This window comes from Panthera pardus, unplaced genomic scaffold (assembly GCF_024362965.1).
Source record: "Panthera pardus isolate Hobbes unplaced genomic scaffold, ASM2436296v1 HiC_scaffold_6, whole genome shotgun sequence".
In the NCBI taxonomy this organism is placed as follows: domain Eukaryota; kingdom Metazoa; phylum Chordata; class Mammalia; order Carnivora; family Felidae; genus Panthera; species Panthera pardus.
Genome location: NW_026526991.1, coordinates 63,114,010 through 63,179,927, shown reverse-complemented (window position 1 = coordinate 63,179,927; position 65,918 = coordinate 63,114,010). Strand labels below are relative to the sequence as shown.

Genomic DNA, 65,918 nt, shown 5'->3' with positions numbered 1-65,918 from the left:
CTCTCATACCTTTGTTCCCAGAGCCTGGGACTGCCAGGAGACCAGCTGCCTGGGCAGAGGCTAGCACCTTACTGGGGGCGGGGTCTGCAGGGGCCTCCCCGGCTTTTGCCTCCTAGCAGGGACACCCAGCCTCTCTCTGACCAGCCTGTTCCTCCCCTCCTCCCCTGCGGCTAGTCTTGGGGGTGATGTCGGTACCCCTCACCCAGGCTGAAGGGGCTCCTGGAGGAGGCTGAGGGGGTGCCCAGAGCGGGGCTGGATCCCACCTCACAGATGATGGGATGACGGCACCAGCACAGCAGCCTCCTGCCGTGTAGGTGGGTGACAGGGAGTGACTAATGTACGAGCTGCGATGCTAAAAATTAACCCAGGGATCGTGTTTGGTGGAGGATGGGGGTGGATGGGAAGGGAGCAGGGATGGGGAATAGTGTGTGGTTGGTATTCCCCTGCCCTGCCTTCCCTCCTTCATCTCCCACCAGTCTTCTGGTCCTTTCAGTGCCTCAGGGGACTCTGTGGGAGCCCTTCCTCATCCCCAGGCCATAAGAGCAGTCCCCAATAACCCCAGGGACAAGAGTGGACGCCATTCTAGGTCGACCCAGCCCTGCAGATGGGAGTTCTGGTCTGAGGTCCCTGCAGAGCTCTCTGCGTCTGCCCCCATCTCCTCAGCATGGTGGCAGCGTGCCCCGGAGTCCCCTGGTTCTCCTCCCACTCTGCCCGGGGCCACTGCTCTGCTCAGAAGTGGGGGATGGGGCAGAAGTAGCCAGTGCACAGAGACAAGGGAAGGTTTCCACTGGCGGGTGGAGTGGGGGGTGGCAGTGGAGGCAGGAGCTGTACCTGAAGGAAAGGATGAGGGACCCTATCCCAGAGCACCTCTACGTACTGGTACTGTACTGAACACTTCCAGAGCCATCGGCCGCTTAGGCCTCACCGCATATCCGAGAGCCATTCGCCACTGTCCCTGTTTCACAGATGAAGAAACTAAGAAGTGGAGAGGTTAAGGGAACATAGGTGGTACCTGGAAGAGACAGCATTCCCTCATCTATGTTTGTCTGAAGGGCCCGGACTGGGCAGAGGGAAGGCGTCCCGAGGGAGAATGAGGACAGGATGTCAAGATGGTAAGGAACCAGGGAGCCTGGGTGGTTCAGTCGGTTAAGCGTCCAACGTCGGCTCAGGTCATGATCTCACGGTTCAGTTCATGAGTTCAAGCCCTGCATCAGGCTTTCTGCTATCAGCACAGTGCTTGCTTCAGATCCTCTGTACCCCTCTCTCTGCTCCTTCCCCGCTCTCTCTCTCTCAAAAATAAGTAAACACTAAAAACAAACAAAAAGATGGTAAGAAACCATTTAGAGGAGCTAAACCTCTAAGGCAGTGCAACTCATGTGTGGGGAGGGAAAGTGGGAGCATGGAGGGTGGATGAAAGGGGGGACCTGAGGGAGCAGGGTCTGATATGTGCCAGACAGCAGAAGGAGATCAGGTCCAGAGGGATCAAGGCTCCATGGATGTGGGTGCTGTGCTGGAGTGAGGTGAGAACATTCCCATCAAAACATTGAGGGGCTCTTGACACTGGATTCTGGGGGCCACAAAAGGGGCTTGGGCTTGGAGAAGAGCTTTGTTGACACACATAAGAAAACTTATTAGGAGTCATCCATAAACACTCCCATTTTGCTCGGAGACAAAACCAGAGAACTTGAGCTGAATGGTGGCAGGACAAGAAGAGATAAGATAGTAGAAGGCACTTTCTGCTCACCAGTCAGTCACTCCTAAAATTGGGGAAGTGAGAGGCTTTGGGACTCCCCAAGGGTCAGGAGAAATGCCAGGCTGTCTAGTTGGGAGGCTGCTTGGCCCTGCAGTGATGGCGGGATGGGATGGCCTAGAGGAAGGAGGAATGGGCTGAGGGAAGTGAGAGAGAAAAGACCTTGAGGTTGAGAAGGCAGGGGACCAGGGAGGGCTCCTCCATGCAATGAAATGGCCAGAGTAGAGGTGTGTCTGACCCCTGGTGGTGGCCTCAGAACACTGCATCTCTCTTGGCCCTGACCTTAACAGGCACCAGATCTGGCAGAAGGGGGGTGCCCCATCAGCCTAGTGCCCTGCCCCACAAAGTGGAGTCTCCTCTGAATCACACAACCCATCTGAAGCTCTCTGCCATCTGAATTTGCCCAGCACTGAGTAGGCATTCAAACAACATCGATTGAAGGCACGTGTGTCTGAATGAATGAATGAATAATGCATTCGGAACTTACAAATGATCAAACTTAATTTATTTCAACCAACATACCTTCTCTGCGTGGAACCCCACTTAGTCTGAAGGCTTAGAGACTGGGCTGGAGTGGGGGAAGTGGGGAGGAATCACATCTGCTGACCTGCAAGACACAGAATTTTTACCATAAGGGAGACCTCCTAAACTTCAGTGACTGTTTCGTTCCTGGAATTTATAGAACACACACATTTATGCAAAAAGTAAAAATTATGGAAAAGAAGGGGTGCTAATTAGTAACAAGAAGACACATAAGAATAAATCTCATTGGAAAAGTAAATATATACTAAAGGTAGTAGATTAATTATAAAGCAGTGTGAAGGTTAAAAGACAACAGTAGTAACAATAACAATGATTACAATAATCAGGTAAGGAAGGGACACAAAGGTAAAAAGATGTAAAACGAGGCATCAAAAACAAAGTGTAGGTGGGGGGAGAGTAAACATTTTGAGCATTAGAATGGGATCAAGCTTAAGTTATCTCTTTAAAATGTTGTGATACGTAAGCCTCATGGTAACCACAAAGCAAAAAACTATAGGAAATACACAAAAAATAAAGAGAAGGGAACATAAGCATACCATAAAGAAAGTCATTAAGCCACAAAGGATAAGATCAAGAGAAGAAGAAAGGAACAGAGAGGAATTACAAAAACAGCCAGAAAACAATTAACAAAATGGTAAGAAGCACATACCTATCCATAATGACTTTAAATGTAAATGGACTAAATTCTCCAATCAAAAGACATACAGTGGCTGAATGAATTAAAAAAAACAAGACCCATCTATATTCTGCCCACAAAAGACACACTTTATTTATTTATTTTAAAATTTTTGAGAGAGAGCATGCATGTCCCTGCAAGTGTGGGAAGGGCACAGGGAGAGGGACGCTCAACTGACTGAGCCACCCAAGCACCCCAAAAGACATACTTTAAAATTTTTTTTTAATGTTTATTTACTATTGAGAGAGAGACAGAGAGAGACAGAGAGACAGAGCATGAGCAGGGGGAGGTACAGAGAGAGAGGGAGACACAGAATCTGAAGCAGGCTCCAGGCACTGAGCTGTCAGCACAGAGCTGGACTCGGGGCTTGAACTCACAAACCGCGACATCATGACCTGAGCCGAAGTTGGTTGCTCAACCAACTGAGCCACCCAGGTGCCCCATCAAGAGACATACTTTAGATATAAGAACAATACAGGCTGAAAGTGAAGGAATGGAAGAAGATATTTCAGGCAAATGGAAACCAAAAGAAAGCTGGAGTAGCTATGCTTATATAAGACAAAATATACTTTATTTTTTTTATTAAAATTTTTTTAATGTTTTATTTATTTTTGAGAGAAAGAGAGAGATACAGAGTATTAGCAGGGGAGGGGCAGAGAGAGAGGGAGGCACAGAATCTGAAACAGGCTCCTGGCTCTGAGCTGTCAGAGCCTGACACAGGGCTTGAACTTGTGCACTGTGAGATCATGACCTGAGCCAAAGTCAGATGCTTAAATGACTGAGCCAACCAGGCGCCCCCAAAATAGACTTTAAAACAAAGACTGTAATAAGGCATAAAGAAGGCTGTTACACCATGATAAAGGTGTCAGTCCAACAAGAGGATGTAACAATTGTAAATATTAACACACCCAACACAGAAGCACCTAAAAGTATAAAGCAAATATTAATAGACCTAAAGGGAGAAATTGACAGCAATATAATAATAGTAGGGTTTTTTTTTTTCTTTAACGTTTATTTATTTTTGAGACAGAGAGAGACAGAGCATGAACAGGGGAGGGGCAGAGAGAGAGGGAGACGCAGAATCTGAAACAGGCTCCAGGCTCTGAGCTGTCAGCACAGAGCCCGACGCGGGGCTCGAACTCACGGACCGTGAGATCATAACCTGAGCCAAAGTCAGACACCCAACCAACCGAGCCACCCAGGCGCCCCTAGTAGGGGGTTTTAATACCTCATTTACATCAATGGGTAGATAATCCAGATATAAAATCAATAAGGAAACAGTGGCCTTAAATGATATGTTAGACCAGATGAACTTAATGGATATTTAGAGAACATTCCACCCAAAAGCAACAGAATACACATCTTCTCACATGCACAAGGAACATTCTCTAGGACAGATGATATGTTAGACCACAAAACAAATCTTAATAAGTTGAAGAGAACTAAACTCATATCAAGCGTCTTTTCTGACCATGATGGTATGAAATTAAAAATTAATTACATGAAGAAAGCTTAAAGATTCACAACTATGTGGAGATCAAACAACATGCTACTGAACAACCAGGAGGCCAAAGAAAAAGTCAAAGGAGAAATAGGGGTGCCTGACTGGCTCAGTTGGAAGAGTGTGCGACTCTTGATCTTGGGGTTGTGGGTTTGAGCCCCACGTTGGGTCCAGAGATTACTAAATAAATAAATAAATAAACTGAAAAAGGAGAAATACAAAAAAAAAAAAATACCTTGAGGGGCAGCTGGCTGGCTCCTTTGGTAGAGCTTGTGACTCTTGATCTCAGGGTCATGCGTTCAAGCCTCACGCTGGGTGTGGAGCTTACTTAACAAAAAATACCTTGAGACAAATGAAAATGGAAATAGAATATACCAAAATTTATGGGACGCGGCAAAAGCAATTCTAAGAGGGAAGTTCATAGTCATAAATGCCTACCTCAAGAAACAAGAAAAGCCTCAAATAAATAACCTACCTTGATACCTCAAGGGCCTTAAAAAAGAACAAATGAAGCCCAAATTTAGTAAAGAAAGGAAATAACAAAGACTAGAGAAGAAATAAATGAAACAGAGACAAAAAACCCAATAGAAAAGATCAAGAGCTGGTTCTTTGAAAAGATAAACAATATTGACGGGCGCCCGGGGGGTTCAGTTCCTTAAGTCTCTGACTTTGGCTCAGGTCATGATTTCATGGTTCGTGGGTCTGAGCCCGACACTGGGCTCTCTGCTGCCATCGCAGAGCCTGCTTCAGGTCCTCTGTCTCCTTATCTCTGTGCCCCTCCCCCACTTGCTCATGCTCCCTCTCTCAAAAATAAGTAAACGTTAAAAAAAACCAACATTGGGGCCCGTGGGTGGCCCAGTCGGTTAAGCGTCCAACTCTAGCTCTTGACTCGGGTCATGATCTCCTGGTTCATGAATTCGAGGCCCCTGGCAGGCTCTGTGCTGACAGTGTGGAGCCTGCTTAGGATTTTTTCTCTCTTCCTCTCTCTCTGCCCCTCCCCTGCTCATGCTTTCTCTCCCTCTCTTTCTCTTGAAAATAAACAAACATTAAAAACATAATATGGACAAACCTTTAGCTAGACTTACCAAGACAATAAAAAGAGAGGAGTCCAATAAATGGAAACAGAAATGAAAGAAGAGATGTTACAAGTGACCCCACAGAAATGCCAACGCTCAGAAGGGACAACTATGAACAATTCTATGCAATGAACTAGACAACCTAGAAGAAGTGGTCACATTCCTAGAAACTCACAACCTACCCAGACTGAGTCATGGTGAAATAGAAAATCTGAACACACTGATTACCAGCAAAGGGATTAAACCAGTCATCCAAAACCTCCCAACAAACAAAAGTCCGGGACCAGAAACCCTCACTGGTGAATTCTACCCAGCATTCAAAGAATTAATATCCATCTTTCTCAAATTCTTCCAGAAAATACAAGAGGGGAATTCTGAGCACAGTTTACAAGGCCAGCCTTACCCTGATGCCAAACCAGACGTAAATGCCACAAACCAAGGAGATTCCAGGCCAATATCCCTGATGAATACAGAGGCAAAAATCCTCAACCAAACATTAGCAAACTGAATGCAACAGTACGTTAAAAAGAGTCATACACCATGATTACGTGGGATTTATTCCAGGGATGCAAGGATGGTTCAACATCCACAAATTAGTTAACGCAATACACCACATAAACAAAATGGGGGACAGAAATCACCTGATTTTCTCAACAGATAGATGCAGAAAGAGCATTTGACAAAGCTCAACATCCATTTATGACAAAAACTGTGAACACGATCAGTACCTCAACACAATAAAGGCCACGTATGAAAAAACCCCACAGGTAACATCATACTCAACAATGAAAAGCTGAAAGCTTTTCCCCTGAGATCAGGAATATGACAAAGATACCTACTCTTGCCCCTTTGACTTAACATATTATTGGAAGTCCTAGTCAAGAGCAATTCAGCAAAATAAAGAAAAATGTATCCAATTGGAAAGGAAGGGATAAAAACTGTCAGTACCTGTGGATGACACGGTATTACACACAGAAACCCAAAAGACTCCATCCCCAAACTGTCAGAACTAATAAATAGATTCAGTGAGGTTGCAGGATACAAAACGAAGACACAAAAATCTGTTGTGCTTCTAAACACTAATGAACTGTCAGAAAGAGAAATTAAGAAAATAATCCCATTTGCAATTTCATCAAAAAGAATAAAGTGCCTGAGAATAAATCTAACCAAGGAAGTGAAAGATCTGTATGTTGAAACCCACGAGACATGAATGAAAGAAACTGAAAAAGATGAGTAAATGGAAAGATATTCCACGCTCATGGATTGGAAGAATTATATTGGTAAAAGGTCTGTACGGCCCCAAACAACGTACAGATTCGGTGAATCCGTTATCAAAATTCCAACGGTGTTTTTCACAGAAATGGAACACTCCTAAAATCTGTATGGAATCACAAAAGACCCCAAATAGCCAAAGCAATCTTGAGAAAGAACAAAGTTGGAGGCATCACTCTCCCTGATTTCAAACTATATTACAAAGCAATAGGAACCCAAACAGTGCGGTACTGGCATAAAAACAGACACATGGATCAACAGAACAGAATAGAGAACTCAAGGCATAAGTCCACGCATAGGTGGTTAATTAGTTTACTACAAAGGAGCCAAGAATGTTTTTCAGCAGAGAAAGGACAGCTGTTTCAAAAATGGTGCTGGGAAAACTGGAAAGCCACATGTAAAAAACTAAAAATGGACCTCTCTCTTACACTGTACACAAACATTAACTCAGAATGGACTAAGATATGAACATAAGACCTGAAACCACAACACTCCTAGAAGAAAACTTAGGCGCTGAGCTCCCTGACATAGCTCTTGGCGAGGATCTGACACCGAAAACAAAAGCGACAAAAGCAAAAATAAATACGTGGGCCTGGCCACATCAAACTGAGAAGCTTCTGCCCACGAAGGAAACCATTAACAACATGAAAAGACAACCTACGAAATGGGAGAAAATAGTTACAAATCATGTATCTAACGACGGGCTAATATCCAAACTATATACAGAACTCATATAATCCAATAGCAAAAAAAAAACCCCGAAATCCAGTTTAAAAACAGGCAGAGGATCTGAACAGACATTTTTCCAGAAAAGACACGCAGATGGCCTACAGACACATGAAGAGATGCGCAACAGCACGACTCCTCAGGGAAATGCAAATCAAAACCACAGTGACCATTTGAGACAACATGGATGGAGGTCAAGGGCATTATGCTAAATGAAGTAAGTCATAAAGGGAGAGACAAATGTGGTAGGATCTCGCTTAGATAAGGAATCCCAAGCAAAAACAAAAACAACCCAAGCTCACAGGTACAGATAACTGGTGGTTGCAAGAGGCAGGAGATGGGAGGTGGGAGAAATGGGTGAACTGTTTTGATTTTCTTTTTTTTTTTTTTTTTTTTAGTTTAAATAAGTTAAACAAAACTCTTCCTACAAAGTAAAAATTAGGCAAATTCTGGCCCTCTGGGCCTCTTTCCCCTATGCTCCCCTGCAGAGTCACTTGAAAGCCGCCCCCCTCACAGCTGGTGAAGTCCATGCAGCACCGCCCCCCCCCCACCCCCCCAGAGTGACAGGCCACCTAGGTCCCAGCACACTAGCATATTCAGCTCTCTCCAAATCTCACTCTGATTGAAAGCCTGGCGCTAACCCCACTTTCTGGGAAACTCGTCTCTGGTTAAGTGAATGTAAGGCCAGTGATTACCAACTACAGGAACAAATCACCCGCGAGACATTTAAAAGTAACCAGGACCCTGCTCCTTCCCTTAAGGTTCTGATTCAGGCGTTCTGCGGCAGGCTGGAGCTTCCATATTTTAAAAACGATCTTTATGTTCAATAAAGAATTACTGAACACAAGTTGACTGAAGTCGACTCTAGAGACCTCTGAGCTCCCTCCCAGCTAGAACCTTGGCACTCCAAACACGGACAGAACTCTGGTTCCCCTGAGGTCCTATCATCCACAGGGAGCTGATGACCTGTGCCTCCCACTGGCACTTTCTGGCCCGTGGTGTGGTGGCGGCTCCCCCATTGACTCGGAGCTCCTGGAGGGCAGGGAGATCCCGTTGGAGACCCGTGTGTCCCCATCTTGGCTGGAGCGGCCGTTGGCACACAACAGAGGTATCCGGGACCTGCTGGCTGTGTGTGGCCAGAGCTCAATGGGGAAGGGGAGGGGAGCGGAGACCCCAGCCTGAGAAGCTGGCAGGCTAGGTCTTCCCTGCAGCTGCTCCTCAAAGGTTCTGGTCTAGACCCATAGTTGGGGGTTGGCAGGGGTAAGATCAGACCGTGAGCTGGGTGCCACTTCAGTCCACCAACTGGAATCAGCGGGGCGCCCCCCTCCCCACCCTCGCCTACCCTGAAGCTGAGAGGCTGAGGGCTGATTTTGCAGAGGCAGGTTCCAGCTTGGGGGTGCAGCCACCATTAGCTGGGGTGGGGGTGGAGACGGGGACTCTGGGTTGTGTTTGGCTGCAAGCTGGAAGGGAAGCAGGTGGCAAAGCTTGAGTGAGTAACCGCCTCCCCAGAGCAGCAAATCTTGCCGCCCCAGGAAGTCCCACAGACATTCTGCACCCCCTCCCCCCGCCCACGCCGGGACCTTCTCCTGGCAAACGCCCACCCGAGCTCCGCACCTCCAGCTCGCTTTACGCGCTTGCTCTTCCGGCGCAGACGCGCGGCGCCCCAGCACACTTGACCCCGTTGCAGACACCCACACCGTGCCCCGGACAACCTCTCCGGCGGATTCTCCCTTATTCTCTTGCCACACCCCACCCGCCGCCCATCCTCTCGCCCTTCAGACCCTTTAGAAACCCGGGAAGGGTCCCTGTGGCTCCCGGGTCCCGGGAGGGGCCGGGCCGAGCCGGGCCGGGGGCGTGGCCTGGGCAGGTTTGCGGAGCTCTGGGGTACTATCGCCCTCTGCTGGGCAGACTTGGGAATTGCTTCACCTCTCTGTCGTAGGGTATTTTTCCTGCCCCCTTGGCCACCTGGTTTTGGACCTTCCTTGACCTCTCTGCCATCTCTCTTCTTTCCTTGACCTGACCCCTGGAGAACTTCGAATATGTAGGTGTCGGTCCTAGTCCCGGGTCTGTCACAGGCTAGGCTCGGGTTTCTTCCCGGCGATAGCAGTCATGAAGACCAAATGCAGGACAGTGAAAGAAGACACTTTGTAAACCGAAAGGGAGCATCTGGGTAAGAGGTGTGGCTGTTGTTAATGCTAAGGGTAGTCTCTCATACTTTCTGGGGTGTGGATCCGGGGGGGGGGGGCATGTCCCCCCCGTCCTTGGCCCACAGTGGAACTAGAGGCACACATCTCTAGGGATCATCACATTTTGATATATTGCCTTTCCGTCTTTATCCCCATATAGAGAAGCAAATATATATATATGTATACATATATATATATATATATATGTGTATGTATACATATATATATGTATGTATACATATATATATATATATATATATATATATATATATATATTTTTTAAAAATACAAATGTGACCATACTCTACATGCAGTTTTATGTCTGGTCCCCACCCCCCCAAGTGCACAAGTCATGGTTAAAAGCCTGGATTCTGAAGTCAGACAAACCTGGATTCAAGTCCCCCTGTCCTTAGGCAAACCACATAACCTCTACCTTTCTCAGCCTCAGTCTCCTCATCTACAAAGTGGTGCTGGGGCACCTGGGTGGCTCAGTCGGTTGAGCGTCCGACTTCGGCTCAGATCATGATCTCACAGTTTGTGGGTTCGAGCCCCACGTCAGGCTCTGTGCTGACAGCTCGGAGCCTGGAGCCTGCTTCCGATTCTGTGTCTCCCTCTCTCTCTGCTATTCCCCTTCTCACATGCTGTCTCTCTCTCAAAAATAAATAAAGGTTAAAAAAATTTTTTTTAATAAATAAAAACACAAAATGGTGCTAATGTGGGGAATACACACTTCACAGCCCCTGGGCATTTCCAGCTCAGCATATGTTAGCAGGTGTTATCTCATGCTTGTATTTTGTTTTGTTTTCAATGTTTATTTATTTATTTTGAAAGAGAGTGAGTGCATGGGTCCATGAGTGCACAGTGGGGGAGGGGCAGAGGGAGAGGGAAACAGAGAATCCCAAGCAGGGTCTGCACTATCAGCACAGAGCCTGACACGGGGCTGGATCCCACAAGCCCTGACATCATGACCTGAGCAGAAATCAAGAGTCAGACGCTTAACCGACTGAGCCACCCAGGCGTCTGTCATGGCTTGTATTTTGAGCAAGACTCTTCTCCAGCCCCGTGATTCTCAGTGTGCAAGATGTTCTCCCTTCTACAGGTGCCATCACGGTAAGAAAGGGAGATCTCCATCTCTGAGCTTGCCCCCATCCCAGCATTGCTCTTGGACACATGGGACTCATTATCCTTCAAGCACACTCAGAATTCCCCTTCTTAGTGAACTGCAACTGCCCTCTGCCTCGCTGGCCTTTTCCCCCAGGTTAGGGCTCCTTCCCTCCCTTCTCTGGGGTTCCTACTACCTGTTGCCTCCGCAGAGAAGCCTCTCTGACTGTTCCTTTAAAATCGACAGCCTTAGTCATTTTCTAGCCACTTACCTGCCCTGTCTGTCTTCATAGCACTTCTCAGTATGAGGCATTATGTTATATATGTTTTTATCAGTATCTCCCCTTTCCCCGCCGATATATGTCCAAGGAAAGTAGAGACTTTCTGAGTTTATTTCTCGCCCATCTCTGCGGTTCCTACAAGACTGCCTGGCACGTAGTAGGCCCTGGATAGACTGTTGTGTGAATATGAATAAAACCACCACTCACCACCTTTCTCCCTTCAGAGGCAACAGTTTCCTAGAGGCCACTTGTGTCCAGCAGAGGGCGCCACCACACAGCGTTTGGAAGTCTGGGCTGGCGCTAGGATGGGAGACATTTATAAAGCCCGTGGGCCTCCCACCCTGTGGGCGCTCCGTGGGGGCTGGGATTGGAAGAAAGAGGGCCCCCTGCACTAATCTGTCTTGGCAGCGTGGAGCTGGCAAGCCCCGGCCACATCCTCCAGCGCGTTCCAGTGCCCTGACTGCCGGACACACGTCCCTTGGCAGCTGATGCTTCTGGGTGGATCACACCCTGCCCTGGGCTGTGCAAAAATGAGACCAGTACCATGAGGCACATTGCTTGTTCCCGGGTGTGCTGCAAGGCCCAGACAGAAGTGTGTGTGAAATGTTTTGTGAGTGTGAACGCCAGGCGGATGTAATTTAGACACGCTTTTACTGGTGGTGGAGGCAGATGGGCAATCGAAGAGGAGAGATCAGAGAGCTCTTCAAGGGAATTGCCAGGCTAAATGAAGGTGGGCTTGTGAAGAAGCTCAAGACAGTGAAGGAGAATGAAGAAGTTAAAAATAACAAGTACCTTTCACCAAGAGCTTATTAGGAGCCAAGGCTGAGGAAAGCGACCTCCAAACATTGTCTAATTATAGCTGACACTTAGATGGTGCTGACCTGTGCCAGGCACTGTTCAAGCGCTTTGTGCACACACACTCATCGGATCCTCACAACTTGGGGAGCTGGGTCCTTGGGATCCCTGTGTCCATTCTATGCATGAGGAAAATTAACCAAATAGCTTGAGGAACTTGCCCCAAACCACACAGACAGGGCTGGGATTCAGACCTAAGCAATCTGCCCCCTGGAGTGTGCTCCCCAAGCCCTTGTGGTCACAACCACTCTGAAAAGAAGGTATTCTTGTTCTAGTTCCCCGGGGGGAAACTGAGGCTCAGCGAGCTCACAAAGGCTGCTAAGGCCACGAGGCAAATAAGTGTATTTGAGCCCTGCTTAATGACCAGATGATACCTGCCAGTCCCCATGGAGTCAGGAAAGGGGCTGCAGAGATGGGGACAGGGTGCTCTCAGGCGGGGCTCGCAGCTGGCACGCCTGCTTCTTCCTCTGAGGGTCAGGGCCGGGTGAGAGAACACAGGCTGCATAGGGCTGCGTGGCTGAAAGAGAGGCTGCTTGGTGGTCTCAGATTCGTGGAAGGAAGGAGCCTGGGCCACCTTCTGGGCCAGGATGGAAGGGAAAGAAGGAAGTACAAAGTGTTTTGGTAGACACCATCCACAGTGATCCCACCCAGGCCTATGGTCTCCCTCCTACAACCCTCCCACCCCCCGCCCCTCACACACAGGGAGAAAAGGGGCACTGAGTGGCTGTCTTGACAGGGCGAGGTGGGAACAGCCCCATCCCTTGCCACAAGAGCCCCCAACCCAGCCCCTGGCTCCCAGCCTGTTACATAAGCTGCTTCATACCCAGGGACTGGAAATAGCCATGGCAGTGACGGGCTGGGCCGGGGGCATGATGAATGGTCCCCAGGAGCATCAGCTGACCGCTCCCTAAGTGACCTGAGGGCCTGCCGGCAGCTCAAGTTACCTAGCCCTCCCTGGGAGGAGGCTTGCAGAGGACAGTTCCAAAGTGACTCTGCGTCTGGACATTTATGGTGTGAGTGTCTGAGGGATCGTCCTGCTCACAAGCCTGAGTGGCTAAGGCAGTTCACAGCCACACTGGGCCGCTGCAACACCCCCCCCCCCACCCCCCACCCCCGGATGCTGGGTGCCAGAGCCTTGCCCAGAGAAAGTGCTTCGGGATCCCTGGAGCCGGCACCAGAGCAGCTGGAGCTCTGCTCCTCTGGGTCCTCCACTAAGGGCACCAGCAGAGAGCAAGAGGACATTGAGAAATTGGGGGTGGGGCGTGGGGGCTGCTGGAGGCCGCAGGCTCCATTATTCCAGGGCTGCCCACTCCACCCCATCCCCATGCCTCCCAGTTTGCAGCACACCCTGACACTGCACTAAGGGCCCCTTGATCCAAGGAGGTGCCCATATGCTCTGATGCCCACTGGAAAGGGCAGAGCCACAAGACCCCTCCAGTTGCCAGGTATACACCCCTACTCCTGAAAGCAACTTGGGCAGACTTTCCCAGACGCCCCCCCCCCCCCACCAGCCCTCCCTCCCCGGGGCACAGGAGGCTGTTCTCCCAGTGCACAGTGATCACGTGGTAAGAATTATGATTATGGTTCTTCCAATTCTGTGCCTTTGAGATACCTACCCCTCCAAAACAAAAACAACCACGACCACCACAACAAAAAACCCACCCCAAACCAAAAATAAAAACTTTCCTCCTAAAAATATCAAATTAATGCTTTGTATCACCTACACCAGTTAAATCACCTAATTATTCGCCCCCAAATCCTTGGGTGGAATGGGTACTCCCATCCCAGGGAGTGAGGACCTGTTTTGCTCCATGACTCCAGAGCCCTCTGATGGGTAGGAACCTCCCAATTGGAGAAGTGTGGGGAATTTTACAAAAGCAACGGAAGGCAGGTGAGCCACCCAACCTTCCTGCTGAGAGGTTCCCTGCTCAGTGATCAGATGGTCACACAGACACAGAGCCACTCTTGTTGGCGGCGCTCAGGTGTGGGGCCAGGACTCCCCTCCAAACCCCTATAGGAGCACTCTCTGGAAAGCTCTGCCTGTGCGCAGGTAGTGCCCCTGTCTCGGCCACCCTCCTTGTGTGCCTGTGGGTCTGGGACTTCAGAGCCCGTGGAGGGGGCAAAGAAGAGACGAGCCCCAAAGGTGCACCTGGGGGCTATGGAATACCCACCCCACTGCCCAGGAAACCTGTGTGGGAGAAGGGCTGGGCCTCTCCTGTTCTCCTGTCTGCCTCCATGTCTCTCCCAGCGCTCCCCTGGGAGTTGTCCCCGGTAACCGAAGCTGGTGCAAGCCGGAGGAGGTGTCGCTTGGTAACAAGGACAGAACACAAGATCCAGCTAATCTGGGTTGCCCCAGCAGGGCAGGCAGCTGCCTGCTGGCTAGCAGCAGCCCCCCCGGAGACAGATGCTTAAAAACTTCTACCTATTTCCACTTCAGCAACCCCCAAGTTCTAGGCAAGTTCTAGCAAACCCCAAGGTCTGGGCAGGGAGGACACTTTATCTCCCCATCCTCCCTACCCTTCTGTCCCTATCCATTTTCTTGAGCCCTAGCTCCCTTCACAGCACGGTGAAAAATCTACAGACTTCTCTGGGGATCTCAGGCTCTGTCGCAAGTCATGAAATTAGAGGCAAATCTGTTCGCCTGTCTGAACCTTACACTCCAATCTGGGAGGCAAGAGCCAGTGGTTCAGTGCATGGCCTTTGAGGCCACAAGGGCCTGGATGCTAATCCACAGCCCATTTTTCAGCTGTGGGACATCCAGCATGTTATTTAACCCCTGGGAGCCTCAGTTCCCTCAATACTAAATAGTACCCCCCTTAGAGGGCTGTAGAAAGAGGAGACAAAGTAAGGAAAGTGCTTGGCCTAGTGCCTGCCTGGCACGGGCCTCCACATGATTTGGCCAGGCCCTCCTCTCTGGCCTCCTGTCCAGCACCCTCCCTTAGTCACTGGGCTCTGCACTTGCCTTACTCCCCTGCTGTGGACCAAACTTTCTCCCCGACTCGGGGCTCTCTTGAATATTGTTTCCTTTCCCTGGAATATTCGGCCCTTCCTCCCACTTGAGAAATACTCCTCAGTTGAAAAATGATTTCCTTGGAGAAGCATTCCCTCACCCATCACCCCTTCTGAATTACAGCTCCCCATTAAATAGCTCACTGGCATCCTGCATTTTGTTCTCTCTCTTTCTCTCTCTCTCTTTTTTTTTTTCCGGGCCTCCTCAAATGATTGACTGCACACTGCTTCTTACCCATCCTGCCCTCTGGAGGGGCAGCCCTCCCGTTTTCTCTTTATGGCACTTATCTATTCTCCAGACGGTTTAACATTAGTCTCCCCTCCCGGGCTCTAAGAATCAGTGGGCCAGGACAGGGGCTGTGTCCGTTTTGTTCTTTGCGATGTCACAAGCGAAGAGAGTTTGGCTTAGGTGTTCCCCAAAGTACGTCCTAGCTTTCTGTATCTCTTTATTTCTTATTTCTTCCTTTTCCTCAGCTCTAAATTGACCTCAATAATTTTTTGCATCATTTCTCAGGTTCACTGAATCTGCAGGAAACGGGATCTAACTGGAAAGGCAGCTCAAGAATTAAGGGCGCTTGCCCTTAATTCCACTCCATTCCCCACAAGACTGGCTGGACCAGGTCTGGGGTGGCAAATCGCAAACCAGCCCCCAGCCGACTCCCGGACCCCTCTTCTGCCTCCTCCCGGGGCGGCCCCGCCCCGCGCCCCGGCCCCGCCCCCGCCTTCGCCAAGGCGTCTATTTGCAAGCACCAGACGAGAAGGAAGCAAACGCCCAACGGCTGATTTGCATACAATCGTGTAATTGGTTGGAAGGGCCGCAAGGTAGCCAATGGTTTGCAGCGGTGTTTACCCCGGCGCGGCTCCGCGCCGCCGAGTGATGTAATGGAAGCCTGGCTGGGGCGGCGCGGGCTCCCTCCCGTCCGCCTCCTGACGTAGCGGCTTCCCCGGGCCCCACCCGGCCCAGCCGGGCCAGGCGCGGGGCAGCGCGGCCGCCCCCGGGACGGTGGCGTGGGGCACGGCCGAGGCTGCACTGCTGCGGCGGGGCCCGGCCCTGTTCCTTCCGGCCTGGCGTTCCGGTCCCGGCCCCTGGGGGAGGGCCCGCCGGGCCAGACCTGATCTCCGGCGACGTGGAGAGAAATCTGGAAGCGGACACCGGAGGATTACCAAACTCTACTCCTTGGGGAGTTGATTACCAGCCTCTCGCTTCATAAATCACGTAGTTCTGTAACGTTTTGCCTTTGTTTACAACGAGCCTGTTTGATTCTGTAATTAAAAAAATAAAGTTATAGAGGTTTTCTGCTTGTTTTTAATAAAGAGCCTGGCTTGGATTTAGGGGAAAGCTTGGCATTAATTCTAGCTCTGTCACTTCCAGCCTGGTGAACTTGGTCACTTTTTCTTGCTAGCCCTGATGGCCTCTCATGGCAACCAGGGAATAGAAAATGTGGAGGTACCGTCTAAAGTACCAGGCCTCCTCATCCTTATGTAATTCAGAGCAGGTAACCCCATCCGGGTGGTGTCCCTGGAAGAACCCTGATCCCTGGGACAACCCCAGGAAGGCCCTGCTCTGTCTTTGTACCCCCATTTTCCCCTTTAATTGCTCCTAAAACTGGGGAAGGGTGGGGAGACCCCTGCAAAGTATTTCTCCATCCTCAGATGAGAAAAGGAACCACGAAGGGAATCCCCTCCACAACCCCTCTCCTCACTCAGGGCTAGGCCCTGGGCAGGGGAGCCCCTTCCGGGCACAAAAGGGCTGGGGAACCCCCTTGACATACTTTTACTGGCAACCCCATTGGGCCAGGGTGGAGGTGAGGTGGAATAGTGTCTCCCTGACTGGGTGGAGTTGCATCAACGTTTTTTTGCTGCTGTGAGATTGGAGGGGCATGTGGGGAACACCACTAGAGGTCTGGCTGGTTGTTCTGGGTCTCAGCCCTGCCCCCACCCCATATCTAAGAACTCTGAAGTCAGCCTTTTCCTCCATACGATGTGCTACCTTCTCTGTGTCTTGCCTGGTCCTCTCCTTCCCTTCACACAGTGCCCCATGTTCTCTTCTTCAAGGGAGGCCTCTCAGATTAACCTTCTGGATTCCCACCCCAATGTCGGCTGGAGACCTCTTGGAGGCTACCTTTTGGGTCTTGTGGCAATGTATTCATAACTGTTCTCGTGTTCTACCTCCCCATGAGACTAGGAAGCAACTTTCTGTAGCAAGATCTTGTCCTTCTCCCTTAGGAATTTCCCAGAATGTGTCACAGCAACTGACCAGAGCACCTGTTTCCCCCCTCTGGTCCTAGCTCCTGAGCCATGCAAGTGGTTGAACTTCTCTCTCATCAATTTTCCCATCTGCGAAAGGGGCTTGTGTTCCTGGAGTCTGTGTAGAAAGAAAAGGGGCTAGGCACGAAGGAACAAGACGGTGAGTAGAAACTAGAGCACTGGTCTGGGAGTCAGAAGACCCGGGCTCTGATCCTGGCTTGGACATTGCTAGCTGAGCCAGCTGGGTCAAAGAGGCAACAAGGGGGCCGGAATTTACTGGAGATCTGTAATGACACTAAAAGGTGGTATTGCCTCCGTCACCTGTGCAGCTCTTCAAGCCCCCAAATAAACATACCAGCTCGGCAAAGCTACGGTCAGTAGTCTGCATCTGAAGATTCAAGATAGGGTCCCCAGGCCTGCCTTCCCCTAAGGCCTCCTGTATAGAAATAGCAGGTCTGCTACTATGTGCCAGACTACTTGCTACATTCTTTTTTTTTTTTTTTTTGAGAGAGAGAGAGTGAGCAAGCGAGCGGAGGGGAGGGGCAGAGAGAGGGAGACACAGAATCCCAAGCAGGCTCAGAGCTGTCAGCACAGAGCCCCAGAGCCTGACATGGGGCTCAAAGTCATAAGCCGTGAGATCATGACCTGAGCCAAAGTCGGACACCCAACTGAGCCACCCAGGTGGCCCCTACTTGCTACATTCTTTATATCTACCGTCAAAGATACACTCTTGGCAACAAGGGTACATTTTCATCTTCTTGTTTCAAATGAAGAAATGAAGAAACTGAAGCCCAGTCCAGGTGAGTAACTTCCTTGAAGTCACACAGTTGGTCACAGGTGGGACCAATGTCAATCCCAGGCCTCTTGAACCCAAGTTCCTTCTCCCACCTCAAGCTGCCATGATAAGCCACACAGGTGTGTGTGTTTTGCCGTTACATATTTTAGTATATGTTTTACTTGATTATAAAACAGGAGAAGATATATAAAGCCAAGTTGTGTTAAAGTATTTATGGAAGGGAGAGACCTCTGTGGGCTGGAAGCCTTCATGGAAAAACTGGAAATTGAGCTTTTTCTTTTTCTTTCTTTCTTTTTTTTTTTTATTTTTATTTTTTTTTTTATTTTTCCTGTCCAAATAAATGTATTTCTCCTACACAGGCAAATATTTTTAAAATGTATTTCAAAAGTTAGATTTCTGGAAAAAGAAAAAGAGAGGGTGGGGGTAGTGGCTTCTTTAAAATGCCCATTTGGAAGGAGCTGCTGGGGTAGGAAGGAGAAGGGGGAACTAGTCCCAAGCCTTCCCCCCCTCCCACCTTGCCATTTTGAAGTCTCGGTTTCTTTATTTCTGTGTCCACCAGATTCCATGTCGAATCTGGGAAAGGAATGTAAAGGGTCTGAGAAGAACCTTGATTTTGAGACAAAGCAGCGATTCTTGGGATCATGATGAGGATGGAGAGAAAGGGGCTTCTGAGTTGCAGCAGTTAAGGACCAGGTCCAGAAAAGGATTTCTGCGGTGGGCAGGGCGGTGGGGAGAAGAATGTGGCCCCTGGAATGAGGGCTGAGTGGGGGTGTGGGGCCTCTTTTGGAGAGTTTTGAATGCAGAAGAGATTCTTTGTTGCGTGGGGCCTGGCCTCTGTGCTGGGGATATGATAGCATGCTTGTAATTTAAGGTGGCTCCAAAAATGAGCAGGCGCTGGTGGCTGGTGTAGCAGAGCACAGGACTGGGTCCCGCCTAATGGCTCTTCCCCAGGAGCTTCGCCTGCCTGGCAGTACAGGAACAGACATTATAACACACCCCACACCCCACACCCCCCAGTCAGCCCCCAGTCCCACTGCTCCAGCGTTGGCCTGGCTTCCCTGCACCAGCCACTCCAAAAGTGGGGGGCTGTTGGGGCAGAAGGATATGTTCAGAACAAGGTAGTTCTCCCATCTCCAAAGAATGTCCCAGTCCAGGGTGAGAGAGAAAGCTTCCAAGTACTCCCACCCCCAGGAAGGTTCTTACTGAGGAGACTTGGAGACTATGGCCAGAAGAGGGTGGGCCACTCAGGGCTTCCTGGCCACTGAGGTGAGCCTTCGTGTACTTCCCACACGGAGCACTCCAGTGGACTGGGGGGAAGTCGGATTCCTAGAGGAGAGTAAGAAGAAAGTATAAGGCCTCTCCACTGCTGCTCAGTCTCCTGATAACCAGAGAAGGTGGACAATATGATCACCCTCATTTAATAGGTAAGGAAACCCAGGCTCAGAGAGGTGAAGTGACTTGCCCTCGGTCACACCGTAGTACAGGAACAGCCTGATCAGTGAATCCACCACCAGCCTTGGCCTTGCACTCCCACCACCTCCGGAAACGCTTCTCTTCAGGAGAAATTTTACCCTCCCAAGCTCTCCCTCTCTGTCTAAACTGCCCTCCCGTGTGGAAGCTGGGGCGTCCTGCTAGTCGGATTCCTTGCCCTTGGGGTGGCATGCAGGCCAACCAATCGATGCCGGTGGGGGTGCCCAAGGCTCAGAGGGCGGGGGCCCTGACCTCTTAAGCCAGCCTAATGGCTGTGTGACTTTGGGCCGCCGCGGGGCCTCTCTGGGCCTCACTTTTCCCACCTCTGTTTCCGGGGAAGCCCCTGGGTAATTTATTTATAACCCAGCTCCAGGTTTGCTGCCTCGGAAGGTGTTAGCGAGGCCGCAGAACCCTCACCTGCAAAACGGCTCGCCCACCCCAGCCACAGCGAGGCGGATTATGTAACTGGGTGTGCGGCGAGTTGGGGGGGGGGGGGGGGCGGGGGCGCGGGGCGGGGCGCTCACGGCTATTCCAGGCGCCGCTATTTTTAGCCCCATTGATGAGGCTGCGTCGGCCGCCGCCGCCGGGATTCCGGAGACGTCAGTGGGCGCGCGTCACGGTCCCCGCCCGCCCACCGGGGGAGGCGCGCCCGGGGCCGGGAAGGCTGCGCTGGCGGCCGCGGGCTGCGGGGGCGGGGGGCGCGGCAGCGGCCGGAACTGCGGGGCGGGGGGCTTCCCGGGGTGGGGGGCGCGGAGCCGCGGCCGCGTGGCTGCAGGAGCTCGCAGCGGCGGCCGCGGAACTGGTAGGGGGCCCCGCGCGGCGCCCGCGACCCCCCGGCCTCCAGGCATGGGCGCCCCTGCGCCTTGCGGTGCGGAGCAGCTCCCCGCTGGCCGGTGCGCGACCCCGGAAGGCGGGGGTGCAGAGGCGAGCAGAGCTCGACCGGCCAGGTGAGGGGGCCCGGGTGGGGAGCGGTGAGGGGGTCTCCGGGAGCTGCCCGGGAAGAATGGGGTCTCCGCCTATGCGGTGGAGTGGCCTGGGAGCCACGCTGGGAGTCCTGCTGGGGATCGTGGGAGTGTGGGGCGGGGAGGGACTGGATTCCCTGCGGAACCTGCTGACCCAGACTCAGCCCCCCCCCCTCCCCCCCCCCGAGTGCGGCGGCCAACGCTTTTTCTCCCTGGCCCGCCAAGGGTGGGGTTTGGCCCGTGAGGGGCGCTGGAGATGGCCGGGCCGAAGAAATTCCTTCCAATCCCCCCCCCTCCCCGCCCCCGGCTGCGGGGAATGGGTTCCAGGAGTTCGGGAGGGGAGGGACCGGGACCAGAAATGCCCGGGGCGGCCCCTTTGTGGGACCGAGTAAAGAAATCGAGGCCGGAGAGGGTCTCCTCGAGTCAGGCGCCAGGACCTGGGATTAGAAGTGGTGCAGAAGTGGCATTTACAATGGCTTACGGTGGAGGCTTCATTTGGTTGGGGGGCTAGAGTTCTCGGCATGCCGAGGGAAAAGGAAGACTGGGCAGAGGTAGGTGGCTAAGCAACCGTTGTGCCCAAAGGGTGCCGATCGATTAGAGGGCTGATAACAGCCCGGGCAGGGCCTCCAGTGGCGGCTACAGCAGTGGTCCGACACCCACTTCAAGTGAATGTTTAGATCAGCGAGGGATGGAGACTTAAAAGGGGAGCCGGCTGACTGGAAAGCCCTAGGGCTGAGGGGAATGACAAGTGCACAGCAAGATAAAATCAAGATTCGGAATGATGGCAGCCAGGCTGCAGGATGGCCCAAGACTGACAAGATGAACAGGACTGATTATAAATGTTGGGGCCTGTGCTGGAGTGAAAAAAATGAGCTCAGGGGTTCAGGCCTAGCACCGGGCTCTAAGGCCCAGCAACCCAGGGCCGGGAGCTTCTCACTTGCTTTCCGATGTTGGCTGCCAAACTGCTTTGTGCAATCTAAAGCCTCTCTCTACCCACCAGAGGAATCCCAAGGCGGGAAGACGGATGCCTGGCCCTGGGCTCGCTGGTTGGGCTCCCTGGATTCTTTCTAATCCCAGTTTTGCCACTTCCTAGCTGTGTGACCTTTGGCAAGTTACTTGACATTTCTGTGCCTTAGTTTCTCCACTGGTAAAATGTTCCCTACAATAATCTCCTCCTCGTAGTGAGGAGGCTGAAATGAGAAAATGCATGTAAAAGGCTTAGTGATATATCTAGCACATGGTGTTCAGTAAATATTGTCTGCCATTGTTCTTGTTGATAATGAGCAATGTGCCCATTTCTGGGTGGGGACTTGGCCAATGCACTGCTTGGTGTGTCAGCCGTGTCCTGGGGGCAAGGAGGAGTTGAGTTAGCAGACTGAAATACTTGATAGGAAGGAGGAGAAGGAGGTTTTGGATGGGCCCGGGCAGAGCTGGGATCCAGGGCTGGGGCTCTTGGAGTCCAGGTTGTAGCTCAGCATTGGGAAGAGCCCTCAGACTTTGGATCCGCCCTCAAGTGGAAAGGACAGTTCCTTAGCGACAGTGTTCTCCTCACCTCCTTCCAAGCTAGCTGGCCCATTCTCCCAGCCCAGTTCTGGTGCAGGCCTGTGTGAGTCCTTTTCTCCAGCATTCCACAAATACTTACCGAGTACCTACTAGTGCTGAGCTCTGTTTTGGAGACTGCAGACTGCGGCGATCAAGACAGACACGTGAACAGATGAACAGCATTAGCCCTATGGTGATAATACGAACAGGTTAATGCGGTGAGGGTGGGGGTGGAGGCTCTCCAAGGAGATGGAATGGGACTGGAAACCTGACTGGTGACAAGGGGCAGACATACCGGGGCAGTGACTTTCCTGGAAGAGGAGGCAGCCAGTGCAAAGGCCCTGACTGGGGAAAGAAAGTCCAGGTGCTTAGAGCACAGCAAGGAGGGGGAGCAAGGGCTGGGTCCTGCGGTGTGGCCTGATGCTCCCACTCCCTTAAGGGGACATCCCTCTCTTCTCCACACCTGCCCAGTCCTATGGCATACTCAGAGGTTTGCCCTCTGCTCTGTGTTGAGTGTAATGGACTTTGATCTGTTCCCCCAGAGGAACCTCCTGGGGTCCAGAGATGTTGGTTTGCTCCTTCTTGGACCTTCTGTGGCTCGTGGCTCACTGCCTGATTTTAAGCCTGATTTTGCTTTCAGTATGGGGTTGGAAGCCCTCCAGATTTCTAAACTGCCCCCCTCTCTTTCCTGCAGCCTGGTCTCCATTACCCACAGGAACATGGGAGTTCTAGTAGCTCTGTAAGAGGAGAATCTGAGTACCATGGTCCAGAGTAGCTCCTTTTAGCCCGTGGACCCTGGGGCAGAGGTCAGGAAGGCCAGGAAGCCCATTGCCCACCCTCTGGGCCCTCCTCCTCCTTACTCCGTCCACCTCCCATCATGGAGACATTTACTTCCTTTCTCCCAGACCTCATCTTGGCCTGAAGCACCTGGTCCTACTCTCACTCTGGGACTCAGTTGAGAGAGGAGAAAGCTGAATTAGGGCGGAAAAAGAAGTGGGGTCTGGGGTACCCTGGTTGAAGGAGGCTTTGGCACCAGTGAGGGGGCAGGCGAGAGCTTAAAGAGGCTGGAAGGGTGGTACTCACCGTTGGCTCTGGAAGTGGAGGCCAGGTGCCCAGAAGTGGCTTGGAGTAGGAAGCAGAGTCTGGGGCTGGCTTTGATTCGTCCTCGTCTGATTTTTCCCAACAGTGATAGCACATACATGTGTATATGTATCCAGCATTGTTCTATGTCCTGTACACGTATGAACTCATTTTAAGCTCTGTGATAGCCTTGTGGTTGTTAATATCAGAGACAACTACGGAGTGTCATTCTCACAGTTGAACAGGAGGCACAGAGAGGTTATGTAACCTGCCCAAGATCATAAGTGATAGAGCCATGATTTGAACACAGGCATCTGGGATCTGGCATCTGGGCCCTTAACCTCTTTGCTCCAGGCTGGGCCTTCCTGTCTGGGGACTGGAGTGCCTTCACAGAATATTTCCTGGGAGTCCCCACTGCTCTGGTTGGAAGGCTGGCTGCCTGGAGATGGAGTGAGGGAGCCCCTGCCCTGTGGGGTTGTCTGAGGCTTTGGGGGCCAAGTTGGAGCCCCTTAAGGAGAGAGAGGTTATTCTACTCTATCCTCACAATAGCTCTCTTTTCTCTGCCTACGAAGTGCCCTTTTGTGCACATCAGGGCTGAGTGCTGGACTAAAGCCACCCCCCACCCCAATCCAGGAGTGAGGCATAAGGCTGAGGGGCTGGGTGCTGGCATGTGTCCCCATGGTCCTGAGATGTCCCACACAATGTCAGCTGTTCCTGGTCACACCTCACATCCCCAAGAGCTGTTTGCCTAGGGTGTGTGCCCCCAGGTTCTGATGCCCAGCCCAGGAAAATCCTTGGGCTGGCTTGTCAGCTCTCACGGCCCGGGTCCTGCCTCTATTCCCACTCCTGTGTTTCCTGGCTGTGCTGCCTCCAGGGAGTGTCCCTGCTGGCTGGTTATTCCTCACTCACACGGACTCTCCCTCCATAGGCTTCCACCATGGACAGAGGCCAGCCCTGGCCCCTCTCAGGCATCCCAGCTCCGCCTGCCAGGCCCTGAAGGCACAAGGGATGGTTGAGTGTTGTCTGAGGTCTGTTGGTTCATCCAGATTGGTAAGTGCTCTACTGTTGTCCTTTGTACACCCCTGGGGCCTTCAAGCAGGTGAGGTTGGGGGACAGAGGTGGGTGTGGAGCTGCCCTAAGTGGATGTGGTTTGGGGGATGGAGGGGGAAGCCCTGCAGAGGTGGCGGGTGAGGTTCTGCTCTGCTTGGGGAGATCTGATTTCTTCAGTGATGGGGGCAATGTGGGGGTGGGGAAGGGGGAAGCCTAGCTTTCTCAGCAGGATAGGCTGCGGGACTCTGGGCCTGGGGGGCATGGGCTGGTGTGGGAGGAGAGGGGCAGGGATGTGGGTAGATGGCCGCCGTTGCCAAGGCAACACGTGTCTGGTTCCCGGAAGCTGATGGGGTGGGATTGGCCAGCTCAAGGCCGGGCCAGGAGCATGGGGGTTGGGGGGTGGGGCAGGCATGGGGGATGGGAAGCTGGCTTGTTTCTAGGGCATGCACACTGGAATGCACAAAGGGAAGGCTGGGATCATCTCCCCCGCAAAAGGGGATGACCACACCCTTCCTACTATGGCAGGCCTGTATGGCAGGCCTGTGGGGTCTGGTATGGGAAGGTGCTTCTATGAATGGGGAAGATCTTACTGGCAAAGGGCAAGGACAGGCCCTCCGCTATTCACACAGCATCCCCAAGGGGGAAAATCTCAGACTTGTGGCCATGGCCAGAGGGATTCTAGGCCATCTAGTTCACCTCCTCCCCTTATGGATGAAGAAATGGAGTCACGGAGGTGAGAAGCGACTTTTCAAGATCCTATAGTGAGGGCATATAGAGCCAAACTTAGAATCAAGGTCTCCTGGAGTCTGGGCGAGCCCAGAGGTCTGGTCGGCTGGTGGAGGACCTACTTTCCTTGCCTGAGGACACTTCTGGAGAAGGTACAAGCAGATCTAGGGGTGAAGAATGGAGTGTGGGAATGAAATTTCCATCAGGCCTTTCCCTGGGGATCTCAGATACTAGGATGGCTCCAAGGGCACCATGGGCCTGGTTACCATGTTTACTTGGGAGACCTGAAATTCAGCCTGGCACCCCAGCCAGGGATCTGTGATGCCCTTCTTCCTTCCCCAGAACAGGGGGCTATCTCCAGGCCACAGCCCCCTTCAGGCCTTGAGGGATCCCTGGATGAAGTAGGAGCTGGTTTCATATCTCCCCCAACCCCCCAAACACTGTTGCCTCATGTGGAGTTGGTGTTCAGGGCACAGGGAGTCCCACAGAGGTGGCTGCGACAGGGGAGGAGGAGGTGTCCGGCCTGAGCCTGGGTGGAAGGAGGGGAAGCCCTAGGAAGCAGGGCCTCCTGTTCCAGAGGCTGAGCTGGGTGTGCACCTGGCCGTCTACTGGCTGCAGGCTCTGTGCCACCAACCTTGGGCTGGGGGCAGGGAGAGGAATTACTGTAAGTGGGAGAGGCAGGTGTCCCTGGTCAGCCAGGGATCTGGACCGGGGAGGCACGTGAGTGATGATGACAGCAGCGGGCCAGATGGCTTCCCCCAACCCGGCCCCCACCTCTACCATCAGCTCAGACCGCCTCCTGAGCGCCTGGCCTTCCCGTGGGTACAGAGCGGCCCCCATGGGCAGAATTCCTCATGTTCACCTTGTTGTCGGGGTGATGGTGGTGACTGGGTGGAACCCCCATGCCGTATACAATGCCAGGGCCACCCTGAGGGGCTGCCAGCCAGGGCCCCATGAGTGCTAGAGCCGCTGGTCTTGTGACGTGGGCACCTGTCTGCCAGGCCCGGGCATGGGCCCAGGGTCACGCTCACAGCCGGGGCTCCCGTCAGCTGACTATTTTGGGCTCTTGCTGACCTGGGCCAAAGTCAGGCTTCAGCCAAGAGGGCCCCGAGGCAGCTCCCTCTGTCCCCAGAGGCCGGCTCTGGTTTCGGCTATATAAACAGAGGAGGACAAGCTGGCTTGGAGACAGCTCCACGTCCTAAGTCCGCTCAGCTGGTGCATAGCCTTGGCCGGGCAGGCCGGGCTGACTGGGCAGTCCCGTCTCTTCCCGCAGGGCTCCCTGAGGCCGCCAGGAAGAGCCCCTAACCAACCCCAGGATTCTCGCCTGGTGCAGTTGTCCAGGACCTCTGAGAGTCTAAGCAGATCGTGAAGAGATAGCTGGTGAGTCGTAGGGATGGGGAAACTGAGGCACGGGAGCTGGGCTGTTTGGGTCTCTTTCCATTGTGACGATCTACACTGCAGTTTCTTCGGCCCTGAGAGGAGGGGTGTGAAGGAGGAAGCAAGGGTGGCAGGCCTTCCCGAGGAGTAAGAGTAAAGCTTGACCTGAGTTGGATGGTGGTGGGAGCTGTACTTGGGAGCACGCCGTGACCCGGCACTGGGAGGTGTGGAAATAGACAGGTGCTGCTTCTGTCTCTCTCCTTCCTTGGAGACTTCCAGCACGATCTCAGTCCTCCTCTCCTGTTGACCCAGCCTGGGTGAGGCACTGGTCTGCTCGGGCTGGGGAGGGACACTGGAATGAGCTAGGTGTCCATCGGGGAACCTCGGCATTGGTCCCTGAGTAGGGTCCCCACCTCCCTGCCACAACTGGTTGGGACGGGGTTGGGGGGGGCTCAGCTTCCCTGAGCCCTCAGCCCCTGCCCCGCTCTCCTTTCTTGGCCTCCCAGCTGGTCTTGGTGCCTGCGAAGCACGGCTGGAACGAGGTCTGGCAACTGCGCCAACCATCTTGCCACAAACACGCTCCCCGGGCCCCGGGCCAGGGGCTGCAGCCCGGCCTGGAAGAAGTGGCAGCTCCTTACGTGGGAGGCTCTTGTGCCTTCCTTCTCAGTTCTCAAAAAAAAAAAAAAAAAAAAAAAAAGAATCCCCCCCCCCCCCTTTCTGAACGTGAGTCTCTAAATGAATCCAGAGCCTGTGACTAAAAATACTTTAACAATAGGAAAATGCATCAGTCTTTCCGGCTGGGGCTCGTTATCAGAGGGTTTTTATTTTGGAATTTGAAATTTTGCCCAAGGAGGCTGGGTGGAGACCTTGGGCAGGGGCAGGAGAATTTGGTGGGTGGTGATGTTCTGCAAGGTGGTGGGAGCCCCTCCAAGGGTGGAGGAGAGGAGCTGGCCAGGAGCTGAGCAGACTGAGGGGCACGGAAGGAGGCTTGGGGAGGGCGCAGATGAGGCGTGGGCCGACCTTTCCCGAAGGCACTCCACGATCTTCTCTGCGTTTTTCCAGCACTGTCTGGCTCTTCTTCCCAAAGTCCGATCTTCTTTTTTTGTGCTGTATGTTAATTCCTCCTAGCCTGAGAAGGAGGTGAGGGTCGAGAAGTCACTGGACTAAAGATAGCCTCTGTGGAGAGAGGTCTGACCTCCTTAACTCACAAGCTTTCCTCCAGAGTATTAATTGAGCACTTGCTGCATGCAGAGTCTGAAATCTTCCTGGTGCTAGGTAGAGCCCCATCTCTGGGCACACTCTCATTTTCTTTCACTCAGCCGTGGAGGGGGAGAGGTGTGGATGGGGTTACTGTTCTCTAATTCTTGAAGAAGGGGGTGCTGGCTCCCCAGTCCAGCTGAAGACCCTTATATCTCCTTTCCCTGCCTGCCCCCCACCCCAGGATCCTACTGCAGGTTCCTAGAGTCTAGGGCCTCAGGCAGTGCTCCATTTCACTGTTGTGCTTCTCCCTTCCCTTAATGAACTGAGTTCTCACGGCCCCAGAGCGTGATGTTGTCTACACTGGGCAGATGAAGAACAGTCTTGGAGAGGGCGAGGGACTGGCCCCAGGTGAGACATCAGGCTTGCTGGCTCCTGGTCACAGATGCCTCTAAGAGTCGCTCCATCTTTTGTCCCTGCTGGGGGCTGGGGTGAGAGGTGGCAGACCGTGGCTTACCTGCTCACATCCTTGGCGGGCTCTGTTCAGAGGTAACAACATGCATGGTCGTGGCAGGGCCTGGGTAAGGGCCGGGAGACCAGGCGCCAGGGCCTCACCCTGCACCCCCCAGTTCCCAGAAGCCCCCTGGGGCAGCAGGCACTGCTTCTGTGCCCACGGCACAAATCCCCCTACCCATTGCCAAGGCAGGAAAAGGAAGTGGCTAGGTCAGGGCTGGCAGTAGGTCCTGGGGCTGAAGAGGGGAAGCTCTCGTGGCCACTTCTCAGCGAGAGGAGGCAAAGCTCACTCCCTCTGCCCACCGCTCGGGAAGGGTGTGGAGGTATGTGGGTGGTGATGGTCTTGAAGAAAGTAGGACAAGCTCCTGCCCTCTGCTGGGGGGTGGGGAGGGGTGGCGCAGCCCAAGGCTGGGGGTGGGGGGCAGTGTGGGAAAGGGGCTGTATACTTCTACTTTTTCCATCCCCCGTTTACCCAAACTGACACCAACCTTCCTGGCCGATGAACGATGGTGGACATCGGCTGCCCGTTTGGGGCCTGCCCTGGGCCAGTTACTATTAAAGATGCATGAAGGCTACCCCCTGCCAAGGTCAGGGAGACAGGGCCTTCCCCTCATGTTCACACACAGGTGAAGGAGGGGGTGAGTCAGCACATAAGTCCCCAGGCCCCATAAGATTTGACTAGGAGGGGCCAGAGCCTAGTGAGTGTTTCAGAAAACCTGCTGGGTCGACAGAAAACACACTGTGTGGAGATCCCTTTCTAATGCTAGACATTGTAACCTCTTCTAACTGTAGCGGTGCCCTGAGCAGTCGGTAGAACCAATATATAATGAGAAGCAGCCACTGTTTCTCTGATTTCAGTAACACACACTTGAATGAATGTGTACTCGGTAAATTGCAGGGGCATCTGTGTCCCTTTGATAAATAAGTCTCTCCCATTTAGGGGTGGTTATTTAAAAAAAAAAATTTTTTTTGTTTACATTTATTTATTTTTGAGAGAGAGAGAGACAGAGAGAGAGACAGAGCATGAGTAGGGGAGGGGCAGAGAGAGAAGGAGACACAGAATCCGAAGCAGGCTCTAGGCTCCCAGCTGTCAACGCAGAGCCCGATGCAGGGCTCGAACCCACAAACTGCGAGATCATGACCTGAGCCGAAGTCGGACGCTCAACCGACTGAGTAGGGGTGGTTATTTTTAAAATAAACTTTTTGTTTTTGAAAATGTACATGCAGAAAAGTGCACAAATCATGGGTGTGAAACCTTGAGAGTATGTAGTTTGATGACTTTTTCACAGCGAACAGACCTGTGTGATTGTTGTGAGATTGGGAGCCGGACTTCATCCAGTCCCACCAAAGACACCCCCGCCCCCTGCCCATAGGAACTGCTGTTTTCAGTTTACAGGCTGTGTGTGTGTATGTGTGTGTGTGTGCGCGCGCACCTGGTTCTGTGGTATACTTAGAACAATCAAGGTCCAAAGCCACAGTCTTCGCAGTTCAGAGTCAAAGGCATTGGGTCCAGCCCCAAACTGGGAGTTCCTTGACTTGCATTTGAGTCTTGTCCCCCCAACTTCCATTTCCTCGTTTATAAAATTTGGGTCACGATTCTAAACCTGGACGGTTGAGTGGAGGGTTTAGTGGAGGAATCCACGTGAAGTGCCGTGGACCGAGGTCTGACCCTTGGTTGGTACTCCCCATGACTCCCTTGACCTATGAGAAGGTGCTTAGCATTAAGAGTTAGGCAGGGGGAGGGCAATGGCCAGAAGTCTTGGGGGACGAGCAGGATCAGAGCAGAAGGGAGGAAGAGGGGCACTATGCCCACTGAGTGGTGGGAAGTTTAGCCCAAGGTCCTTTATGGGAGCAGTGGAGAGTGGTGGTGGTGGGTAATGAGGGCAGATTGGTGGGCTGAGCCAGGCCATGCTGTGGGAGCCCCGTGCGGACTGTTGTCTCATTCCCAACATGACCTCTTCTCTCCCTGCGCTTCCTGTGTTGTTATCGTGGTCCTGCTTTACCTTCTGGTCCTCGCCTGTAGTTTTGGACCTTTTGGTCCTCGCCTGTAGTTTTGGATATCTTTCCTTCATCGTTACCCCTCCCCCTCCCATTCCACCCCTTCTCCCATAAGGGGCTGCTCACTCTGACCTTGCTCTTGGGGACTGGATTTGGGGATCCCTTGGGAGCCTGGGACCAGCTTATGCTCTAGGCCTCCCAAAGTCTGCATGAAGTATGCCTTTCCCCAGAGTTCCACCTTAGATTCTACCCTCCTCAGAGCCCCAGGATACCCTCCCTGGAGGGCCTCTGGCCAGCAAGGATGAGGTCTGGGGTCCCCAAGCCCCTCTTCCCTCTCCCCTGTGCCTTAAGCTTGATGCTCCACATGGGTGCCTGAATGGGTGGTCCTGGCTGTGTTCCCACAGAGGGACTCTGCCTTTTTCTCCTTATTTACTTACTTTCAGTGCATAGTAGATTCAGACCCCCTGGCATCCTTGCCTCCACATGCGTGGCCAAATGGCGGCTGCGGTTGTCTTCCCCTCCATTATTGGGGCCCTGGGGAAGTGGGGCCTGGGCTGCAGGCACACATCTGGAGGCTAAATGATGAGATTTGGAGATGTAGTCCAGGGCCTGGGGCAGCTCCTCACCACACTCAGTTCCCTGAGGCTCCTGGGTGGACTGATCCCTACCCCCCCAGGGTAGGGATGGGTCTGTGTTGCGTTTCACAAATGGAAAGTGGTGGGGAGGACAGGGAGGTGCCAGGGCTCAAGGCTGGCTCAGCTTGCAGAGGACTGGTAAGGCTGGGCTTGAGTACAGATTGGTCAAGCTGCAGCTAATACACCTGTTTAGGTGAACATTGACTTGGCTAATCATCTTTTGCTAACATTAAAGTTGTTTTTTTTTTTAAATTTTTTTTTAACGTTTACTTATTATTGAGAGACAGAGACAGGGCATGAGCATGGGAGAGGCAGAGAGAGGGAGACACAGAATCTGAAGCAGACTCCAGGCTCTGAGCTGTTAGCACAGAACCCGATGTGGGGCTCAGACTCACAAACCACGAGATCATGACCTGAGCCAAAACCAGTCGCTCAACTGACTGAGCTTCCCAGGTGCCCCAAATTGTTTTTAGTTTTTGAGGAAGGCCCTGTTGGGGTGGAGGGAGGCATTCCAGGTTGGGGTGACAGGCTAGGTGGCAAGCCAGCACTTGATGTGCCTGGGACTGGCTTCACCAACCCAAACTTGCCGTGCACTTCTGAGCAAGGTGCAGCTCCTCTGGGAACTCTTGGGTCCTAATCTGTAAAATGGGAGGATGTGAATTATATTAGCAGTTTTAAAGTCCCCCCCCCCCCTCCTTTTCCTGTGGAATCTCTTTTTTCCAAGCAAACCCTATGCAAGAGCCCAACACAAAGGAACACAAAACTTTGGCTTGAGGTGGGATGGGGATCTTGTATGGGTCCCCTTGCATTACTCTACCCACGCTTCACCTTCACCCGGGTGGCCTTGAAGGGTCTCTGGAAGATGGTTTGGGGAAAACCAGAGCTCTCTGAAGACTGGTCCACATTGAGATTATATGCTGAGGTGGGGGAGCTACGGTAGGTTGTGACCGGATCACTGAATGAGATCCGTGTTGCAGGAAGACTACTCCACTGGTGAGCAGGAGGATTTGGGAAGAGGAGACAAGCTGGTTAAGGGGCAGTTTCCTTATTGGGTGTGGGCAAGGAGAAGCAGAGGTCACTGGCCTCACTCAGCTGGTCTGCTGTCTTCGTGCACCAGTGAGGCTGGGCTGCGTGTGGTTGGAGTAGAAACAGGGGATCCAAGAGATGTCCCAAAATAGAATTTCAAGAAAAAATGAGAAGTTGCATGTGGGGCATCAGGAGCAGAGATGGGGTGGTGGGCCCGGAGTACAGCGACGACGAGCTCCGCCTGCAACGGGTAAAGTTTGAAATGCTGGCAGGACCTTTGAGTGGGCAGAAGTGGGGGCAGGGGACAAGGGCGTGGGAAATCCGAGATGGGAGGTGAGGAACAGGAAGTGGCTCAAGGGTAGGGGAAGTGCTGTAGGATGACCAGATGAGGTGAGAGTTGGGCTGCCCCAGCAGGCTAAGGCTAAGGCGCAGTGAAAGTGTTAGCAGAAACCCTTCAAACTGACTTACAGGGGGCTGGCTGGCTGGCTGAGACCCAAGTGTTGGTGGGGGCATTTCTCCTCCTTGTAAACGTTAGGCCTACTTCCCCTCTCTCTGACCTAGCAGGTGCAGGCCTCCCCAGGTCTGGGGTAGAATGGGGGTAGAAGGGTGACAGCCAGACCAGAGAAGTCTCCGGTGGCTGCAGCGTGGTCTGTGTCCAGATACAGCCCTGGCAGTCCCTTCCTGCTCCATGGGGCAGGTCAGAGCTGCTCTCTCCACAGGTGCTGGAGGTGAGGTGGGAGTCATGGACAGGGGAGGTCGTGGAAAAATCCCCTAGAGATGCTATCAGAGGTCCCGGGTTCCACCCCAGTGTGTCACCACCTCGCTGTGTGACCTTGAGCAAGTGCCATTATTTCTCTGAGCTTGTTTATTTATAAAATGGGAAGAGTCACCACAAATTTGACAAGATTTCTCAGGCTCCACCCGGTTCTGAAATTCGGTAATTTCCCAACTATAGTGCACCCACTCTGCAAGGGACTGGGAAGGGGACTGGTGAGAAATCAAGTTCAGCGTGTGGAGAGGAGCCTATCAGCCCATCTTGGGCCTGGCGAACCCCTGCCCTTGGAAGGTACTTTGCATGGGAGAGTAGGGGGCGGAAATAAGCGGTGGGCTCTGATGTCCCTGGGCCAAACTTTCGGCCATCGGGCCATCGACCCTGCTGGGGAAGACGGGTCAAGTGCACTTGGCTGTGCCTTGGGCTTCAGTGGGGGCTCAGGTTGCCCGGGGTGGGTCCCTTAGTTGCCTGCTCCAGCAGCCCAGTTGCAGCAGTGGGTGCCCCCCCCCCCCCCCCCCCCCCCCCCCCGCGCCTCAGGCCTCCAGGAAGGGATGGGAGAGTGCAAAGGCGGAGCCGGGTGTGGAGGGAGCCGGAGGAGCGGGCGCGGCCGTGGCTCCCCGGGGCAGCCGGAGGCTGAGGACAGCCTAGTCCGGGGAAGCCCTGCGGCTGAGGCTCTAGAGCGCCCCCTTCTCGGGCTCTGGCCCTCTGGGCCGGTTATTTCGGACCTGGGGGACCCGGGCCGGGTCCTGGGTCCGGCGGGGGGAGCCTCGGGAGTCCGCGAGCAGCTATTTTTAGCCGGCCCAGCGGGCGCGAGGGGGCTATTTATAGATCAAACAATCCGCGCTCCCTGCGTCAATGGAACCCCGCGTGCGTCACGCGCGCAGACATTCCAGGGCCCCCTCTCGCCCCGCCTCCTCGGGCTCCCCGTCCCGCGCCTCCCCCTGGCCGCCTCCCGCCGGAACCGCGCCGCCCCCCGCGCCCTTGTATGGCCATAGCTCGCCGGGCCGCGTGCGTCAGTGGCGCCCCCGCCCCTCTCCGTGCGTCACGGAGCACTTAGAGGAGGGTCGGGCCGGGCCGGGGAGCCCCAGTGGCAGAGACTGCGGAACTTGGGGAGTGTGCAGGACCGCGGAGCGCACGAGGGACCAGACTGCGACTCGGGGTGCCGGTCCCGGGCAGGGGAGCAGGAGCCAGCCGGTTAGGTGCCCCCGCGAGGAGCGTGCATCTCAGCAGCGCTCTCTGCTTTGGTTATTAGGGGTGTTGCATGAAGGAGATGGGAGTACGCGCGGGCAGAAAGGATGTTGTAGGGTCAGCATGCAGGAGGGCGGGTGTAGGGTGCAACTCTGACGTGGGAGGGGGCCGGTTGGAATGGGATGAGGACCCGGGTCGGACTTCAGTCTGCTGGGCCGGGGGTGGGGGTGGGGGTTGGGGGGGGAGTGTCCGTGCAAGGTGGAAGGTGGAAACCGCAGGGGGTTAGAGTCGGGGCCAGGAGTGGGGACTTGTTTAGTAGGAGGCTGGCTGTAGTTCAGCCTCCAGGGTGTCCAAGTGGCAAAGTGCGCCCTGGACTGGGGTGCTGATGGAGTCTCAGTACAGTAGAGGAAAAGATACGCAGAGCTTTAACTGCTGGGATCCATCCAACTCCTGCCAGGATTGGATTTCTAAAAGGGTCTTCTTCCTCCCCGCTTGTTCACCTCCTTCCCTATTCCCTTAGTTGTTTTCTTAACACCATAGAGGCCATGGCTTAGTTTGCCAGGGTCCCCAGCCCGAAGTTGCTGCCTGAACTGTGTCAGGAGACTTCTGGATTGCTGAAGGAAATGGCCAGGATTGGTGGCTGAACTGCGGAGGGTACTGCTTGTGTTGGACTAAACGAGTCTTCCTAGGGGCAGGATCTCTGGAAGTACAGGGAAGATTGTTTTAGCTGTAGCTTGGAGCTTGTGTGTGTGTGTGTGTGTGTGTGTGTGTGAGAGAGAGAGAGAGAGAGAGAGAGAGCGCGCGGGGGGGGGGGGGGGGGGGGGGGGGGGGGGGGGGAGATGTGGAAACATTGGTCCTTGGGGGATCCTGTGTGGGAGTTGCTAACGTTGGAATCTCTGGTGTGGTACCTGAAGGATATCCCCCCTACTCACCGTCCTAGCCTCACATGCTGATCACATCTGTACCCCCCCTCCCCCAGTCCCTGTTGGATCATACAGGTAGGGTGCAGCCTGTAGCTTGTTCAGCATAAACAGGTGCAAACCACATTGTTGCCAGGACCTGCCTGAAGCCGGATTCTCCCTGCTCCCTCCTTCAACCCCGCCTCTTCCTCCTCCCTGTGGGACTGCTTCCCCGCCTCCCCCTGAGGCTAGATGTAGGTCCATATCTGGTGTAGTTAAGTACCTGCACAAAGATGGGGGGGTTATAGGTTGGTGGGGGTTGATTCCGGATGTGGGACGTCCAGGTGGAGAAACAGGATTTGAATAAGGCTGGAACGCCCAGCCCCGTGTGGCTGCCACCCTAAACCCATCCCTACCTAGACCGTCTTAGTGCAGGGAGAGGTGGCCACCCTTATATCCTGCAGGTGCTATATGTGCATGTGGATGCGCACCGCTGGGTGGGCGGTGCCAGAGCTCCAAGGGGCTTCGGTGCCAGGGCTGGCTGTGGGAGTGACAGGCCAGGGGTGGAGCTGCCCTGTCCAGGGCCCATGGAGGTGGGGGGAAAGGCTATAACCAGAGGACTCCCCTGGGCTCTTGGCCAGGAAGTGGTGCCAGCCTTTGCCCCCCTCACTGTTTCCTTGATTGTGGCCCTCTCTGTTCCAGTTTGCTTTCGTACCCACCCTAACTGGGTGGGCCAGAGCTGTGCAGACCCCAGGCATGGACGTGGGTGGCAAACTGCCCCAGAGCCTTCTCTGTGTTAGTCTGCAAGCTTACAGATTCCCCCTACATGGTGCCATCTCCTCTGCTCCTTCAGGCTTCTCAGGAGTGAGGGTGTAGCCCTCTTTGCCTGAGCTCCTGGGTTCGTCAGGGCATAGACATCCCTTAGTTGAGGGACTCAGGCAAGGACGGACTGTCTTCCATCTGCCCGCCGACAGCCTCCTTCTCTTCCTTGTAAAGCCACCTCAAGTCTGCTGGGCTCCGAGTGTTCTCTTATAAAAATAACAAGGGGAAATGCTTTGGGGATAGCAGAAAAATTCTTCTTAGGGACTGTCCCTTCTCCTGGAAGTCCAGGGGGGCTGTTCTCTCCTCCCTCCTATCCCCACTGGGCCTCCCACTAGCATTTGGCCTTTAAAGGTCTGGAGCCCGGTTACTTGATCCCCCAGGGAGTGGGGAACTGGGTGAGGAGGTCTGGGCTCCCTTCCTTTATGCTTTTGAGAGCATCCCAGGCAGCGCAGAGCGGGCGCCCATCCCCAGATGGCAGGACTGGGGTACGCGTGGGAGCTGCAGCCTTTGTTCAATGTGTAGGGTGGGGGCAGGGATGGGGGACAGGCTCATGGCTGCTTAGGCCTCTTTCTTAGGCAGCTGGGCCTTCGTTCCTAGCTCCTCTTCCATTTTGAGGATGTCCTTCCCAGGCACTGTGCAGGGAGGAGGAGAGGGGGTTTTGCAAAGGCTGGGCCGCGTCTGGGAATATTCCCAGAAGTGCCAGGTTAGGGAAACAACATCTCTGCACCCAGAGAATGGGCTAAGTAAGGCTTTGCCTGTCTGCCTCTCCTCCCCACCCTTCTCCCAGCCCCCACCCATGCCTTACCCGATGCGGGAGGGCAGGGGGCTGGAGGAACACAGCCTCCCCCTGTTCCAGCAGAGAAATGCTGGCTGGGTGCCTTCCCTAGGGTTCCCAGGCTGCCTGGGGTGTGGCTGGCTTTCCAACTGAGCCCACTCTTGCTGGGCCACTGCCCGGGGACTTTGTGACATGGGGGTTGAGATGGTACTCCAGCCGGGGACCAGGATTCCTGGGTTCTGTGGTGGCCCATGGTGCCAACGCCTCAGTGTCCTGTGTCTGGCCGGGATTCCTGCCACCTGGCTGCTTAGAGATCTACACTTATTTAGAGGTCAGGCTTCAGACTTCCTTCACTGACTCTCACCTCCTCAATCTTGGTCTCCCCCCTCTTCAGAGATGCCCTGTATCCAAGCCCAATATGGGACACCAGCACCGAGCCCAGGATCCCGTGACCACCTGGCAAGCGACCCCCTGACCCCCGAGCTCAGCAAGCCCACCATGGACCTGGCCAGCCCTGAGGCAGCCCCCACTGCCCCCACTGCCCTGCCTAGCTTCAGCACCTTCATGGATGGCTACACAGGGGAGTTTGACACCTTCCTCTACCAGCTGCCGGGAACAGCCCAGCCATGTTCCTCGGCCTCCTCTTCGGCCTCCTCCACATCCTCATCCTCGGCCACCTCCCCTGCCTCTGCTTCTTTCAAGTTTGAGGACTTCCAGGTGTACGGCTGCTATCCTGGCCCGTTGAGCGCCCCCCTGGATGAGACCCTGTCCTCCAGTGGCTCCGACTACTACGGCAGCCCCTGCTCAGCACCGTCACCGTCCACGCCCAGCTTCCAGCCACCCCAGCTGTCTCCCTGGGACCCAGCTTCCAGCCACCCCAGCTGTCTCCCTGGGACGGCTCATTCGGCCCCTTCTCACCCAGCCAGACGTATGAAGGCCTGCGGGCATGGACAGAGCAGCTGCCCAAGGCTTCTGGGCACCCCCAGCCACCGGCCTTCTTTTCCTTCAGCCCCCCCGCCGGCCCCAGCCCCAGCCTTGTCCAAAGCCCCTTGAAGCTATTCCCCACACAGGCCCCCTGCCAGCTGGGGGAGAGAGAGAGTTATTCCATGTCGGCGGCTTTCCCAGGCCTGGCGCCCACTTCTCCACACCTGGATGGCCCAGGGATGCTGGATGTACCTGTGCCCTCTGCCAAGGCCCGGAGCGGGGCTCCAGGTGGAAGCGAGGGCCGCTGTGCCGTGTGTGGGGACAATGCTTCGTGCCAGCATTATGGTGTCCGCACCTGCGAGGGCTGCAAGGGCTTCTTCAAGGTACTGGGCTGCCCCTGGGTGCAGCTTTTTATGGGAAGCGGGCGAGGCTGGTCTCTCTTCCCAGTAGGCTCTGTGCGGTAGCCTCCCTGGGGTTCTCTTCCCAACCCATCGTGCCCTTCAGGAAGGGGTCTGATCTGCAGGTGGGCTGCCCTCCTGGGGACCCACAGATGGCCGGGGGCTGGGACCTTCGTGCACCATCGGGGCTGCCTGCGGAGGGGTGAAGGGACCGTGAGATATGGGCGAGGGTGCAGGCTGCAGGGGTGCCCCCAGGAGGGCATGTACTAATGGCCAGCCTCTGGTTTCCTCTGCCTGTCCTCTCCCAACTCAAGGTCTTAGTGGGATGGGGGCCCCGGGCACTCATGTTCCTGGCGTGAGATAAAAGGATCTGTGAAGAGGGCTTGATGCTTGAGGGCTGGGGGCGGACTGGGGAACAGGCTGTGTGTTTGTCCCAGCTCTGGGTGCCTGCTCAGCTTCCCGTCCCCACCCCCCCATCCCTCCTCCACTCTCTCTTGTCTGCCCCAGGGAGGCACATTTACATGTACAGGTACCTGGGCTACCTGGGAGCCCCAAACCCCTGGCCCCTAATCTTGTGTCCTGGCGGGGGGGGGGGGTCTCCCTCCTTAGGCAAAAACCTCTCCCAGTGTCCCCAAGATTTTCTTCTTCCTCTCCCCCCCCCCCCCCCGCCATCTCTCCCTCCCCTGCCACCCAAATGTTAGAAAAATAGCTGTGAACAGAGAGTGCTTTTGTCTGTGATGGCAGCAGGATCTGGACGGTCCCCTCCCCTGGTCTCCCCCCCCCCCCTTCACCCCGCCCGGCTCTGACAGCCTGTTCCGTGTTGCCCCCCCATCCAGCGCACAGTGCAGAAAAACGCCAAGTACATCTGCCTGGCTAACAAGGACTGCCCTGTGGACAAGAGGCGGCGGCGAAACCGCTGCCAGTTCTGCCGCTTCCAGAAGTGCCTGGCCGTAGGCATGGTGAAGGAAGGTGGGTGGCTGGGATGGGCTTGTGGGAGAGAGAGGCAGGCCTGAGTGGGGTGAGGCAGACAGAGTGTCCTCAGACATCTGTCCTGGTGGGCCCCCACAGATGGCTTATCTCCACTGCACCTCGGGTCCACCTGCCTGGCTCATGGAGGGGTGCTCTCTGTAGGGTCTCAGGGGCTCTAGGTCCTTAGACTCCAGGGTACTTCCCAGCATGACATGCACAGCTTGGGCTGAGAGTCCCTTCCCTGGACCCCTTCCTCCCTTCCTCAGCCCTCCCCGTTTCTCTGCAGTTGTCCGGACAGACAGCCTGAAGGGACGGCGGGGGCGGCTCCCTTCAAAGCCCAAGCAGCCCCCAGATGCCTCTCCTGCCAATCTCCTCACCTCCCTGGTCAGGGCGCACCTGGACTCGGGGCCCAGCACGGCCAAACTGGATTACTCCAAGGTGAGCCCCGCCCACTCCACATTCAGTGGCTTTGTGAACACCGCATAAGGCCCCTCCCCAGTTGGACGTACTGAAAAAAGAGGAGCCCCTTTTGGGCTGACCAGATGGAAAAATGTACCCCCTCGGGTGGGCGCCAATTAGAAAAAAAATGTGCTCCTTCCAGCAGCCTCAGCCCTGGGTTAACATGGGAGGATTGGTGAGTAGGACCACGGGCAGAATCACAGTTCCTCCCTCGCCCCCGGGATCTGGCCGTCATCCGAGTGCGTGACATGGCCGTGTGTGGTTGTGGCCCCAGTGCGGGGCCCTTCGTGGGGTGCTGACCCCACCGGACCACCCTCAGTTCCAGGAGCTGGTGCTGCCCCACTTTGGGAAGGAAGATGCTGGGGATGTGCAGCAGTTCTATGACCTGCTTTCGAGTTCCCTGGAGGTTATCCGCAAGTGGGCCGAGAAGATCCCCGGCTTTGCTGAGCTGTCCCCGGGCGACCAGGACCTGCTGCTAGAGTCAGCCTTCCTGGAACTCTTCATCCTCCGCCTGGCCTACCGGTGAGTTGCCGTTGCTCCCTCAGCTCCTCCTCTGCTGCCCTGTCCTCAAGCCCCCCTGACCAACGTCTGCGTCCCTGCCCACCAGGTCCAAGCCTGCCGAGGGGAAACTCATCTTCTGCTCAGGCCTGGTGCTGCACCGGCTCCAGTGCGCCCCTGGCTTTGGCGACTGGATCGACAGCATCCTGGCCTTCTCTCGGTCCCTGCACGGCTTGGTGGTCGACGTCCCTGCCTTCGCCTGCCTCTCTGCACTCGTCCTCATCACAGGTGAGTGGCCAGAGGGGAGCTGGGGTGGGCTTGAGGGCCTGGCCCTGGGTGGGCTAGCATCTGGCACTTGGTGGGCCCCCACATGGTGAAGTGAGGGGACCTAGATGCAGAGAGGGGCAAGCATTTGCTCAGAGCGACCCAGCTGGTGGGCGGCAGAGCCGGGGTTCGGGCCCCGCTGTGCCCGAGGCAGAGCCCAAGGCAGTCTGTGAACTAATCCCGTACTACCCAAGATGCAGACTCGTGTAGGTCATCGTGTATGGCCTAGGGTTCTGGTTTGTTTTTAAAATCTTCCTGGGGCGCCTGGGTGGCTCAGTCGGTTAACCGTCCGACTTCGGCTCAGGTCATGATCTCACAGTCTGTGAGTTCGAGCCCCACGTTGGGCTCTGTGCTGACAGCTCAGAGCCTGGAGCCTGCTTTGGATTCTGTGTCTCCCTCTCTCTCTCTGACCCTCCCCGACTCATGCTCTGTCTCTCTCTGTCTCAAAAATAAATAAAGGTTAAAAAAAATAAATAAAAAAAATAAAATCTTCCTGAATTATGTCACGTGCAGGAAGGCACACAAATGACATACTTTCACGTACCAAGCACACTCACGTAAACGTTACCTAGATCAGGAAGCAGACGTGGTCACTACCCAAGGGGTCTTGGGTCCCCTGTGGTCATCTGCTCCCCTGAGGGTAACTACTACTCTGGTTTCTATCAGCATAGATTAAGTGTGCTTGTTGTCTACTTTGTGTAAGTATGGTTATTCGGGATGGATGTTTTGGAGTTAGATGTGGAGGTCTTCAGATCTCTTTTCTTACTTTCTTTTTTTTTAAATTTTTTTTTTTTCAACATTTTTTATTTATTTTTGGGACAGACAGAGAGAGACAGAGCATGAACGGGGGAGGGGCAGAGAGAGAGGGAGACACAGAATCGGAAACAGGCTCCAGGCTCCGAGCCATCAGCCCAGAGCCTGACGCGGGGCTCGAACTCACGGACCGCGAGATCGTGACCTGGCTGAAGTCGGACGCTTAACCGACTGCGCCACCCAGGCGCCCCTCTTTTCTTACTTTCTAAAGCACCAGTCTGCCCCCATCCCCCTTTGCGCTTAAATTTCACAGGGGGCCCAGCCATATAGGACAGAATCCAAGGCACTTTGGGCTGAAGGAGTGGTGGTTTTGAAACCAGCTTTCCCTGGAGGTGGCCTCTAAAACGTAGTGCTTAATTCCAGGGCTTCTTGGAACCGTCTGGGGCGGTGGGGGGGGGGAAGGGGGGGGGCGGCCAAAAAAGCTACTGGCCTCGTCTGAAAATCCGGTTAGGGTTTTATTTCATTTTTGTGACCTTGGGCAAGTCATTTAACCTCTCTGGGCCTCAGTTTGTCATTTGGAAGATGAGGATAATGAGTATTCCTGAGGCTACCACTAGACTTCCAATGGGGCTTGCGCGTGAACTTGCTTTTGCGAGGTGCCAGCGGAGTGTGGGGGATGGTCAGTGGCGACAGGTCTAGAGCAGGGGGCAAGTGGGGGAGGCCAGGGCTCAGGGCAGGGCTCTGCGCCTTGGATGGACAGCTAATCCCTAAGCCTTCGCCTTCCTCGCAGACCGGCACGGGCTGCAGGAGCCCCGGCGGGTGGAGGAACTTCAGAACCGCATTGCCAGCTGCCTGAAGGAGCACGTCTCGGCCGTGGCGGGCGAGCCCCAGCCAGCCAGCTGCCTGTCACGCCTGCTGGGCAAGCTGCCCGAGCTTCGGACCCTGTGCACCCAGGGCCTGCAACGCATCTTCTACCTCAAGCTGGAGGACCTGGTGCCCCCTCCACCCATCGTCGACAAGATCTTTATGGACACGCTGCCCTTCTGACCCCAGCCCAGGAACACGCGTGCACCGTGCGTGCACCCTCCTACGCCACCCCACGTGCCTTTAGCCCACGGACCCTCGGACCCTCGGAGCAACCCCACCCTGGCCTGGCCTTGAGCTGCAGACTGGTCGGCCTCCCCACTTGCTCTGGGTGGTTGGCAGGGAGCTGACGCCCTGGGGGAGGGGGATGCACTCACGGGGGTGACCCCTACTATTTGTCTTACCCCCTAGCCCAGCCCCGGCCTTCATGTTTTTGTAAGATAAACCGTTTTTAACACACACCGCTGTGCTGTAAATAAGCCGAATGCTGCTGTAAATACAGGAAGGAAGAGGCTGCGTTGGGAGAGGGGGTTCGGGAGGGAGCGGCGGCCCCCACCAGCCTGGGCGAGCCCTTTCCCGCCTCCTTGCACCTGCTCTCTCTCCTCGCCCTCTTTTCCACATGTACAGAAACTTACTCTAGGAAGAAGACAAATGACAGATTCTGACATTTATATTTGTGTATTTTCCTGGATTTATAGTATGTGACTTTTCTGATTAATATATTTAATATATTGAATAAAAAATAGACATGTAGCTGAAACTGGGACCCCGTCTGTCTCTCTGACGTCCTCCGCGACACCACACGTGCCCTGTAATTACTTAAGAGACAGAAGTGGCTGGATAAATCTCGGACGTTATCCACCTGAGGTAACGGGCCTCAGTTTACTCTTTTGTAAGACACAGATAATGATGGCACCTGCTTCTTGGGATGGTGACACAAAGCACTCAGACTGGTTTGGGAGGTTTGGAAAGCTTGTGATGAGCCCTTGTGGAGGGGGCCTGTGGTGGAGTCTGACTGGCTGAGGGGAGGGAGCACGGCTCTGGCCGTCAGTTCCTCACCCGGGGCGTGGTCTCTGATTTGGCTTCTATGTGTGTAAAACAGGATGAGGGGCAGAGCCAACCTCATGTTGCTGCTGGGGCTACAGGAGCGTGGGTGGGGGGCTGGGTACAGGGCAGCCTGGGATGCCGTTAGCTGTTGTGAGTACAAGCTGTTGTTTTCCCTCTGTGTTTTTGACATTTCTCCGACCCAGCCTAGTGCCCTAGCAAGAAGATCCAGGTTGCTGGTGGCCCTTGCCCTCTTGGTAAGAAGAGGGTTCCTACCTGTGCCCAAGTGCTGCTGTGAGGTCCTCCCAACTCCCAAGCTCATCAGTTGCTTAGAGCTGGCCTAAAATGAAGATTCCTAGGAGCTTTTTTTTTTTTTTTAAGTTTTTTAAATGTGCATTTATTTATTTTTGAGAGAGCCCAAGCAGGGGAGAGGCAGAGAAAGAGAAGGAGACACAGAATCTGAAGCAGGCTCCAGGCTCCGAGCCATCAGCACAAAGCCTGACTCAGGGCCTGAACTCAAAAACCATGAGATCATGACCTGAGCCGAAGTTGGTCACTTGACTGAGCCACCCAGGGGCTCCCAGATTCCTAGGATCTATGTCATAAATTCAGATTTGGTGAGGGGTAGGGCCCACAAATCTACACTTTCACTAAGCAGCCACAGTGCTTGTGATGCAAGTGGTCTCAGGGCCACTTTTTTGAGAAACATGAACCTAGATCAACCCCAACCTGAGGCCCAAGGTTGCTGGCAGCGTCTAGCCCCCTTCACTGAGCTCAGTCTAGCTGCATTGATTCCTTCTCGAGGACTTGGCAAGAGACCTGAAAGCAATGCCCCTTACACCTGTTTCTCACAACACTTGCCCCAGGACTCTTGACTCTCCACCTTTGGGGCCCCTGGGTGGATAGAAGTCATACAAAATAGGGCTTTTCTTCCAAAGCTAGAATCAGGTGCCTTTCCCAGTGCTCTAGCCATAGCCTGCAGGTTCCCCAAGAAGCCTTCAACCACATGCTCTCACTTGGGATCCAGGAAGACAGTCCAGCCCCAGGCCTTCTGAAGAGTCCACAAGTGGTTGGGGTGGGGAGCCCTTGGCTCTGTGCATGGTGACCACCACCTCCAACAGTGGGTGGACTTCTGGAAGCATGTGTTCCTAGCACCCTGCGCCCGAGTCCCTGAGTGAGCCTTTGTTAAAGCACAGCACTTCGCAAGGTGCGGGGTGGGGGTTCAGTTTCAGTGAAGAGATCTGATTTTATTCTTAGCCCTGCCTCCAACTCCATGCTGCTCTCTGAAAAGCCCCTCTTCCTCCCTGAGCCTTGGTTTTCCTGTTTGCCCAGTGGAAAGGTGGGTCGGGCAGTACTCCGGTTGGGAGCAGAGCTTGCTGGGAAATCTCCCACCAGTTGTGGGACTGAACTGACTCTTCTCTCTTTGGGTCACTCTCTTCTATATCCCTGACTTTAGCAAAGATAGATGTGGAGCACAAGGCAGGCCCTTGGAGGAAGGCAAAAGGGCCACTTAGGTGCTTGAACACCGGCAGGGGTTGGGCACGGGGCGGGCAATGGAGAATCTTGGTCTGTATAGATATCTAAGCCCCAAAGTGAAAATAGCTACCCCGTACAATGTTCCATCACCCACTAAGTTCTTTTCATATGATATTTGTTATTTCTAGCCCTCACTACCACCCTATGAGGGCAGCAAAGTACTACAGAGCAAGGAACCTGGAACCGGACTGCCTGGCTTTAAATCTTGGCTCCAGCCCTACCTAGCTGTAGAAGTTTGGATAAGTTACTTAACCTTTCTGTGCCTTAGTACCTTCAGCTATAAAGGGGGAAGTAATTGTATCTATTTCATAAAGTTACTATAACGATCACACTAAAGCATACATGCAAAGTGTTTCAAACAGTGCCTGGTGTGAAGCAAACACCCAAGAAATGATAGACAGCTGCTGCTTTTACAAAAGAGGAGGAAAGGAAATGACTTTGCCAAGGTCACTTGGCTTGGAAGTGGCTGAGCAGGGTGTGTCTAACTACCTAACCGCTAACCCGCTAGGTCTCCCTGCCCAGGGCCTAGTAAATGAAAAGAAACTCCATCAGGGACGGTGGCTTCTTTCCAAGGCTGGGGATTGGGGTGCACGGTGGGAGGCTGATTTCTCCAGCCCCGCCCTGCCCCACCCTGCCCCGCCCAAGGGCTGGAGCCTGGAGGCAGGCCCTTTCTTTCCACTGAGCAACTGGAAGAACTGGCCTCCGAGTCTTGCTAGGGGCTGGGAGGGCAAACAAGGGGGCATTGAGCCTGGTGGGGCCTCACAATGGCTGCTCTGTCCCAGCTAGCCGGGGGCTGGGCCCATTTCCGACGGGGACAATAGTCAAAAGGCAGTGACGCTGGCAGGGCCTGGAATCCCAGGCGGGATTTTCCGAGGCCTCAAAGCCTGCCGTTTGTCCTCACATGGAGACCCAGGAAGCCTGCCTCCCTGTCTCCCCCCACCCCACCCACGCTGGGCCCTGTGCCCAGAGGCCCTGGCCCCCTCCCCAGCCCTGAAGTGCCATTGTGACTGGGGTTGGGGTGGCTCTGAGGTCTAGGATCTGAGTGGGTGCTCTATACCCCAGAGTCTGTGCCTAACGACCCTCCTCTGGGGCCTGGAATGGAGGAAACTGCTTCATCCCTGGGCTCTGGTCACCAGGACTTGGTTATGGAGGGAGGTGGCAAAACATTGGCCTCAAGGAAGCTGAGAAGCTTCTGAAGGTCACGGGCAACCACCCTGTGCTCCAGGCGTATTGTGCCACATGGTCAGCTCCGAGTGTCCAGTGTGCCAAGCTGTGAGGTAGCTGTTGTGCGGCTGCGGAGGGGAGCCTGTGAGAGCCCATCAGAGGTGGGAGGCGGCGTGTGGTGGCTGGACAGTCAGCAGGTTGTTAGTGATGTCCTTTCACAGACCTGAGGCAGCTGTGTTAGGCATGTCCCTCTGTACGAGCCAGGCCTACCTAGGGATCCCCAGGGAGTTTTAGCTTAAATCTGAACTGGCCCCAGCCCCCACCAGAGTCTCTGATGCCAGTGGAGACCTCAGAACCACTGGGCCTCCTCAGAAGATAAGGCTAATGGGGTGAGCTTCTGTGCCTCCACCTTCCAGCCCTGTCCAGGCCTGGCCTTCCTTGCAGCGTCCCCACCGCCCCCCTCCCCGGTCCTCCGGGGAGCAGCCAGAGCCCAGCCCCAAACCTCTGCCCTCACCCCTGCTCCAGGCTGGCCCCAGGTTAGGGGCTGTTTCGGTAAGGCCTAGGCTGGCGAGTGGGACTTTAAAACCTCCAGGCTCCAGTTATGAGGGCAGGAAGGAATTAGTGCGAGGCTGAGCAAAAGCACTCCCCCACCCCAATATCTCCTTCCCCACACAGCCAGGGACATTCCGAGGGCAGGTGGCCCATTCCAGGGTCCCCAGCTAGACTCAGAGTGGGTCTGAGGACTAGGGGGCCCTGGAGGCCTTGGCCTGGGTTTCTGCCTCCTTTCCTCCACCCCATGTGCCCGTTGTTCTCCCTACCACCCTGGCTCCCCTCTGCCGCCTGCTGGGCCCTGATCCTGCCAGGCTGGGGGGCCACTTGAGGCCTCCTCAAGGTCTGACCCAGGCACTGGCACTGTCCCGCCCCTACTCAGGCACCTGGAGGCACCAGCGGGGCCAGGAGGGGAGGCATCGGGGGAAGGGTGGGGGCGCCGTTCTGGTTCATGCTGTGTTAGCAGGGAGCGGTGCCCAGCTGCAAGCCAGGCAGGCAACATGCTGACTGTAGCTGCCCTCCTGGTCTGGCACATCAGAGGGACGAGGCCCCCACCCAGCCCAGCCTTGGAGAACTGGACCCCAATCTAGGTAAACTGGGGTACCATGAGGATAGATAGATGCCCCTGGCCTGACAAGAAACCAGGGGGTACATAGAGTGATCCCTTTACTGGGGGTGGGGGCGGCGGTAAATAGCCCTCTCCTTTTGCAAAGACAGTCACACAGAATCCTCTGGCCCAAAGAACAGATACACACATGCCTCCCAAAGAGACAGATGCAAAGACCTTTCAGGACAGAGAGATGACAGGCCCCTTACCCCTGAGGACAGACACAGAAATAAAGCCCCATCCCCACCCCAACTTGGCCAGAGAGACAAACACAGAGACCTTCACAGAGAAAGACACCCACCGCCCTTCCGCAACACGAGGGACAGATCCCCGCAGCCTCCAGAATAGGCTGCGGACATGGTAACTCCGAGCCGGGGCCAGGTCTAGAGGCTGCCTGATGAGGTTGGAGCTGGGAGGTGCCTCTTTCTCACGCTCTTTGCCACTCTGTCGGAAGCCCAGCCATTTCCTCTGCCTCGGAGGAGGGGGTGTTGGGGTGGGAGGTGTTGGAGCCCCTGCTCAGAATCCCAGGGGGCAGATGTCAGAAGTCCGACAGCTGATTCTCCTCAGCCCCACAGCCTGGCCAGGGTTACAGGGTCAGCAGACAGGGTGCTGGCTACCCCGGCCAGGCTAGGCACCGTCAGGAGCCCCCGGCCTGACGTCAGTCCCACTCATTGTTGTTGCTGGGGCTTGAGTCACTCCCTGTGACGCCACTGGGGTCAGCTCCGGAGCGAATGGGGGTGGCCTGCAGGGCCAGCTTCAGGGCTCAGCTCTCCCCTGGGCACATGCTAGAATGGGGTGGGGCCATCCAAGGCCACACTCACCGCGCAAAGCCAGCTGCTTACTCCCAAGGTCTTGGGTTGGCCTTCAAGGGCCCTTCACAGGCCTTTGCTGCCGTCCTGGCTCCGAGGGCCTCAGCCAGTCACCCGGCTCCCTGGCTGGCCATGGTGCTGGGCTCTGACTGAGAAGTCTGCTCTGTCTGTCTTTGTCTCTCCTGCCTCAGAAGCCTCAGTTTCCACCCTCTGCTCTCAATGAGACCTCTCTCCCCAAGCCTTTGTGTTTCCCCTTCTCCAGGAAGCCCCCCCTCCCATAATTCCCTGTAGCTCCACTTTTTTCTGGAACCCCTCCCTCCTTCTTGCCTGTCCCTTCACATTGCTATCCTGTGCTCTCTGGAGCGCAGCCTTTCCATTTTTCTTCTGGTGTCCCACCTTGCCGAGAGCAGTGCTTCGACTTCTTCTCCACTCTCAGTGTGTCACTTTCTCTCCCACAGACATCCCTCGGAGATTGACAGCAGTAGTCTCAATCTTGGCCCCCTCTGGTCCCGGTAGAGACGGCTGCCACTTCTTTCATACTATGTCTTGTGTTCTTTTGCCCAGGTGTATCCCTTGGTCCATTTCCTCTGCAAGACTTTGAGCTCCCAGAGGGCCACATTGCGATTTGTCCACCTTGGTATGGCATGGGCACAGTGTGTGGACAGTTACCTGTGTGTGGTATGAATGAACGAACGAGTGAATGAATAAACGATTACAACTTGAAGAAGCGCCTGGCTGGCTCAGTCGGTAGAGCATGCGGCTCTTGATCTCGGGGTTGTAAGTTCCAGTCCCACAGTTAGGTGTAGAGATTGCTTAAAAATAAAATCTTAAAAAAAAAAAAAAAGATTACATCCTGCTCATCAAAGGAGTGGCACAGGGTGGGATAATTCATTCCACACGACTCACTTTTTGGGCCAAGACCCTCTCTCCCTGACAGGATCACCCACACGGGCATAGGACCCTGAGGAGGGCTTCATCCTCAGGCAGGGAAGGCTCCAGGGACAGGATGAGTTTTGGAGGAGGGACAAGAGTGAGTGGAATGAGGCTGGAGAAGCATGCAGCCTTGGCAAGTGTATTAGTCAGGGTTCTACAGGGAAACAGAATTAATAGAATGCATATCTATAGGAAGAGATTTATTATGAGGAATTGGCTAATGTAATTATGGAGGATGACAAGTCCCAAGATCTGCAGCCAGCAAGCTGGAGACTCAGGAGAGCTGAGGGTATAGTTCCAGATGCTGACAAGTGGGAGACCCAGGAAGAGCAGATATTTCAGCTCAAGTGTGAAAGTAGAAAAAAAAAACAACCAAAAAAACCCCACAAAAAACAATGTCCCAACTTGAACTTGAAAGCAGCCAGACAGGAGTTCTCTTTACTCATGGCAGGGTCAGCCCTTTTATGCTAGTCGGGCCTTCAACTGATTTCATATGGCCCACCCTCATTAGGGGAGGCAGTAGTCTGATTTACTCAAGTCTACTAGATTCAAATGTTAATCTCATTTAGAAAACACCCTTGCACAGACACATCCAGAATGTTTGACCAAATAGCTGGGCACTCTGAGGCACAGTCACGTTGACACATAAAATTAGCTATCAAAGTAAGTTACTACTTATCATTGAACTTCAGTTTCATTATCTGTAAATTGGGAGCAAATTGTATTTACCTTCAAAGGTAGCTGGAGAAATCAACACAGTAGTGCATTTGAACTGCTGGCAGTGTGCCTCGTAAGGATCAGTATTGGTACCAGGGATGATTATGAAGTCAGGACAGTGGCCTTGAAGGGCCCCGAGATGGAGGGTCTCAAGGGTAGAGGAGAGATCAGCCACTCCCTTCACTGACTGGCAGTCTCTGGGAGTTAAGCTCTGATCCCCCCACCCACCCAGGGCTGGTTCTAACCTCCTTGGGTCCCCCCTTTTTTTGCTCTTCACGCACTCTCCCCTCCCAATATTTTATGCTGATTCCCTCCTGGTTAAGATCATGCTCTGGAAGAGGTTGCTGGTCTGTAAGGCAGGCAGCTTTCTTCTTGCTGAGGCCCTGGAGGTACTCCCAGGCTGCCTGGGGAGAGGTAGCTGCACCTGGGACAGAGACAAACCAGAGACCAAGGCTTCACAAGGGCACAACTAGGGGGAGATGGGGGAAGGGATAGGGAACAGATGAGGAGGGGGTAAAGGTCAGCCAGAAAAGGAGTTTAGAAAAACTGGATGGGAGAGGGGAAGCCTTAAGTGCGTGGGGGGTGGTGGGGGTAGGTGGTGGTAGTGGTGTGCTGGAGCCAGCTGGTGCTGGTACTGCTACTCGAGAGCCCATTTTATCTCTGATGATCAAAATGTGATCCTTCATTCATTCTGGACTCTGCATTCAGTGATGTCCTGTAGTTCAAATCAGCCATCACTGGCAAACGTTACTAATGAAGGCATTTTCCCACTAGAGAGCAGGCTTTGGATGGGGTGTATTGGAGAACAGTAGTGTATGGGGAGGGTTAGGGTGGAGAAACCAGAAAGAGAACTTCGGTAGCCCTGTGGACTCCTGCATTTGAATCCCAGGCTCTGCCGCTTACTGGGTGAACTTGGGCAAGTTACGTAACCTTTCCCAGTGTCCGTTTCTTTATCGGCCTTCTAGGATTGATTGATATCAGGCTTACATTAATATATACAAAGCACTTAGAATTATACTCTTCACATTCCACTCAATAAACGTTATCTATTATGATTTGGGGAGAGAAAATGTGTGTTAGGAAAATGAGCATCCTAATCCTCAAGTAAACAACTCAGGAGTGTCTCCTTTGGGGCATGCCAGGCTCTGTGACCACTAACAAAACAACAAACTTCTGCCTGCCCTGGGCTTACAATCTACACGGAATACCAGATATGCTCCCAGAAGTTACAGAGCACTAAAAACGCACTCGTATTCGCATAACACTTTACATTCCACAGAGGTCTTTCATATGAATTATTTCTTGTGATCGTCACAACAGCGCCTCCCTTATACAGGAGAAAATGAGTGATACAGAAAAGATGAGTGATGTCAAGATGCTGACACAGGGGGCGATGGCAGAATTACGAGCCTTACAATCGTTACCAGATCGGTCACGGTAGAACATTAAGTAATGGCCCTGTATGGAGATAACAGACTAAGGTTAAGCCTCTTTCTCCAGCATTGTGGGGCCAGGGATCCTGTCTATTGTGCACACTGGCCAAGCTAAAGTTTTGCCATCCATTCAGCATCATGCAGCGCCCTGGCTTGGAATCATCTCCAGGCCACCTCTCCAAATGGCACCCCCTTCATCTTGAGGGATAGACGCCCCGTCCAGGGCTCTGCGCCCAGAGTTGGGAACTGGCTCGCCGCCGATGACTCCTCTCCGCCTTGGGAGGCGGCACAGAGCTCACTGGCCTCTCCTTCCCTCTCATCTCTATGGCGGAAGTGCGTGGTGCCAGCCGAAACACAACAACATTCTCGGTGGTGGGAGTGAATGGACTCGTCCAAGAGAGGGGGATACTTCTCACCCTCAAATCTTAAAACGCGAGAGGTAATCAAGAAAAAAGTAGCATGTTTTTGCGGAGCAGTATGTGGCTCCATGTGTCCGCCGGCGTGACTGTAAGGCGGACCGAGTGGCTGCGCTGGCTGCGGAGCCCGGCCGGACGGGAGTTCGCGCCCCCGCCGGAGGCCGATGGAGCCGGTGGAACCCGCCCCGCTGGGAGGGGGGGGTGCCGAGGCGCGAACTTCCGCCGCCGGCGCCGCCTCCTGCCGCGGTGGCCTGGCGCCCGCGGCTAGGGGACCGAACCGTCGTGGGCTCTCGGACGCGGGCTCCGGAGGTGGGGGACCGTTTTAACCGTCTGCCCCCTTCCCGGGTGCAAGCGCGGGCACTCCCCAGGCCGGCGGGAGGGACGGCGCGCCTCGAACTCCAGAGCGCGGCCGGGGTGGGCGCGGGGCGCCACCCCCGGGACCTCAGGAGGCAGCTCCTCCCCGGACCCTGGACCTTGGAGTAGTGGCGGTGGGAGAAACGGGACCCGGGAGGAGGGTCCTTCTGCGGCCCGCCAGAGTGTCTTGACGCCGAGCCTTGTTTTTGCTTTTAGTCCGTCCCTAGCGCTCAGCCGCAGGCGCGGAGGTCGGAGAGCACCTGCGGAGTGGGCGCCTGCGCGTGGGGAGGAGGAAGGGCATGGGCAGAGCCTGAGTCACCCGCGCTCCAGCCTGTACACGTAAGTGGGCATGGGGGTGCCCGGGGCTCCAGCATGGCCCAGTGCTCTGCAGACCTGGGCCTGGAGGGGGACCAGAGGGAGGCGACTTCTCGCGCCCTGCTCTGGAGGGCTCGCTGCTCACCGGAGGCGGGGGTGAGGGGAAGGGGACAGACAGGCTCATCACAGACCAGAGGTGGCTTGCTGTGGGAAGGAGGCTGGAGTTGGTCAGTACTGGCCTCCTGCAGGAGTGTTTCCTACAACAGTGCTTAGAATGAGGGAAGAGCCTGGGCGTGGGGCAAAAGAAAAAAGTGGCCTGTTTTTGTTTTTTTTTTTAAGTTTTAAAAAATGTTTATTTTTGAGAGAGAGAGAGAGAGAACGAACGAACACAAGGGGGGGAGGGGCAGAGAGAGAGGGAAACACAGAACGCGAAGCAGGCTCCAGGCTCTGAGCTGTCAGCACAGAGCCAGATGTGGGGCTCAAACCCACCAGTGCCGAGATCATGACCTGAGCCGAAGTCCCACGTTCAACTGACTGAGCCACCCAGGCGCTCCAGTGGCCTGTTTGGAGGTTTGTGGGGGACGCAAGAGGGGGAAGTGGCGGAAGAAGGGGGAGCTGGACCAGAACTGGGAGTATGAATGGAAGGGTGTGAATAGAGGGCAGAAATGAGCGGGAGAACCCCCCTCCTCCTGAGTGTAGAAGCCAATTCAGTAGCCCTGGGAAGGACCTGGAGCTCCTGGGTCAGGGTGAATTGAGCAGTTACTTTGTAAGTACTTTCTGAGTACTGAGTTTCCAGTTTCAAGTATGATCCGGTCCCTGCCCTCCAGGAAAGGTCTAGTGGGAGAGACAAGACTGTATAACATCTCGTGAAGAGATGCCTGCTAGGACAGGTAGACCCGGGCTGATAGCCGAGTGAGAGGCAGAACCAGCTTGATCTCTGAGCTGTCCGCAGACTGCCTCGTGTTCACTGCTGAGCACTGCTGTATTATGGGGATTGAGACAAATACACTTAGAAGAGAGCTGCCAGATAAGATGTCATGTCCAGCTGGCGTGTTATGGGGACTGGGGACCCTTAACCTGTGGTTGGGGTAAGGGGTGATGAAAGAGTCGCTTCCAGGGATCAGAAAGGCACATTAGTGGAAAAGGGGTGATACTCCGTGTGGCTCCTGACATCCAGACTATGACCGGTGGTTAGGGGCGCCTGGCTGGCTCAGTCATTAGAGCACATGACTCTTGATCTCAGAGTTGTGAGTTTGAGGCCCGGGTTGGGTGTAAAGATTACTTAAAACCAAAACAAAAGCACTGTGGCCAGTGGTTTGAAGCAGTAAGGGGCAGATCCTTTCTGTAGAAGGAACAACTGGGTAGAGCTGTCTGAAGATGGAATGATCTGCTGTGAGGGGTGGCCGAGCTCCCTGTCAGGAGAGGTGTGTTAAGCCGAACCCGCAGGAGGGAACTTGACCCTTCCTTCTCCTTCAGGGCTCCTGTTCAGTTACTTCCCAAGGTCTGGTTCTCAAGTCTGTTCTTCCCTTTCCAGTCTGTCCCCCGGTGCTGTATTGTAGCGTGTGTCCTCTCTCAACGGAAATGATATTATAACGAATTATAGTGGCTAACGCTTACTGTTTACTCCTTGGGAGGTACTGCTTTAAGTGCTTTACAGATGCTAACTCATCCAGTCCCTGAGACAGTCCTTGCGAGGTAGCTTTTATTAATAGCCCCTTTATATAGATTTGGGAAACTGAGGCACAGTGGGGTTAAGTAGCTTGCCCGAGATCACGCAGTGAGCAGGTGGCACGGCTGGGGTTCCAACCTGGGCTGTCTGGCATTGTTCTTAACCACTATTCTACTGCGTTTTACGTAGGCAATTTTATTTGATCCTCACAAGAATCCAAATTGACGGATAAAACACCCTCAGAGAGGTTGAGTGATTTGCGTAAGACCACAGAGCATGGTAGAGGAGAGCTGGGGTCCAAACCAGGACTGTTGGACATGAAAACTCCCACACTTTGCACTTCACTCCCCCACATCTCATTGTGCTGCCCTTGTAACCGTCCCTACTGTTGTGGCCTCTAACTGGACTTCTTGCCCAGCCTTTCTGCTTTAAATCTGAGAGTTTCTACTTCAGAGTCTGTGGATGGCTCTGGAACTAGGTGAGATTTGGGGTGTGTGTGTGTGTGTGTGTGTGTGTGTGTGTGTGTGAGAGTCAGGTGTTAAAGCCCAGTCTTCATAGTTTTTACTGCTTTCTCAGAGCAGTTTCTGACCACAAAATAGTTCAGAGCCATCCTTTGGTTTTTATCCAGAGTTAAGTTTCTAAATTTTTTTTTTTTTTTTTTTTACATTTTATTTATTTTTGAGAGAGAGACAGCACAAGTGGGGGAGAGGCACAGAGAGAGGGAGACATAGAATCTGAAGCAGGCTCCAGGCTCCGAGCTGTTCAGCACAGAGCCCGACGTGGGGCTCGAACTCACAAACCGTGAGATCATGACCTGAGCCGAAGTCGGACACTTAACTGACTGAACCACCCAGGGGCCCCAGAGTTAACTTTCTGATGCACAGATTTGACCTTGGCACAGTGATGCATTGACTCTTCACTGCCCTCAGCACCATCCAGATGCCTTAACCTGGTCGTTCAAGGTCCCAGGCAGTCAGACTTCAATCTTTCTCTTCTTTTTACTCCCGCCTTGTACTCTTGCCACTCAGGTAACATTTACCTGCCTTTCTCTCCCGCATTCCTGTGGCCTGTCAAGGGCAGGGGCTGTTCTTGCCTTTGAACGGCCAGTGCCTGATACCTGTCGCACAGTGAACATTTGCTGTAAACTGCGCTGAACGCTGTACCGAAGTCAAGCCTTGGCTGGTTGTTTGGACTGTGACTTTGAGGCTCCCTCCCTTTCTGATCCCAAGAGTCTTTTTGATGGTATGTGTCGTTGAAATGCAGAGGAGGGCCACATAGGCGGAGGCTGGCTGGGCCAGAAAGGACGTGACAGGTGACATGCAGGTCATCGAGAAGGTGTCTGCTTTCTGACCTGGCTGCTCTTGCAGGGTGGCCCCTGGCTGGGGTGAAGCTCCCCCGTCTTTATTCTTGTCCCCCAGCACGGTGTGGGCTGCCGGCTGCAGGATGAACTGTCGCTCGGAGGTGCTGGAGGTGTCGGTGGAAGGGCGGCAGGTGGAGGAGGCCATGCTGGCCGTGCTGCACACCGTGCTTCTGCACCGCAGCACGGGCAAGTTCCACTACAAGAAGGAGGGCACCTACTCCATCGGCACCGTGGGCACCCAGGATGTGGACTGTGACTTCATCGACTTCACCTACGTGCGCGTCTCCTCTGAGGAGCTGGACCGTGCCCTGCGCAAGGTTGTCGGGGAATTCAAGGTAGGGGTGTGGCCCGGGGGGTGGCAGGTGGACCTCGAACGCCCCTCCACCCTGGCTTGCTGTTGGACCCTTCCCGGGTGTTCACATCAGCTTCTTCCAGGTTCTAAGGGACGGGCATGTTCGGCGCTCCTTGTGGGGAGGATGGCTTTGGGCGAGGGCAGGGAGTGATGGCAGGGAGGCGTCAGGTCCCATGGGGTGATCGCTGCCCGCATGGTCTTGACCTTCTATCTGACTGTCCGGCTCTCCCTGCTGACGCCTTTTCTTGCTTGTACTTTTCCCTTCAGCAGTCTGGGCCTTTCCTATGTGAAGTTCCCTGGGAGGGAGGGTTGCTGGGCTCGGGTGGGGCGCCCCGGGCCTGTGGTTGTATGTGCCTTGTGTAGGCGTGGAGAAAGGTGGAAGGGCACATCAGGCTGCCAATGGTGGGAATGGGGATGTGATTTTTTTTAGGTTTTAAAGTAAGAGGGAATTTTTTTAAGGTGCCGTCTCTGAGGTCAGCGGAGGAGGGTTGTCTGTCTGACTTCCAGTCCACAAATGTTTGGAGGGTCCCTACACTGTGCCAGGCACCATGGCCTATGCTCATGGCGGGAGGCTACAGTGTCTCCCCATCCTCACTCGCCAGCCCCTCTGAGACCAGAAAGGGCAAATTCATGAGTTTCCCCATCCCTCGTCAAGGGAGGCAGTGGTCGTCACTGTCCTCCAGATGCCTCTAAGAGACACGTGGAACGTAATGGTTAAGAGCATGGATTCCGGAGCCAGGCTCTTTCACCCAACGAGCGTGTGACCTTGGGCAGGTGACTCCGCTTTTCTCGCCCTCGGTTCCCCTGTATGTAAAATTGGAACGACAGTCGTACCTGCTTCACGGGGCATACGCACTGTGAGGATTAAATGAATCGAATGTGTCAAGTGGGTGAACCAGCCTGGCACCCCAGTAAGCATCGTAGAAGTGTTAGCCCCTACGACTACCAGTCAAAGTCACGTGACCTCGGTGTGTCCACAAAGGAGAGAATTGTTCCTCGATAGACGGTTCAGGACTTGAGGGAAGCATCCTTACCCTCCGAGTTGGCCCTAAAATTCAGATGGAAGGGTGCTTCAGGGTCCCACCTGCCTTAGTGTGGGGCCACCACAGCCCCTGGAGGTAGGGGATAGGCAGAATTATTGGATGAAATGGTCTCATTCGCTTCTCAGAAGAGAAAAGGGAGAAGCTGGGTCTGGTATGCCCTTCCCTTCCCCCTTGTGTGTGTGTGTTTTTTTTTTTTTTTTTTTTTTAAGTTTATTTATTTTGGGAGAGACAGAGACAGTGTGAATGGGGGAGGGGCAGAGACAGAGGGAGAGAGAGAGAATCCCTAGCAGGCTCCGAGCTGCCAGCACAGAGCCCGGTGCAGGGCTCGAACTCATGAAACCATGAGATCATGACCTGAGCCGAAATCAAGAGTCAGACGCGCAACCAACTAAGCCACCCAGGTGCCCCTCTCGCTTTTCTTTAGCGTCAGATTTTGTTGATTTGCTTGGAGCACTCAAGTTTAGGCTGGCAGGTCACTGTGTCATTTCACACGAATCCTTTACCCTCTGTGGGTCTCATTCCCCGCCCTCCCTGAAGGACTAATAAAGCTAGGAGAGCCTAATTCCCTGGGGTGTAGGAAGCACACTGAGAGCTCCTCCAAGGTCTTGGCCTGCTCATCCGTTCCCCCTCCTTCCCCAGGATGCACTGCGCAACTCTGGGGGTGATGGGCTGGGGCAGATGTCCCTGGAGTTCTATCAGAAGAAGAAGTCTCGCTGGCCTTTCTCAGACGAATGCATCCCCTGGGAGGTGTGGACGGTCAAGGTGCACGTGGTAGCTCTGGCCACAGAGCAGGAGCGGCAGATCTGCCGGGAGAAGGTGGGTGAGAAGCTCTGTGAGAAGATCATCAACATCGTGGAGGTGATGAACCGGCACGAGTACCTGCCCAAGATGCCCACGCAGTCGGAGGTGGACAACGTGTTTGACACAGGCTTGCGGGACGTGCAGCCCTACCTCTACAAGATTTCCTTCCAGATCACTGATGCCCTGGGCACCTCGGTCACCACGACCATGCGCAGGCTCATCAAAGACACCCTTGCTCTCTAGGCCTTACTGGGGCCGTGGGCTCTCCTTGATGGCTTGCAGACCTTGGCTTCTGGGGATCGTACCGTTGGCCCCTTGGGGCTCGGGAACCTGCCCCAGGTCCTTGATGAGACTTGGAATGGCCACCCCTGGCTTCCTTGTTTTGTGGTTGCCAGTCTCTGGTCATTCTTTTAACCTTGGCTGATGGTCAAGTCTGGCCTTCACTGTCTCTCCACACCCCTGGTAGGGGTTCCCCTTCCTTCTCTGCTGTATGGAAGAGCCATTGCTAGGATGGTGAATAAAGTTGAGAATGTGAGTTCAGGTTGAGCCATCTCTCCCTTGGCTTGTGTTCGGCCCGGAAACATTCACACTTTCTGACAGACCTATGAGGATACAGGTGTGTGTTGAGGGTATTATTCCAGCGTGATGGGGGGATGGGATTAAAACTGAACAATTTTGTACTTTGTGGGACATTCATGTAAGCAGGTGTTAACCATTCAGGTGTCACCATGTCAGTCCTATGAATGATGACACAGATCAGGATCTGTTGCTTTTGGATAGGACTGTGCCGTTTCTTCTCCCTCCTTAAGGAAGCGGTGATAGCCCTGCCCTTTATATTATCTGGTCTTATTTCATGATTGCCTCAAAAAGTACCTTTTCTGTCTTCATAGAGCATGTACAGGTCCCCATGTGCATCAGAAAGCTCATCTGATTTGGGGTTTCTTTCCCTGGAGAGAGATCGGCCAGCTTGAGGCAGGTGTCTGAGAGGTGTTCCAGGTCGGGCTGGCCCTGGCTGGTTGTTAGGACACTGCTTTGTTAACACACTCATTTCTACATCAGCATACTCAAGATCAGTGAACTCCTTATTGTGTACTTTTTACTGATTTAGTCTATATTTTACAATGCTTTTTCTTTGTATATGGGTGGTTCTGCTAGGCCAAATGGCGTGGGTGGGTGGGGGTCTTGCCCCTGGAGCCGGTAGATAGGATGGCCAGGAAGCCTTCACCACATTTTTCTCATTCCAAGTCACCTTAGCCCTGTGATATTTCACAACAGATCTAGTACGGTCTTGCCCTTGATCTCTGGAGCATTGGGAGAATTCAGGAGGTTCTCGGGGCTTTGGAGATGGGGAAGGCCATTTCCTAGCAAGTCCTTGATGGTGTGTAATCCCCACCTGGCCCCACTGCAACCCTCGAGACCTTGTTTTCCTCCTAGCTGGCCATTAGCTAATCCCTCCTGAGGAGTTGGTTGACTGATAGAGCTGTTTGTTGGCTGTGACTTTGTTTTTAAAAAGCATAGCGTTGCTGTCTTTCAGGAGACCTGAGCAGAAGGGTCTTGACTCCATCCCGGCTTTTTGAGACTTTCTACTTGTCTGCAGCCAGACTCTGAGACACTCTGCTCCACACTGCCCACCCCCACTCCAGGTTGGCTGTGGGCCACCCAGCTGGCAGTGAACTCCCCTTGGTGGACAGAACAGTAACATTTCCATTCCTTTTGGCATTATAATTTCCTGTATGTAGGGGACTGATTTACTCAAGGTCAGGGCAGGAGCCCTGGTGACTCAAATATGCTTTCTCATTGGTTGGTAACTCCTTGATCTCTGGGACCTGAGCAAAAGAATGGGGGTAGGATTTGAAGCCCCCCCCCCCCCCTTCCCTGCTTGCTGTGGCCCAAGGAGGCACTGGCCTGCTTGTCCAGCTCAGAGAGGCTCCCAGAGGCGATGATGGAGGAGTAAGGATACACATCCCTCAGGTCTTGGAGGCTGCTCACTTGCCTCCTGTTCAAGTGGCCCCCTGGGCCACCTAGCAGTATTGAGCTTTGGCCCAAGGACAGCCGGGAATGCTTGCTTGTCTTGTGTCCTGCTTAGTGCGGTGGCACCCCAGGCAGCACCTGGGATGGGGTCTGGAAGGGCTTTTCAGGGTTCTGAGGGAGGTGCTATCTTGACTTCCTTTGTCAAGGGAGAGAGGGAAAGCCTTGCGGACCCGACTCCTGGGTTTGGTTGAATGCATGGGCCGGATTCCCATGCGTGGGTGTAGAGGCCCTTGGGACGAGAAGAAACAACCCCGGGCCCTGGGAGTCTGGGCCATAGTCCACACTGGAGGATATTGAATGCTCAGCGCCCGAGGGAGCCTACAGCGCCTGAGATCCGCCCCTCGGGGACCTCCCCTACGCAGCCCGGCGAGGCCCGCCTGCTGGCTTGGGCTCCTGCACATCTGGCCCTTCCGCGCACATCTGGGCAGCCGGCGTCTCAGCATGAACGGCTCTGGGGCGGGCGCCGCGGCCCCAGCCACTTGGCTGAGCTCCTGCTGCAACCAGTCGGGGGTGCTGCCCGAGCCCCCCGAGGGGCCTCCCGTCGTGCAGGCGGCGGTGCTGGGCGTGCTGTCACTGCTCGTGCTCTGCGGGGTCCTGTTCCTGGGCGGTGGCCTCCTCCTGCGTGCGGAGGGCCTGACGGCGATGGTGCTCCGCGAGCGGCGCGCGTCCCGCGAGGCCGAGTCCAGCGGCGCCGGCCGAGGCGACGACGACGACTCCTAGGCACCCATACGCTCGAGGGCGGGGGTCGCGGCCTCCGGGGTGGCCCACGACTCGGCCCTGCTGCGGAGAGGGGTGGGGGTGGGAGGGCTCGGCGCCCTCCCAGCCCTCCCCACCCTCCGTGAGCCTGGCTCTGTGCAGGTGAGAGTGCCGGGGGCGGAGTTGGGGGGCAGCTCTTCAGCGACTCTGCCTGGGCTCTGCACGTCCCCAGGGTGGGGCCTGCAGCCACCCCAAGTGTGCCAGGACCTGAGGGAAGAGGCTGCCACCCTCTCTTCTCCCGATCTCGTGTCTCTCCAGCGGCGCCTCACCCATGTCCTTTCTCTAGAAGAGCGGGTCACCCTGCCTGAGGGGGAAGTGGGGGCGGATCAGAGGGGCCTCAGTGTGCTTTGGAGCTCTTCTACCCTGCATGCACCCCCAACTCAGGGGTGCCCCAGCACTGCCCATGCCGCTGGGAGGCTGAGGAGAGACACTGTCACGGAAACTCGGACAACCCAGGCCTTTGCTGCTTCCTCCTCCTCTCCTTCCTGAAGCCTTGTCCCCAGAAGGGGGTTTGAGTAAGATTCCTCGCTATGGCCCCCCTCTTGAGGCAGGGATGGGAGTGTGGGTCCTGTTTTATGGCAGAGCCAGGGGCCTGGAGGTCTCTGGGGGATGGGGAGGTATGGCCGGGGTCCCCCCTCTCCCAGTCCCTTTTCTGGTTGTTGGGGCGCAGAGGTGGCCCTGAGCAAGGAACTTTGTGGTATGTGTGGGGAAGGCGGTGGATGGCAAGATTCCTGACAGCCGGGGGGCCTCATGAGCACGTTGCTGCAGGAAGCTGGGGCTGAGGATTCCCAGCTGTGGAGGCTCCATCTGGCTCTCCAAGGACAAGAACCATCTGGAAGGAAGGGCCTGGGTGGCCTAAAGACAAGGTAATTCCAGGCCAAGGCCACCTGGGGCACAGCCCCAGGAGTTGGGCAGGGAAGCCTTCACTGTCTCTCTCCTCTGCTCAGTGTTGTACCCACGGGCCCCTGGGAGGTTTCTGTGGGTATGGCTGTTCTTTGGGGGTGTTTCTGATCTGTAGCTTGTCACGGGCAGAGGCAGGGTCCTAGCTTCCTTCTGAGAAGACAGTCGGTGCACGTGAGGAGAGCCTGGTGAGGGGAAGGTGACAGCATGGGCAGCGTGTGGCTGAGCAGCTGTGAAGCTGACGACGTGTGATCTCTGACAGAGCAGCCCAGGGTTTAGCGCTAATCCCAGGCAGTTGTGCCACACTGGCCTTGCTGAGCTGTGGACTTCTCACCTCAGGGACACCACTGCCACCCCCTTGGAGGGAGAGGGCTGGCCAGGGCAGTGTGGGGGGTGTGTGTGTGTCTGCTCTGGCACAAGGGCAGCAGGCTGGGCCTGGGGGACACCTCCCACCTCCCTTTGCTGTGTCCCGGACGAGGGGTGAGAATGCCCTCTTTTTATTGTATCCAGGTTCCTTCACCACCCCCCCCCCCCCTTGCCTGATCACATCCTGCTGTTTTTCTCCCCTTCCTGTGCCCTGTGCTCTCCCCTCCTTCCCTAGCTGGGATTGTGGAATTCCCATGTGTGCTGTGAACCCTGTATTTTACAAATGGGGCTGCTTGGAGAAAGGAGAGTGACGCGCTCAAGTGAACGACAGAGCTGGAACTGACCGCTGGGGGCTCCCGATTCCGAGCTTAGGGGTTGGGGGCGGCATCCCTGAGTGAGAAGGCCCATCCCTGGGTTATTCCTCTTGCCCTGTCCTCCTTGATTTCCCACCACTGTTTGAGATGCTGGTGCAGAATAGGACCTCTGCCTGTGAAGGAATGAACCTTCACATACACACCCCCATTTGGCATATGGCTTCTGGGACCAGAACCCAAAACCCCCATGTTACTGCCTTGCTCCTGACCCTTCTTCCCCAGTGGCCTTGTTAGACAGCCTTTCATTGCTGGGGACAGCCTTCCAGGAACCTGCAGCTGCTCCCCAGCCAGCTGGGCTCAGCTTTCCCGGCCTGAACCTGAGGGTGGGGGTGGGCTCAGAGAGTCAACTGGAATATGTATCTATGGAGAACAATCCAAATGGGCAGAGCAGACGGATCAGAGGTGAGGGCCGTGACTTTTGGACTGGCATTTGGATTCAAGTCTGGGTGGTGGTAGGGATGTACTGAGAGATCCAGTGGAGGGAAGGGCTGTGCCTCCAGCGTCATGTATCTGCTGGAGGGGGCAAGCCAAGGGGGTAGGCAAAGGCTTTATATGTTTATTTAATGTTTATTTATTTTTGAGAAGGAGACAGTATGAGTGGGGGAGGGGTAGAGAGAGAGGGAGACACAATCTGAAGCCGGCCCCGGGCTCTGTACTGACAGCTCCGAGCCGGATACGGGGCTCGAACTCGAGAGCCGCGAGATCATGACCTGAGCTGAAGTCGGATGCTCAATGGACTGAGCCACCCAGCTGCCCTGGCAAAGGCTTTCTTCATCCAACTTCCTGCCTTTGCTGTCTGTTCAACTCAGTGCTTGGAGAGCCAGAGTGTGGGATGTGCCGGGGACTTCGATGTTCTTGGGGGAAGATACTGAGATGTTTCCTATGGAACTCTGACCCTGGCCAAGGCTGTCAAGGCTGGGGAGGAAAAAGATTTAGAAAACTGGGGAATGAGTGCCACCGTCGCCCCCATCTGTCAGGCTCCAACTTGGAGTGACAGGTGGGGGGAGTGGGTGTGGGCTGAGTGCCATGGAGTGAGGCTGGGCATCTGGACCCCCCCAGCAGGCTCCATTAGCCTGCAGTGTCCCTGAGGGAAAGGCTGGGGCCACAGATGGGTGATCTTCCCTCACCCTTCCTGCCGCCTGTGAGTTTGACCCTGAGTTGGAAAGAGCTGTTGGGTTTTTCTGGTCCGTGTCAGGTTTTCCTCCCCTTCCATGCGGTACAACTCCCTTTCCAGCGAAGGTGGGGGTCGCTCTCTGTTACAGATCCTGAGCCTTACGTGGTCTGTTGGTCTGTCTTCCGGAGAGCTCCACTGCCAGCCTGCCATGCTGGGGAGCTCCCACTCCTTTGAGCCGTGAGTGTTGCGGACAGCAGCCCGGGAGAGACCTGGATTGGGGTGAGGCCTCCACCGGGATCCTCGCATTCAACCCGGCCTCCAATGTGCTCCACTCAGCCTCCTGCAGTCCTCCTGGGCGTGGCTCCCGGAATGACCAGATCCTCTGAGCATCCACCGCGCGTCCAGGGCACTGAAGTAGACATACACCCTGCATACTCCATGCAGCCGATGCCAGCTGTACCTCCTGACTTCCAGGCCTCCGAGGACATGAGTGCGGTCCCTGTCCCATCTCTGATACAGGGCGGCTGTGGTCCGACAGGCCGGGGACCCGTCCCTGCTGAGGGCTGTGGTCACTGTCACCCATTTGGAGATCTTGGGTGTCCCAGCAAGGCCCTGTCACTTCCTGTGGCTTGTTATTAAACACGTTGGTCATGCAAGTTTGGCATATACAGTCTGTGTTTCCGGCTCCAGACTCTTGGTATTTGTGGTACCCTGCTCCCACCCTCCCTGCAGTTTGAACATTTTCTGGCTGATGCTGAAAGAGCAGCTCCAGCCATGGCCCCTCTGCCTGGGGCTCTCCTCAGTGGTGGCTATTCCCTGTCAACACCCTGATCCAAATCTAAGGGTGGGTAGGAGGTGCGGCCAGGTGGCCACTCTCGTGCCAGCACCCGACTGCCCCCTTGTGGTCAGTGTGGGCAAGAACACCACTTCCTTCAACTGCTGAACTGGGGTCTAATCACACACAGGCCAGCGTTAACCTGAGGTGCTTTGAAATGAGAGGGGGTTTTGTGAGCGTGTGCACTGAATTCTAGATGGCAAACTGTCCTGAACTTCGGTCTCTCCATCTATAAGATGGGGGCAGCAATGTCATGGTGAGGATCCAACAGGTAATGTGCTTGTCTATAGATGAAAGGTTTTCTGCACGGTAATTATCATGTGATGTTACTTCCCGCTCCCTGAACCTGACCATCCCCAGAGAAGAGGTGTAGAACCACCCACCCGGTTCCTGGGAACACTTCATTTATTCATCTTTTCCATGAGTATTCACCGAGTGACTGCTCTGTGCCAGGCATGTTCACAAAACTGAAGTTAAAAGAGACAATAAGAAGTGGCCAGTGTCAACGGAGCCAAGAGCAGAGAGTAACCTGCTCATAGAGAAGGTGGTGTGCAGAATGGACACGTATGGGGCGAAGAAGGCAAAGGAACATTCTGGACAGAGGTGCAGAGAGGCGTGGGGCTGGGGGTACCCTAGGAGCAGGGTGTGAAGGGAGATGAGACCAGAGGCATGGCAGCTGAAGAGGAGTGGAATTTACCCTGGGGGTGGTCAGGTATCCAGAGGGCTTCAGGCTGCCGGGTGACACAGTGAGCTCTGGACCTCAGGGGGTCGTGACAGAAGTTTGTGTGTTGGGGGAGGGGGGAGCAGGCTGGACAGCAAGGAGGCTGTGATCAAAACCCGGCAAATCAATAGTGGCCTGGACTAGGAGGGGAAAGCAAGGGCACAGATCCAAGCAGTATTTGGGGCCCAGGCTTTGGTCACTAGTTGGATGTGAGGGACGCGGGATCTGGGTCCTGCTGTGAAGTCCTGGGCCGTTGGAGATGCCTGCCACCGACTGAGGTGACATGTTATCAGCCGGTCTGCATTTACTGGAAACCCAAATGATACCTGGCTTGAGCAGAGAGAATGTATTGGCCCATGTAACTGAAAAGCCCAGGGGTAGCTCTCACCTCAGGCCTGCTGTGACTCAGGTCTCAGTCAATGTTGGTTCCTCCTCCTTCCGTGGCTTAGTCTGCTCACTGCGGTCAGCCTCTGGCAGGGTGGTCTGGTGTTAAGAGCGAGGACTTGGAATCACACAGCTGGATGTGAACTCTGGCACCGCATTCGCCAGCCGTGTGATCCGTGCAAGGGGCTCAATCCCTCGGTGGCTAGAGCGGGGAGAGGCAGGGCCTCGCTTGTGCATTTTTGGGATGGATGAGATTCACGCATGCAGGGTGCCTGGCAGGGAGCAAATGCACAGTCCGTGTGCCTGTTATTAGTCCCAGCCTCTGTGTAAGGCAGGATGTTGGCTTTATTCTCAGGTTCAAATCCATCAGGAAAGAGGTGGGGTCATCTCCCAGGTCAGCCAGGCCGAACCCCTGGAGCAGCTGAGACTGGGCCTGTTTGACTGTGCTCACCCTGAATCACTGTGCTGCAAGGAGAGAATGTTCGAGGCCTCAGTCCCATGCTCTACTCACAGTGTATGTGTGTGGGGTGTCTTGACAAACCACAGGGCCCAGAGGAAGGGGATGTCTCCTCACCAGATCTAGGCCCTGTTTCAGTCCTGGGGTGAACAGATGCGGTGTGGCCATAAACCAACCTGTGGCTGCTGCAGAGGGGACCGTGGATGCGTCCAGTTCTGATGCGTTCTGGACGTGATGCTGCTAGAGACAGAAAGCGGAGCTGTGGGAACGGGTCAGCTTTGGGGGAGTGGCTGGGGCAAGATGGGAGGAGACTTGGCATGCCACCCCGCAGGACGCCACTTAAAGGCAAGACAGAAGAGGGGCCCGTCAAGGAGGCAGAGGAGGAGATCCCGGGGAGGTGGGTGGGAAACCAGGGAAACTGCTATCTTGGCAGTCAGGGAAGGAAAGACTTTGGAACCAAGTGGGTGGCCAGGAGCATCCACGTCCCAGCAGTTCTGGTGTCCTGGGAGGGGGTCTCGGCCTGAGACTTGCAGGGACAGAGTGGGGAGGGCTTCTTGCTAGGCCGTGTGGCCAGCCTGAGCCACACGGCCACTACCCTCAACCTCGGGGGGAGGAAAAAGGAGCCCCTGTCCTGAAGAAAATGGAAACGGTGGACCCACGGTCGGGAGAAGGTTGGGTTTATTTTTTGTAGCACCCTTCCGGGTACCGTGTGAATGCTTACCTACCACACGCTCATCATACCCGGGCGAAATAAAGCAACACAGAACGAACACTCACAAAAGCACCTCATCCTACTCCGCGGCTACTGAGCCGCCCTTCCAAGGCGCAGCAGGCACACTGGTGAGAGTCCCGCATCCTGCCGGGTGACCCAGGGGGACTCCGCCTCTGAGACCCCTTCAGATGCTGCTGTGCTTTCTATTCCTTCAGCTTGCTCATTCACACATTTTCACGATGGTCCCTTGACCTCTCCCTTTCTAGGCCCTCCCTGTGGCGCAGCCCTGGCCGGCCCCCACGTCCCTCCTCTCCAGTTTGGAGTCCATGTGTGTTACCTCAGTCCTGCTCCTGCCCATCTCCTGACTTCACTCTTCCCACGGAGCCCTCCTGCTAGAGCCTCAGCCCTGGATGGATGCAACTCTCTGTTCTTTGAACTCGCACCTGGCCGCTGCGTGCCTCCAAAGAACATCGCAGCCCCGGGCAGACTGGTGGAACCAAGAGTGGCCCCCCCCAGTGGACCCTTGCCACGCCTGGCCCTCCCTCCCTGCGGCTGGCGCTGTCTCCCAGCTGAATTTCGGCAAGACTTCCCCACTCTCAAGCCCTGCCCTCCCTCTTCCCCCCTGCGCTCCGCTCTCTGCTCCGACGTCCTCGCCGCCTGCTTCTCACGGAACAGAGGCGCCAGCGGACAACGCCCGCTGCCTCCGCTTCTGTCCCCAGATCTGCAGCGCGCCTCCTGGGAACCAGGGGCTTTCCTGTGGCCTGTCCCCCTGCTGAGGATGTGCTCCTGCCGCGGCGCACCCCTCCCCCTCCTCCGGCTCAGTGCCCTCTGCTGCTCCACTCGTTTCTTTAATGCTCCTTCAGTGGCTTCTTCTCCACTGACTCTGGCTTCCAAACACACTCAGGTTTCTTCCAGCTTAAAATAGC

At 54.8% G+C, this 65,918-nt stretch overlaps 4 protein-coding genes and 2 long non-coding RNA genes across 7 annotated transcripts in view; 4 read left to right on the top strand and 2 right to left on the bottom strand.

The window, feature by feature from the left end:
* LOC109249318 (uncharacterized) overlaps nucleotides 1-9,385 on the bottom strand; it is a 9,877-nt gene extending 492 nt beyond the window's left edge. Inside the window, exons 1-5 of the long non-coding RNA XR_008419758.1 lie at nucleotides 9,159-9,385; nucleotides 8,887-9,004; nucleotides 4,706-4,812; nucleotides 2,273-2,357; nucleotides 1-1,307 (exon numbers count right to left, since the gene is read on the bottom strand). The exon at nucleotides 1-1,307 is cut by the window's left edge and continues 492 nt beyond it. This is a non-coding gene — a long non-coding RNA (uncharacterized LOC109249318). The remainder of the gene's footprint in view (nucleotides 1,308-2,272; nucleotides 2,358-4,705; nucleotides 4,813-8,886; nucleotides 9,005-9,158) is intronic.
* Nucleotides 9,386-15,797: 6,412 nt separating this feature from the next.
* LOC109249137 (uncharacterized) lies at nucleotides 15,798-19,975 on the bottom strand. The gene is made up of 3 exons (XR_008419480.1): nucleotides 19,907-19,975; nucleotides 19,223-19,345; nucleotides 15,798-16,239 (listed from the first exon to the last, which is right to left on the bottom strand). It is a non-coding gene; the product is annotated as an uncharacterized LOC109249137 (long non-coding RNA).
* A 73-nt stretch (nucleotides 19,976-20,048) lies between these two features.
* LOC128774989 (class E basic helix-loop-helix protein 41-like) lies at nucleotides 20,049-26,917 on the top strand. Its single transcript, XM_053895339.1, has 4 exons — nucleotides 20,049-20,436; nucleotides 24,002-24,123; nucleotides 26,123-26,229; nucleotides 26,733-26,917. The coding sequence occupies exons 1-3, from the start codon at nucleotides 20,049-20,051 to the stop codon at nucleotides 26,216-26,218; spliced, it is 606 nt and encodes a 201-aa protein (XP_053751314.1). The 3' UTR covers nucleotides 26,219-26,229; nucleotides 26,733-26,917.
* Nucleotides 26,918-32,499: 5,582 nt separating this feature from the next.
* Nucleotides 32,500-42,000, top strand: NR4A1 (nuclear receptor subfamily 4 group A member 1). The gene is made up of 8 exons (XM_053894936.1): nucleotides 32,500-32,661; nucleotides 36,446-36,875; nucleotides 36,911-37,358; nucleotides 38,210-38,342; nucleotides 38,629-38,780; nucleotides 39,121-39,323; nucleotides 39,409-39,587; nucleotides 41,167-42,000. The coding sequence occupies exons 2-8, from the start codon at nucleotides 36,448-36,450 to the stop codon at nucleotides 41,421-41,423; spliced, it is 1,800 nt and encodes a 599-aa protein (XP_053750911.1). The 5' UTR covers nucleotides 32,500-32,661; nucleotides 36,446-36,447; the 3' UTR covers nucleotides 41,424-42,000.
* An 8,635-nt stretch (nucleotides 42,001-50,635) lies between these two features.
* On the top strand, nucleotides 50,636-56,888 carry ATG101 (autophagy related 101). 2 transcript variants are annotated; one of them, XM_053895119.1, is made up of 4 exons: nucleotides 50,636-50,757; nucleotides 51,019-51,141; nucleotides 54,205-54,481; nucleotides 56,181-56,888. In XM_053895119.1, the coding sequence occupies exons 3-4, from the start codon at nucleotides 54,230-54,232 to the stop codon at nucleotides 56,583-56,585; spliced, it is 657 nt and encodes a 218-aa protein (XP_053751094.1). In that variant the 5' UTR covers nucleotides 50,636-50,757; nucleotides 51,019-51,141; nucleotides 54,205-54,229; the 3' UTR covers nucleotides 56,586-56,888. The 2 variants fall into 2 exon arrangements, with proteins under 2 accessions (XP_053751094.1, XP_019274979.1); XM_019419434.2 differs by having other exon boundaries at nucleotides 54,154-54,481.
* Nucleotides 56,889-58,321: 1,433 nt separating this feature from the next.
* SMIM41 (small integral membrane protein 41) lies at nucleotides 58,322-62,539 on the top strand. Its single transcript, XM_053895279.1, has one exon. The coding sequence runs from the start codon at nucleotides 58,671-58,673 to the stop codon at nucleotides 59,091-59,093; it is 423 nt and encodes a 140-aa protein (XP_053751254.1). The 5' UTR covers nucleotides 58,322-58,670; the 3' UTR covers nucleotides 59,094-62,539.
* The last annotated feature ends 3,379 nt before the right edge of the window (nucleotides 62,540-65,918 follow it).

Excerpts from the sequence above, each read along its gene's own strand:
- LOC128774989 (XM_053895339.1), top strand. The coding sequence starts at position 20,049 with ATGAGGCTGCGTCGGCCGCCGCCGCCGGGATTCCGGAGACGTCAGTGG. Across the intron at positions 20,437-24,001 it reads AGCAGAGCTCGACCGGCCAG|GCTTCCACCATGGACAGAGG; the intron begins GTGAGGGGGCCC and ends CTCCCTCCATAG. Across the intron at positions 24,124-26,122 it reads CTGTTGGTTCATCCAGATTG|GGCTCCCTGAGGCCGCCAGG; the intron begins GTAAGTGCTCTA and ends CTCTTCCCGCAG.
- NR4A1 (XM_053894936.1), top strand. The coding sequence starts at position 36,448 with ATGCCCTGTATCCAAGCCCAATATGGGACACCAGCACCGAGCCCAGGA. Across the intron at positions 38,343-38,628 it reads CGTAGGCATGGTGAAGGAAG|TTGTCCGGACAGACAGCCTG; the intron begins GTGGGTGGCTGG and ends GTTTCTCTGCAG. Across the intron at positions 38,781-39,120 it reads CCAAACTGGATTACTCCAAG|TTCCAGGAGCTGGTGCTGCC; the intron begins GTGAGCCCCGCC and ends GACCACCCTCAG.
- SMIM41 (XM_053895279.1), top strand. The coding sequence starts at position 58,671 with ATGCTCAGCGCCCGAGGGAGCCTACAGCGCCTGAGATCCGCCCCTCGG.
- ATG101 (XM_053895119.1), top strand. The coding sequence starts at position 54,230 with ATGAACTGTCGCTCGGAGGTGCTGGAGGTGTCGGTGGAAGGGCGGCAG. Across the intron at positions 54,482-56,180 it reads AGGTTGTCGGGGAATTCAAG|GATGCACTGCGCAACTCTGG; the intron begins GTAGGGGTGTGG and ends CTCCTTCCCCAG.